At 33.8% G+C, this 60,948-nt stretch overlaps 2 protein-coding genes across 2 annotated transcripts; one reads left to right on the forward strand and one right to left on the reverse strand.

Annotated features, from left to right (window-relative positions):
- Window positions 1-18,374: 18,374 nt before the first annotated feature.
- LOC128999819 (ribonuclease Z, mitochondrial-like) lies at window positions 18,375-35,115 on the forward strand. Its single transcript, XM_054426511.1, has 15 exons — window positions 18,375-18,860; window positions 21,132-21,318; window positions 22,161-22,330; window positions 23,098-23,246; window positions 23,614-23,711; window positions 24,527-24,665; window positions 25,226-25,370; window positions 26,771-26,936; window positions 29,497-29,618; window positions 29,703-29,906; window positions 31,518-31,609; window positions 31,934-32,130; window positions 32,762-32,980; window positions 33,867-33,991; window positions 34,886-35,115. Exons 1-15 carry the CDS (start codon window positions 18,568-18,570, stop codon window positions 35,103-35,105), a joined length of 2,526 nt encoding a protein of 841 aa, XP_054282486.1. The 5' UTR covers window positions 18,375-18,567; the 3' UTR covers window positions 35,106-35,115.
- Window positions 35,116-36,397: 1,282 nt separating this feature from the next.
- Window positions 36,398-50,623, reverse strand: LOC129000938 (28 kDa heat- and acid-stable phosphoprotein-like). Its single transcript, XM_054428030.1, has 6 exons — window positions 50,546-50,623; window positions 41,725-41,822; window positions 41,324-41,437; window positions 40,486-40,619; window positions 39,324-39,475; window positions 36,398-36,860 (listed from the first exon to the last, which is right to left on the reverse strand). The coding sequence occupies exons 1-6, from the start codon at window positions 50,553-50,555 to the stop codon at window positions 36,793-36,795; spliced, it is 576 nt and encodes a 191-aa protein (XP_054284005.1). The 5' UTR covers window positions 50,556-50,623; the 3' UTR covers window positions 36,398-36,792.
- Between the last annotated feature and the right edge of the window lie 10,325 nt (window positions 50,624-60,948).

Genomic DNA, 60,948 nt, shown 5'->3' on the forward strand with positions numbered 1-60,948 from the left:
TCAAATGTAAAAGGGGGTCGTGTTATACCTCTTTTTAAAGGTCCTTTAGTCCTGAGTATTTTAGTGGAAAAAGATTTAAATTATCTTCATCCCTATTTACAGGGTGTTCAAAAACGTACAAAAAATAGACCTTTGAACTACTTTTCACTGTAAAGAGGTGGAATTTTGTGGGGGGTTCAAATTTTGATAACACTTTAATTAATAAATGAGCTTTCAAAAACTCTGGTTTCAACCCTTTTGCTATCTTTTTACTTATGTTACGCATTTTCAAACTTTTTGAAGTTTCAAAAGCTGTTATCTCAAAAATTTCAAATGGCAACATGGGTTTAATTACAAACCACATTGTAGCCCTTAAAATTTGCTATAATTTTTGTATTTAATGTTTTTTGGTATCTTCATTGGTTAAAGAGATATAACGAAATTAGTGTATTTTAATGGTTTATTAAATGGTATTCAAAGTGTTTACTGTGGCAAATGTACACCTCTAGGTCTCAATTAAAACAAATCTTGTCTAAAAAAATAAAATAGTACTCAGATTGTTGATCTTGGAAGATTGATAAAGGAAAGAACACAACTGCAAATGTTCTTAGTTATTTTACAATTCCATGGCTCTAATAGTTCTTTGAATGAATAATTTGTTTGAATCAGCATTAATAGCCTACATACTGATGGACTTCTACAAATGCTTAAATTGCCTTCCATTTTGTTCCATGCAAACCCCAACTTTGTTATGCATGTAGTACTTCTTCTCCACTATTATGGTACTGTATTGCTGTTTTACTACCGCAGGTGCATTCGCCTCTCGTACAAATCCAGTAAGTTCCTTATAATTTGATTTATCTAATCAAACGTGACCAGTTTCATGCACACGCTCATTGATTTCATGATGATTTTTTTTATTTACCAGTAGCATTTATAGACAGTATTCATTCAAAGCACTATTAGAACTTTGTAATTGTAAAATAACTAAGAATATTTGCAGTTGTGTTTTTTCCTTTATTAATCCTCCAAGTTTAACAATCTGGGTAGTATTTTAATTTTTTAACATAATTAGTTTTAATTGAGACCTAGAAGTGTACATTTACAACAGCAAACACTTTGAATACCATTTAATAAAACATTAAAATACACTAATTTCGTTATATCTCTTTAACCAATGAAGATACCAAAAAACATTAAATACAAAAATTATAGCAAATTTCAAGGGCTACAATGGGGTTTGTAATGAAACCCATGTTGCCATTTGAAATTTTTGAGATAACAGCTTTTGAAACTTCAAAAAGTTTGAAAATGCGTAACATAAGTAAAAAGATAGCAAAATGGTTGAAACCAGAGTTTTTGAAAGCTCATTTATTAATTAAAGTGTTATCAAAATTTGAACCCCCCACAAAATTCCACCTCTTTACAGTGAAAAGTAGTTCAAAGGTCTATTTTTTGAACGTTTTTGAACACCCTGTAAATAGGGATGAAGATAATTTAAATCTTTTTCCACTAAAATACTCAGGACTAAAGGACCTTTAAAAAGAGGTATAACACGACCCCCCTTTACATTTGAAAATTTCCCAAAAACCACCCCCACCCCCCAAAATCTGCCCTTTGGGGTGCTTTTTTGGGGTTGAAAATAATTTAGCTGAATTCCTTGGGGTCAAAATAGGGGGTTCCAGTTGCAATTAGGTTTCCATTTGCTTTCATATTGGAGCTGTACAAGCCGGCCGGGTGGTCTGAGACACCCTGTATATTAGGTGTATATTATATTGTATATTATAGGTGTCAATATATGTGTATTATAGGTGTATTATAGGTGGTGTATTATAGGTATAGTAGCCTACGATTATTACATATAAAAAGAATATTGGGGTAATGTTAACTTCTTTACCTTCGACCGTTTTTTAAACTAGCCATTTCAGTTCTGTTCTTAGAATTGAAAATATTTACTTAACAACATTGTTTACTTACTTAACAGCATTTTTTTACAAATGTAATGCTTCAAGCTTCAACTAATATCCAGCTGTTAAAACAAATTTAATTGTTGAGTGGTGCAATTAGTGGTTGGTGCAATGAGTTATTGCATCACTGTCAGTGGCAAAAAGACAAAAATGTAACTTCTTATAGAAATTATGAGTACTTAGTAATAGTTAGTAATTTAAAAAACGGTCGGTAAAGTAACTTAGTGTACGCAACTTGCTTAATAGTCTCAATGTGGTCGTTGCGTAAACTACTAGGCCTATAGGGCTACTGAAACTAATACCTTTATGAGACAGAAAAACGTTAAATTATGCTGTACACACCACAGGCCTGCACACCACACACCAGCTTTTGAACAACCCATGTCAAAAGCTGGTTCCCTCCCACTGGGAATATTACCGGCCCAACTCATTACAGCAGCACGGAAAGTTATGTTGAGAATGTTTATTTAGATAGAGCCAATTATGACATTCAATTACCTTAACAATCCATAGGCCTACTCTTTTTGTTTTAATAATTATCTGTCAAAAAAATCAAATTGAAATAACTCATCTAAAAACAAAAATTGAGCACTGATCTTATTTAGGCATGCGGGGAGGGCAGGTCGGACTAGTGCAGATTCGAGACTGAATTAGGCCTAAGTTAAGTATTTTGAAATTAGGTTAGATTCCTCCTGCATTCTCCTTATACCAATCAAAGTATGTGCATGTGTTGATAATAATCTGTTCTGTAGTGATGTGTATTTGATCACAACACGAGAACACAACAATCACCAGCTTACAATCGAATCACAACTTTAAAATATTTATTTAAAATATTATCGATATCAATCCATACCGATGTTTTGATATTTTCAATATTGTATCGGTATTGGGCTTTCAATATTATTGTGACATTGGAAGAATTTTGTCAATATCGGTTTTTGATATTGAATGTCCGATATTGAAGTTTAGGTAACAAAAGTTTAGGTAATAAAGTTTTAACGATCTTGACAAACCTCCCAACAAGTTAAGTTATGTACAAGATAAAATCCCCACTAATATTGACTAGCTGGTTGTATTTTTTGTGGTAGAGGGAACTAGTTGGTAGCAACTGATTTTTATTGCTGGAGTGTTGGTTGCGATGTTACTTGTCAGTTGTCAGAGCTCAAGAGCCGGTGCCGTAGTTGTGGTCCACTCAGGCTCCAGTGTCGTCTACGGTGTTCTTTTAGCAAACCTTGATATCAATCGATATATGACTTTATTGGGCCTAATAATGTGGATGCGATACTCCCCAGCGTGGATTAACATCTGCACAGGCGAGTACTACGACTATCCCCAGTACTATCCTGATAATTAGGCCTAGACCAATTCGTAATTACCAAGGCAAAAATGTGTTTCGGATTTCACTATAAACTGTAGGTCCCTTAGTTGCCATTAGCTGTATGGGCTATTAATTAACAGCTGTGTCTAAGGAATGTCGGCTTTAGTCACTAACAAGACTACAAGATCGCGCCACTCATCCTACACGCATCTCCATTCATACTTGGCTTAAAATACCTACGTTGTATGGTCGCCATTTCATAGAACAGTATAACAGTAAAACAGTGTTAAAAAAGCAGTTAACCCATTCCCGCCTAAGGATGGGCAGCGCCTGTCCTAGAACGTCACGTTAAAAAGGCTAAAGACGGGAAGCGCCCGTCCTCACGCATAATGCATTATTATTAGGCTTATTATACATTATTATTGATTCACCTAATTTTTCCCAATGTTGCAATTAGTTGTAAAAGTAATATAATTATGCTTAGAATATTATTTTCCATTTATTTCAATACTCCAAACACTTAAACTTACTGTAGTAAGGCCTACACATACAATTTTGATGCAAAAATTGTATTAGGCCTAGGCCGATTTTGTCGTTTTGCATAGTTTTACAAAAACAGCTAGGTACTTATTAAATAAAGTTTTTTGAGTAACGAATTGAATAGGCCTACTATCTATAAATTTGACCAAGAAATTGATTTCAAGGTTTGTTTTTAAAAAAAAGTTGTATATGCATATATAGGCACTGAAAATTACTTACTATATTTAGGCTAAAATATTTTTTATTTAAAATTAGTGTCATATGAAAGGGAATTTTATGTAGGCCTAGATAAGTTTAAACACAAGTGTAGGCATTAATTTCATAAATTACATTTTTAATGAGTTTTTTACCACAACATTGTAGGCCTACACTCTGGCCCTTTTTTACTCGGTTCCAACTGCTTGTTGTAACTTGACTCGGTCTGAGTTCATGAGGACCTGAACTCAGTCAGGAATGGGTTAAAGACAAGATTTGCAAATCCAGATTACTGTAACTAGCAAAGTAGTAGAAACTACCCTATGCAGACATTATAAAAAAGTAGGGCCTAGCTTATTAACAATCGACAGGTTCTAATATAATAAGTAACGTATGTGCTAAAAAATATTTCCTGACAAAAGGCCTGATCAAAAATCCTAAACAAGCTCTTCGAGAATCATTCATTCCGTTCCAAAGCCTTTAAAAAGTGGATTCCTCCAAAGTAATATTGATATTTGGCTCCGATATTAAGTTATCATAATATCGATAAGCCTACTAGAGGCTGGAATCGATATCGGGTCTAGACTTCTGTATCTGTTGGCACAAATAACGGGATGAATAAATAAATTTATCTGTTGTTGCATTCGATATATTGTTTGGTTAGGCCTAACTTAGTTATGTTAGGTTAATCTTACCTAACTAACCAAACGGTATATTGATTAATCAATATATCGATTGATTTTTTCACTCGGTTGTTTGTGCCAACAGATACGGAAGTCTACCCTCGATATCGAATAAGCTATCGATAGTTTGCTGATATCGCAACAACCCTTAGCTTAAGTGAAAAACATCCTAGGCCCACTGCCATTTACAATTTTTTACCTAACCCGCCATGTTAAACTTCCCTATCCCAAGCGTGATGTATATAACTTCGTTACTTCTCGAGTGATGTAAAGTTGGAAAAAACTCACTCGGTGATGTAATGAAACCCATTTAAATAACATTGAGTGCTTAACTTAAAAAATATACCTCTATGGAGCCAACGACGTTCAACGCTAGAAATCAGCTGCGCGCTTGAATTTTATTGTTATGTTTTAAAGAATTTTCTTAACCTAGCTTTTGTTTGTAAATGAACGTTACTGTTAGAAGATGAGTGAAATGGATAATGAAAAATATTGTTCGTAACCTCCTGTACCTATATTGTCGGGTCAGGTAAAATCTTGTACGTTACACGTTACGCAAGAGCGTGTTTACATCACTTCGGTAAATTATGCAACTCGCTTCCGCTCGTTGCACAACATTCACCTGCGTGATGTAAAAACGCTCTTACTACACTTGTAAGGTAAATAGCTATTAAACATGATCATTGAATGGTTTGTGCTAGGCTACCTGAATCTATCAAGTAGGTAGCCGAAGTTACAAAGTGACCAAAGGATGAGGTGATGTGTAAGAATAGAATCTAAGAATTATTGCGATAAAATCATCCTAAGTTACCTGTATCAAACGACAAGTCTGTTGCCTCAACCTGAATGAGTTCAGAGCTCATACTATTCTCGTGAGTTCTATTTTCCTGTGTTTCTACATATGACTCCATTGTAGGATACCCTCCAGTCCGGAAACTGTCAAATGTCAAACCAAAGACAGGTCAATAAATAATAATTTATGTGAATCATTATAGGCTAATTAACTTAGGCTAAGTTATGTTGCTGAGTAAAATTCCACCACCTTAAAAAATAGTTGGCAAAGGGCATAGCCTTAAAGCAAGAATTTGCTAAAGCCCTTGTGTTGAACAAAGCCTTATTACCTTATTACCATCTTCTTGGCCGTTGACCCATCGTATAATGAGAATAGGCTGTGTCTGCGTAAAAACTACTTTACGTGTGTTTTGAATATAGCCTAGGTATATTTTACTTTTCAATTTTTAAAAACCAGTTGTAAAAACACTAGGTCTAGGCCTATTTCGCCTATAATCTCATTAGCTTTATCTACAACATTTCGGATTCATTATGATTTCGAAGTAGGCCCTAAGCCTACAGTACTTGTCTAGGACTAGGACCCATACCTTACCTTAAACGTTATTTCATGATCACTAATAATTTTATGATCTATCTTTAAATAGTTGAAGTTGATGATTCTTAACTTGATCTTTACTCTTCATCCCTCACCACCAAGACCAGAGTCGACCAGACCATCTGTCATCTAGTAGTGTCATCAGCAGATCAGCTGTCAGTCTCTCTATCCTATCACTGTACCTGTACACTGTCTCGCACGAGTGTCTGTCACGTCACGACACAGGTGCAGGGTGCAGGTCCACCGTCCACCACTCCACTTCCACACTTCCACATCCACTAACGGTCAACGGAAGAAAAAGAAAGGATTCACTGAACTAAAAAACCAAACAGCAAAACATGACCAAACACTACACACTACCACAGCACCGGTACGGCTAACGGGAGATTTTTCAGGTACCATTATGACGTCATCATTAATGCTGAAAACTCAACCATAGATAAATAGCAGCAAACCTAAGCGATTTCCCACTTGCCTGAAATGATTTTCAAATAATCTATTTAAATAACATTAACGAGTACCTAGGTTTGCTGCTACAAGGAAACTAATAAAGTGTGATTTTAAGTAAAATAATTATAGCTTAGTATGAAATCATTAAATTTGCCAAGTTTTATATAAAAATATCCATATACAAGCAAACTACAACATTTTTCAATATTCTCCATCAGAATAACATGGGAATTTTGAATTTATATTTTTTTTAGTTTTCCCCGTAAATACGGTAACCGTTCAAAACACTTTGACATAGGTCCAAGTATCAAGTATCAAGTAAGTAGGCTACTGAATTATTTGTGGGTTTTTTAAGATCTTTAAGAAGGTCTAGAGAGAAATTGGGGAATTTTATGTTTTTATGGTCAAAAATTAGAAAAACCAATTTTTATCCCATAAAACCCCATTCCCATGGTCCGAGCATGCTGGTTTGTGATCTCATTAAGTTTATCCCGCCTTACACCTTCAAACCAAATTTCATAAAACTCTAATATAAATTACTCAAGTCATCGTCTTCACGGACAAATCAAATCAAAATCAAATCATTTATTATCATGGACATTTACATTGTCAGTGGAGCAGAACATAAAATTTCTATGTTCATTGTCTATATATATATCAAAAGAGAGCAATTCGAACCATCTTTAAAATCAGCTCACGAACTTCATCACGGCCGCCTTTAACTCCAGGCCGCGGCCTTCGAACTGGCAACGTCCAGCGCTGTTTTTGTTTGGAAGCAGCTAATGGTATTTGTGTATTTACGAAAGATTGTAACCACATTGTCTAAATTGTTTGAAAAAATCATTAAGCAACGCCTGGACTCCTACGTAGATAGTGCTTCCCTAATACCTCCTCATCAGTTTGGTTTTCGCTCCCAACATTCCACGACACATCAACTTTTAAGAGTTTCTGAAGACATCATTAAAGGATTTGAAAGAAAATGTCATACTGCTGCAGTTTTTCTTGATGTAAGTCAGGCCTTTGACCGTGTTTGGCACGATGGTTTATTGTATAAACTAAGAAAGTTCGGAGTCCCCTCCTACCTACAGAGAATTATTTAAAGCTTCCTTGAAGATAGAACGTTTTCAGTTAATATTGATGGCTCCCTATCAACTGCCAGACCAGTTCAAGCCGGAGTCCCACAGGGAGCAATTCTTTCACCTCTATTATATAACATTTACACCTCTGATTTGCCATTGTCAAACCATGTCCAAACAGCCGTGTTTGCTGATGACACCCTACTCTACTCTACACACCATGACATCGAAGTTGTGGCCAATAACATTCAAATTTCCTTAAACGATTTGGTGGAATGGTTCACAAAATGGAGAATAGCCATAAATCCGATGAAGAGTGAAGCAAAGATTTTTACCCTCCGAAAACCGTTAGATCCTCCAAATTTAGAAATTCTAGGTGAACAGATTGCATGGAACCCTCCTGACCAAGCAATAAAATATTTAGGTGTATACTTCGACCGAAAGTTAAATTCGAAATTTCATATTAATAAAAAATTAAATTTGGCTTATGGCAGATTATCAAAATTGTTTCCTTTAATCAACAAAAAATCATGTATGTCTATGAAGAATAGAACCCTTTTATACAAAAACACTTCTACGTCCACTATTGTTATACGCCTGCCCAGTATGGGGAACTGCTTCATCAAGCTCAATTCGCAAACTGCAAACATTTCAAAATAAAGTTTTAAGGATAATTCTAAAATGTCCCTGGTATTTTCTAACCCGTCAAATACATTTAGAACTGGGAATAAAACCTATAGAAGATTTTATCAAGAAAGTTACATCAAAATTGTTTATAAAACTTCCATTAACCAGCAGCATTGGATTTTATAGCACAGGCCAACCTTCTGAAATCCAGAGACTCCGACTAAAACCCAGATTGCCTCAAGATGTTTTATTATAACCATTTTTTTGTTTTCATTGATTTGTGTTTCATTGGTGGACAGTGCCTTTACAGTCCGACCCGCTAAAACAGTGACAATAAGTGCCTGAGGGGCTAAGCTGACCTCTATCCATGTCAATGCAATTAATAATGTTATTTTTGTCTTTCTTATATTATACCTAACCTGTATAGCAATGAAATGCTGATCGGTTGATAAAATCTTAAAAAAACGAAAGATTGGTTACTGGACTATGACAATATTGACTCCGCTTAAAAATGTACAGATATAGATTTTAATTCATATTGTTTCGGTTTTCAATTCTGTATGTTTTATTTTTAATATTTTAATAAATTTATGTTCGTCAATTTAAATTTAAATCAATAAAGTGTTAATTAATGAGCTGATGTCACCTGTCTGCCATGTTATCTTATGGGACGTCTGTCACTGAACAACACCACTTGCGATGTTGCCAATTCTACCAGGCCGCGGCCTGGAGTTAAAGGCGGCCGTGACTTCATGCAAAGATTTTTTCAGTCTTCAAATATTTTAACTTTTCCATGCATATACATCCTTGAAACACTCTCTTTTCTGGAAAAGAACATTTCCATTTTTTCAAGTTCCAGATCATGTCCATATTCTTTGCGAAACAGTCTTAATCTTCAGATACCAAAACATTCAACCACATAAAAAAAAAAAAACATCTTTATTATGACGGTATACTGCTTTTCAAAGCATTGCCAACCCATCTAAAAATTGAGTCACACCCTGTTATTTTTAAAAAATCACTTCGAAAATTACTGGTGTTTAGTATTACTACTGTGTCCGTGATTTTATTGCTGATGGGTAGTCATGGGCATATGGTATGCTTGGTTCATGAATTGATAACACGTAAATATTGTTTATTTTAGTAGTTATTTTATAGTTTATAAGACAATCTGTATTTTTTTAAATGTATATCGACTTAGCCAATGCATTAATGTAAATCTGGCCAAATAAATGACTTATGACGTATATATATAATACACGCACACACACACACACACACATATATATATATATATATATTTATAAATTTGAAGAAATGGTGTTTTTGGCCTCTGGGGACATCAAAATGAAAAAGTAAATCGGCCCCGGGCCTAAGTCTTACCGTGCCATCTGCGGTAATAGATACTTCCCTATAGGGAAATTCGCAAAAAACTTGGTCTTAAAACCTAAAACTATAATTTTGTGGCCTTGGTGAATTCCAAAGTATGCTGTATTTGCTGGAAATGGATAGAAACAAATATATCTATGTTAACAGATTTGGAAGCATTAGTTTTGGTTTTCAGAAGTCTTAACCACTACCTAAAGTGTATAGAGTTGGTTGGTCTATTATAGTGCTACCATGCCAACCCACCACCATACAATAATATGAGGTGGTGGACTTTATTTTATATTTAACAAGTTATTGAAATGGTTTAACCATGACTTTCCACCAAGACATTCCACTTCAGCTATTAATCAGTGAGACTGCATAGCAAATATAGGCCTGCCAATCGGGAACTAACTATAGAAAGGAAAAGGATTGTGGCAGTGGCAGGGCGGCTGGCTCCCTGGCTCATGTCGTCCTCGTCGTGCGAGCGTAGCGGCGTAGCGACTAGCGTTGGGTTGTTGTAACCGTTGTCCGTTCCGTCGTCCGTCACACCGTCATAGTCTATGTCACTATTTTTTAAAGTCTCTCTCTGTTTGACATTTTTAATTTTAGAGAGGTTACCGTAGATCAATGTCCTATCTTTTTTGGTAATAGTCAAAGGTATAACCTAATGAAAGTTAAAGTCAAGGAGCCTCAACATCCACCCAAATTCAACAAATGCCTTTACATAAATTATCTAGGTCCACAACGCTAATTTATTTATTATTTCCCAACGGATTACACCATTTTACAATATTTATGTAAGCAATAACTTATTTAACACTAACAGGATGGCATTGACAATAATTGATGATAGGCCTAAGACATGCAAGGTAGTTTTACAAAACTAGACATTCCACTTCCAGCAACCTAAATATTAATCAGTGAGACTGCATAGCAAGAGGCATATTGTGAGTTGTATTGGACCTTATCTCTTAAAAGTTTAGTAAGTATGACATTTGATTGCAGAGAAAGTTGTTGTAAGTGCAGTGTTTGTGGGCTAAATTTTGGCCATAGGCTTAACAAAACAAAACAATTAGGGAAGCATTTGTTAACTCATGTTAAACAATATTCATACTGCGCAATATGTAACCAGTCAGTGATATCCCTGAAAAGACACGAGCTTAAGCATTTTCCTGATCATCCTGAAGATGGGTTTAATGTAGATGGGAATGTGAACCAAGATATCAGGCAATCTAAGCAGGCAAAAACCACCATACTGGCACATCAGAAGAAACTTCTCAGCTGCAATGTCGGGCGCAACATAAATAGACCAAGATATGACGAACACGGTTCCCAAGTGTGCAGTATTTGTGGAAAGTTTTTTTCTTGTAACAGCAATCTTAATCATCATTTTCGCATACACACTGGTGAAAAGCCGTTCCAATGTAAAATTTGTAATAAGTCTTTTGCATATTCATCTTCTCTCACAAAACATAAATCCGTTCATAGTAATGAAAAACGCTATCAATGTGATTTGTGTGGAAATAGTTTTAAAGTTTTAGGTAGTCTTAGATCTCACAGAAGGAAGCATAGTGGTGAACGCCCTTATAAATGTGATTTATGTGACAAAAGTTTTTTGACAAAACCTCATTTAACAGAACACCTTTATGTTCATGGTAAAGAACTCCCGTTCAAGTGCACCGCTACTGACTGTCATTATGCATTTAGGAGCAATTACCAACTCCAAAAGCACTTGCAAAATCACTTGAAAAAGAGAACACGCAAAAAGAAAAGAGAGGGAGAATCAAAGCAATGTAATTTGTGTGGGAAAAATTTCTCATCTGTATACACTCTGGATACTCACTTAAAGAAGCATAGTGGTGTGCGTCCATATAAATGTGATTTGTGTGACAGAAGGTTTTTTACGAAACCCCAATTGAGTGAACACTTTTATGTTCATGGAAAGGAACTGCCGTTCAAGTGCACTGTTACAGACTGTCATTATGCATTTAGAAGCAATTACGAACTCCAGAAACATTTCAAAACTCACATGAAAAGGAGAAGAATGGGAAGCCAAAAGGGTAAAACTGACAAGAATAAAAGTAGGCTATGCTAACATAAGTTAGTTTTGCTCGAAAGAAAAAACTAGATTAACCATTAAACTGGGTACCATACAGTTTCTTATCTGGGCTACGCTAATATTGATTGAAACCATCAATTTGATTAGTAAGTTCAACCTTTAGGCCTAATTGATTTTTTCATTATCAGCAAGTATGGTTAGTTAGGTTAGGTTATGACAGTTTCATTTTACAATTAAAAACAACGATTATCAGTCGATATTTTCAATCAATAGTTTCAATCGATATTAGTATAACTTAGCCCATTTAAGAAACTTTACCCGGAAATCTTCCAAACTATCTTGTAGGAGTACGAGTATATAAACACAAACAATAACATGCTATAAAGTAAACGTTTCATACCTAACCTGCCAGATAGACCTAAGAAATGTTTCCTTTATAAGTTAAACCTCTTGGTAAATATTCTTCTTTCAGTCATAACTTTTCATTAGTCCTTTGTTATTTCTCAATAATAGTCGCATGGGGCAAAAACTTTGAGGTTTGTTTAAATTATAAATCTTAGGCTCTTTAAGAGTTTTGAATATAGGTAGGCCTAAGTTTACAGATTTCTCTAACAAATAACTTAGCCCCAATGAATTTCAATAGGCCAAAACCATTTAAGCTTAGTATCGCTTGTTTTATAATTTCTTTTAAAAACCTTTGAAATAGAGTGTCACTGATCATGTTGTGTTTCATTTTTAGAAATAAATACTCATAATGTTTTACGTGAATTCAACTTTTTATGAACCTAGAATGCTGTAAGAAAAACCTAAAGGTCGCTAGGCCTATTACAACCAATAACAATAATACAATAATAAGAGAGGTAAGGTAAGACCTGGAGTTGGGGCCGAATTACTTTTTATCTTTGGTGCCCCAGAGGCCAAAAACACCATCCATTCAAATTCATATTTATATATTAAATAAATATATACTGTGGGCCTATAAATAATGCTGGATACAGAACTTCATCCACACACCTAAATGGCTCTGCTGAACTGATTGCCTTCCAACCTTTATGAAAAATTATTGAAAACTGGATAAATGACAACATGAAAAGCCAGTGGTTTAACAAACCCTACATAACCTGATAAAACTATTGTTCATGTTCAGTAAATTCCGGTAGGTAAGGTACCATTTCAAAGTTTCTTGTGTGATTTATTATATTCTGAACAATCTCATTTGCCCCTCACAAGACATTTACCACCTCGGGACCTCAAGTGCCCTGTAAATTGCAGATCTGCCATTATCTATATTTTTATTAATTTTCTGTTGAACTAGTAATTTAGTTCTGGTCCTTTGAGCTATTAAACCTTTTCAGTTCATCAATTTACCACTCAAACAATGAGTAATTTAACCAATCCCCTCCCCCTCCCTCCTAAGACCGGAAAACATTTAATGGGCCCTCCAAATCATTCAACTATTCAGGTTCTCTTGAACTTGTTTTTATTCGGTGTTTGAATTTGAAAAGGCAAATGAACAGTTCAATAAAAACTACTGTACAATGTTAATAATGTTATGGTTCTTTTTGGTACTTAGTTTGTAAAATACTAAAAGCTTTTCAGTTTCAATCCAATATAGGTAATTATCTTGATTCAAATTCGGAATCAAATACAAAAATGGGGGTATAGGAATGTAATATGTTATTTTTAATTATTCCATTTTATGAATGATTTTGAGGTACAATTTTTCTAACCGTTGAAACTGCATGGATCACATTCATTAAGAAATTAGCTGTTCACAACATATAAAATAAAAAACACTTCAATGGCACTCTTTTTTTTAATACAAAATTTGGAAAAGCTGGACCATGGATGGGATTTTTTGCTTAAGTTAAAGTCAATGATATTAGTTGAATAAAAATTTTTGTCATACAGTTAACTGACTAAGAGTGCTAAGAGGGCTTTCCTTGCACTGATTATAGCACACATACATGGGCGTCCGCAAGATCTGTAACAGGGGGTGCAATATATACCATATAGATCTAACAAACATCAGGGGGGAAATTTCTGAAAATATAGTGTTTAAAAAAATATTTTACCCTATTTGGTAACACATAGAACCAAATAGCAAATACAAAATAGTATATTGAGTATCTAGGAGGGTATTTCATAGTTTTTTATGCCAACATTAAAAATTAATAAGCTTATTATTGAAACTATTACAGTTATTTAGATGGCACAGTGAAATATGCATTTTCAAATAAAATAACGTATATTTTGAAAGAGCTCTATTTGTAAGCTACATGAGATAATCCCTCCGTCTGACTTTTAGGGTCACAAAAAGCTCCATCCATACTAAATATTCGGTAACATAGCCTAAAATTAATAAGCTATTTGAAGTTCTATATAATTTATTTATATATATTTAGGCAAGCATGTTTCTTTAAAACCTTTTTTCTCAGCTCGTGTGCATCGTAGGGAGTGGGTGCTGGTGACGAAATATCAACGGACTATAAACAGGAAAATCAAAACAATTAGAAGAAATTCCAATCACATGTTTTATTTACAGCGTGGGTTGAAAATAAAAAAAGTCTGAGCATTAGATATTTTTGGTTGAGTTTTCGACCACGGGACGATCTCTTGTATGGAAATCCACAAGCCAAACAATTATACAGGGTGACAAAAAAGTCTGGAAACGGCTTAATATCTTTTTAACTAAATCCGTTAGAAAATTCAAACCTTTCACATAAACTTACATGTACGGCATGAAAACTACTTTTTGCAAGCATTACCATTTTTTTACCCTCCCCAGGGGACGGCCCATGAGGAGTAGGTACATAATCTTTAATGTAAGCATGGGTTTATATGCACATCATTTTAAAGGTCTGGTCAAGTGGAATTCATTGCCGCAAACCACGCCAAAAAAGGTTCATCCGTTACGAAATGGCGGCAGTCCAAAGTTCTTGCGGAATATACCTGCACAGGCCATAGTATTGGTAAATACTCATAGTCAACATTAGCCGGGAAATCTTTAACCCGGTTAAATTTGTTTTGAAGATTGAATAAACTTAGTCTATGAGCTAGTTGACTTTAAAATACAATTTCAGCTCTCAAGCAAATGTTTAATACGAGTATTTACCAATACTATGGCCTGTGCAGGTATTTTCTGCAAGACCTTTGGACTGCCACCATTTTGTAACAGATTAACCTTTTTTGACGCGGTTTCCGGCAATGAACTCCACTTGACCAGACCTTTAAAATGATGTGCATATCAACCTATGCTTACATTAAAAATTATGTACCTACTCCTGATGGGTCGTCCCCTGGTGAAGGTAAAAAAATGGTACTGGCAATGCTTGCAAAAAGTAGTTTTCATACATGTAAGTTTATGTGAAAGGTTTGAATTTTCTAGCGGATTTAGTTAAAAAGATATTAAGCCGTTTCCAGATTTTTTGTCACTCTGTATAAAAAATACTGTCGAATAGAGCCTAGATAACAGCCAAGAAAGTTCATCTTTTGTTTTCTGAATTCTAGGGATCTTATCAAACAATGAACAAAAATTTGACAAAGACATTAAAAATATCTCTGCAACCTGTCTCATAGAATTTTACAAGCTTATGAAAATAAAGGTGCTCATCCAAAATTTCTGTAGAATTTTTAGTTATTTCTAAAAATTAACTCTAGTTAAGTTTAAGTTTAATATTTAAGTTTAAATTCAATGTAATGAATTTAAGTTTTAGAGTTAAATTACTCTAGTTAGGATTTTAATTCCACCAACATTTGATTATGGATTAATACATTCATTGAAATTCCAAAACATCTCTCACATCAAATAGAAAAAATACCCCTGCTTTTGCTAACCTGCAGACTAATAGAATTTCCATTTGTCTGATACATTTAAACTAGAATATCTTACTATAAATGTATTCCATATTTAATTAAAATTTCCCTAAATAACATACTTTAACGAGTATGCTACATAGGGTTGTTGCTACAGGTATGGTAACAGAGTGTTTTTTTAAGTAAAATGTTAATAATTCAGTACTGTATACAATTTAAAAAAATCATAATTTTATCACAATAGAAACAACCAAAAACTACAAGAGTTTACTTATTTTCAAAAAGCCTACATAATAAGAAATTTTTAAATTTTACAGTTTTTTTAATTCTTTCCAATGTTTCAATATACTACAATGTTTGTTTTTTAAGCTCTAAAAAAACTATTTAAGGGAAATTGCAAAATGTTATGTTTTAGGGTAAAAATGGGAAAACAAATTTTTATCCCATTAAAAACTATGTAAACCCCTGTTGCCATAGTCTGATCATACTGATTTACGAACCCGTCTAGATTTTATGGAGGTTTACATGTTAGTACCAAATGTAATTAAAATCAAACATTTTTGCTCAAGGTATCGAGGTAACCGAGCACATATCCATACAGGGTGTTAAAAAAAAGGCGGGGACATAATTTACGTAGTGATTCCTTGGGTCAAAATGAAGAGAAAATCAAGAATAACATTTTTTTTTTACATAAACATTTTTATCTTTGAAATTCTTCAACTGATCTGTTATGAAACTTGGTATGTATGTTAAGGTAGAAGAGATCCATGTTAGAAAAAAAATTGATCTTGATCCAACTTAAAATTTCAAAATGGCGGTCATTTTACATTTTTTAACTTAAATTACTCAAAAACGGATAATTTTATGAAAAAATGCCAAAGACAGTTTTATTAAGCATTTTTCGTTTTCTATAAAACGGTACCCAGTTAAAAAAGATCGAATAAGAAATAGCTTAAATATTACAGTTTTTAGTTCTAAAATTGGGTAGAATAAGGCAGAAGCTAATAATCAGGTTAGCCACATTTTACAACTAAAACTCTTAATATTTAAGCTATTTCTCATTCAATCTTTTTGCACTTGGTATCGTTTGATAGGGAAGTAAAAATGCTAAATAAAAGTGTGCTTGAAAAATCAGCCATTTTTGAGTAATTTAAGTTTAGAAAATTTGAATGGTCGCCATTCTGAAATTTTAAGTTGGACTAAGATGAATTTTTTTTTCTAACATAGGTCTCTTCTACCTTTAAACCTAAATACCAAGTTTCATAAATATTAGTATAAATAATCCAACAATAAAAATGTATATGTAAAAAATACAAAATGCCGGATACCTGGTTAAGGAAGTGATTTTGGAAAAAATGTTAATCCTTATTTTCTCTTTATTTTGACCCAATGAATCACTACGTAAATTATGTCCCACCTTTTATGAACACCATGTACATTTATATATGAATTTGAATGGATTCCACCGCGGGTCCAGGTCTTACCATGAGACCTACTGTAAAAGCTTCCCCTATATGGGAATTGGTAAATAAATACGCTACAAGACAGAAATATGCATTGAGAATCTGCCTAGAAGTCCTGAAATTTACACTACCAAAGTCAATGTATCGTGAAACTGCACTATAATCCCTATGCTAATAATCCCTAAATTAAAATACCCGCACATCCACAAAACTTTAATTGGTTTGGACAGCTTTCCCTCCAACACTTTATACAAACACACATTGGACACTTTATAAAAAGTGTTTGACTTAATTATAAAAATACCACTGGCGTAGATACGAGAAAAAAGAGCATGATTATATCCTGCTTATCTCCCTGTAGCTAAACTGTGTGTAACGTAACATCCTAAAAAATCTTTAGAAGTGACAGACGTTCCATAAGATAACATGGCAGACAGGTGACATAAGCTCATTAATTCGCACTTTATTGATTTAAATTTATGAACATAAATGTATTAAAATATTGAAAATAAAACATACAGAATTGAAACCGAAACAATATGAATTAAAAATCTATATCTGTACATTTTTAAAACGATTCAATATTGTTATAGTCTAGTAACCAATCATTAGTAAATACACAAAACCATTAGCTGCTTCCAAACAAAACAGCTGTTAACAACACCACTTTGCGACGTTGCCACTTCGAAGGCCGCGGCCGTGGAGGCGAGACGGTCGTAAACAATGAGTAAGCACTAGATCCACTTCACTCCACTCGTCAAAACGAAAGCAAACGACAAGACGAAAACAGTTTGCAGAACACGACGACGAGGTATTTACTCAGGGGAGGTATACAGTATAGATTAGCTTACGATGACAGCTGTAGGCTTCCTTATAGCTGAGGGAACACCATTACCGTAACAATAAGGTTTGCAGCCATCGGCCTCGGTGGTCTAGTGGTTAGCGTGCCGTGCTGCCATGCCGAGAGTCCCGGGTTCGAATCTCACTGGTGGCACTAACTGTCATTATCAGCAAGTTTGGTTGGTTTGGTTCGGTTATGACAGTTTAATTTTATTATTAAGTCATTATAAAATTTTAATTGAGCAATTTCTAGTTTTATTTAATAAACGGAAATTATTTTTTTTATTAATAAACTTTTTTTTATATTATTTTATCATCAGCAAGTTTGGTTAGTTCGGTTAGGTTATAATAGCAATTTTATAATAAAAAAAATATAAAATTGAATTTGAGGCATTTATAATTTTATTTTATAAACAGAACTATTTTTGCGATTAGTAAACCTTAATTGCTTGCCAAAATGCTCTCTTCTACAGCGATGTTCACGGAGGAATTTTGAACTAATGCCTCAATCGTACCTCCCCTAAGTCAGACCCCGACGACGACATTAGGATTCATTTTTTATATCCATACTACATAACCTAACTTAACTCAACTAGACATATTTACAAGAACTTGCCATAATTTCATAATATTCTTGAAATATAAATAATTCGCTTTCATAAGCATGTTTATCCATGGTAGTTGTTACTTGCATGAGTGTGGCATGATTAGACATATCGTAATGTGAATGATATACAAATTATAGTCAATTTAATTAAACATAACCTTAAATTTGGGTCTTAGATATGAAGACATGATATTTGTCTCTTGTTTTAATGCATTTGTTAGTAGTATTTCAAAACTTAGAGGGCGTAATCATCTAATTAGACTTTACTCCACTCAAAAAGACGAATCATTAATAAATTTACTTAATAAGACATTCAAAATGCCCAAACCAACTCCTCATACTGTTGCTTTAAAGAAACAACGCCTTAAGTTAAAAGAGAAGAGCTTAAAATATAATCCTGGTATTGTGAATCTTCAAGTTCTTGGAAGTGGTGCACATGGAGCTCCGAGGTGTTTATATGTATTCACGGACCAGTCAAGGTAAGTTAGCCTAAGTGGAAACAAACGTTAAGTTAGGGGTATATTTATACTCACTAGGATTGGTGTGAACCTGGCAATAACTCAGCAATAAGTAGTGTGCGGGCCTGATAAAATCTATTGCTGGCCGTTTTGCAGAAAAATACGGCCACGTAGGTTATTACCGGTAATGTCACCTGATAGAAAGGACACATTAGCGGACATAACAGTATCAATATCATGTACCTGGAGACTAAGTTAGGGGGGGGTAAAATCAGCAATAAGTAAGTTAATGCGTGCGCCCTATAAAATCTATTGCTGGCCGTTTTGCGGAAAAATTCGGCCGCGTAGGTTATTACCGATGTTGTCACCTGATAGAGGACCACATTAACAGAGGTAGGGTTCCCAGAGACCCTTTATCAAAAAAGAGGACATTATGACTCGTGGAGCTTAACCCTCCGAGTGTTATTTGTCGATGCTTCGACACATAACATACTTTGTGTAGTGTTTTGTGTCGATGCATCGACTCACAAACACTGTTTACAGCGAAGGCTCTATGACTGACAAAATGGGATTGAACTGGATCAAGTTAGGTATCGTTTTATTTGACAGATTCAGAGCTTTCTCCGGAGGTCTGTCTCTAAGCGCTTTTCATTTTAGTTCCAAAAATATTGTAGCAGACGTTGTAGCAGACGTGCGTATTTGTAAACAGCTTGGTTAACCTCGCACCGATGACTGATGTGTTTTATTACGTTTATCATTGTTTTAGTGTTAAAAATCAAAAGTAGTGATATACGTGGTGCATTATAAGAAGATTTAAGTGATTTTGAAGGGCTGGTTGATGATCCTGAAGAAATAGGTAGTGATATTATGTAAATTATCAGCCAGATTCCTAGCTATGGTTAGGCTATGCATTCTTAGCTAAACGCTATGTACTGAAATCTGTTTTTTGCCCATAACTTATTTATTTGCAAATCTACTTCCTTATATTATTATATATTTGTAATCCTCATAAAATTTAAAACAAAGTGGCTATTTTCAAATATTTATAGGCCTATAATTTATACAATTTTATTGAGCACGAAAAATTTTTTGAAACAAATGTATTTATGTTTTATGTATAATATTGAAGCCCATGATTTTCCAAACAAAATGGTATATAGAACAGTATAATTAACATTGTTTTCAAGCTTCTCAGATCCGTTTTAAAAAAAACCTTTGCAAATGAGCAAAAAATAGGCAGACATTAAGGCCAAAACAAGGGACACTCGGAGGGTTAAATAACTTGTAGGGGGGGGGGGGGGAGGGTCACCTTAATTTTTAAAAATTTATAATTACTTTATGCGTTTTAAGGGTAAAAAAAAAGTGTTTAGACTAGCCTATTCCAGATACTTAGGTATACTAGAACTTTCAGCATTTTGGAATTTTTTTAAACTGAATAGCCTATTGTCTGACAATTCCTAAAAAAAATAGCCTAAGTTACTTATATTGTAAGTTTTAGAAATTTTAAACTAGAATTTTCGATTTGCTAGCCATTTTTTACTATCACTAAAATTGCTTTAAATTTTCATTCAACCATGCTTGTGTTAACAAATAGTACAGTATTGATAAAATTTGGCAGTTTAGGCTTTTTTCCAAGTTTTCCAAAACTTTTGTCTGGATTACTGGACCCCCCTCACTTAATATAAAATTACTGGATCAAAAATATGTTTTGGACTAGGAGTCTTTAAACAACACATTTTAAAGTTTAGTGGTACAATCCATGGACTCCAAACTCTGGTGATGTTTTTACTACAGTGTGAAATGCAGTTTCTGCAGCAACACAAGCCAAATAATTGAATTTAGAGTCAGGTTTAAAGAACAAAACTGTCAATTTCTTATAATTTTTATGAATTTATTCTGTGGTTAATAATTTTGATAAAAGTCACCTGCTATCAATAAGTTAGACAAAATTTATAATGATTTTCCCCTAAAAAAATCTGCAAGAGTACAACCATTGACTATTGAGTCAAAGGTACAAAATAATAATTATGACTTGCATGTTAGTCTGACACGCCTACAAGAAATGGGAAATTGCCAGATTAATAAAAAGCTAGTAATCATCATAGGATTAAAAATAAATTTTCAGTGTGTTTACTGAGTTAATCACCTTTAACTTACAGGCAAAAGTACAAACAATTTATCCAACAAAACATATAAAGCCTAGGCCTACATACTTACCTCTAATGTAAGTAACTTAGGAAGCTGAGCTAACTATTGAAACTAAGCTAATTTGCTCTGTGTTTCTTGTTATAGGTATCTTTTCAACTGTGGGGAGGGTACTCAGAGACTAGCACATGAACATAAGATGAAATTATCTAAATTGGAGCACATTTTTGTTACTCATACGTCATGGGAAAACATTGGTGGACTGCCTGGCGTGTCACTGACCATTCAAGATGTAGGCGTTCCGCAAATCACTCTTCATGGACCCCCAGGCACGGTATGATTGTCTGTTTAGGATCGTCTATCCGTTAACTAAACAAGCACTCTCTAGATCTTATTGTAGGCTACAGCCAATAAGTATGACTTAAGTTATGAATTAAGATAAGCTAAAGCCAATGTTGTTAAACCATCATTAAAACAAAGCTTCGAATCATTTATGAAACACATTATTAGTCTCTATCATTTATTCAAACACATATAGTCTCTAGTCTAACTAGGAAAAGTGCATGGTCTATATTTTTCTGGGAGTTTCGTCAGCATGAGGAAAACGTGGCTTGGAGTTGTGTGAATCTGAAACAAGGCATTTTGGTGAATTTTTGTCCACACAACAACATACAGAAGCTATATGGTAGTTTTATTGTGCCATTGTCTACTTAATTGGCCCTACTCTTGAGTATCTAGTCTATTGTTTGATCAGATTGCGACCAAAGTTTTTGTTTCCAAATATTTCATAATAGGTAAAAAGAGAAAAAAAAATTGGTAGGACTACATTTTGTTGGAAAAAAACCATGTTAAATAAAATAGGCCTAGTTGTATGATGTCCCCTACTTTTTGCGGTTACGCTTCGTAGTAGTTTTTAGTCTATTCAATGATGGATAAACCTTTAAGTTTATTTTAAAAATTACCTTCCATATTCCTTTTCCCCAGTGTCTCAGTTTGGGTCTGGAAAATATGGAGGCCACCTCAGTTTTAATGAAGTTTAAAACAATGTACATTCCGCACCAGGCTTTCAATCATTAGGATGTGGCCAAGGGCGTAACTTTGGTGTCTTAATTTGTCTTAAAACTTAGACAATCATGTAGGTGAAATGATCTTACAGTGTAATGTTTGGTTCTACAGGACCTAGTCTTCTCAGGAACTCGAAGGTTTGTTGTTCTGCGTCACTTGGCGGTTCAGATGGCGTCATGTGAACGTGACACTGTGTTTGAGGATAACATATTGAGTGTGAGATATGTTCCACTGTACAGTACGGCAGGGCGTGCTTGGCACAATACTCCACTATCTGACAAGTAAGTTGTTTTAAAATGAGAACAGTAGACCAAGACCCCCGCCTATCTGATTCTGTATTAACGGCTACTCTGATTTGTCATACAGTGGTGGAGAAGCATTGGTTCTTATGACCATTCTACACACTCGTGCAACTTTGGACACTAGTGCAGCCGCGTCAAATGCAGTTATCCAGTTTATAATTCAACAGTTTTTATACCCTAAATATTTAAATACAATGGAAATCCATTCAATTATATGTTTGTCTGAAGGTTTCAAAATAGTATCTAACTTTATTTAGATATCTTCTGGGCTCTGGCAAATACGTCACTGGTTTTTTCATACACGTTCCAGTGTTTAACTCTTCAAAATCTCTTCCTCTATTGCAATAACAGTAAAGAATGAGAAGCGAGAGCACTGCTTTGAATGTCGTACACCCTCAAGACTGCCGGCGTGTGGCTATACGACTTGAGTCACGATCTTGCGTTTGACAAGTAAGATGTGTCGTAGCACGACCAAAGTTAGTGTGTGTCACGGGCTTAACTGAGTTGGATTCTGCTAATTCCTCTCTCTATCATTCTTAATATTGATTGAAAATAGTAGGCCTATTAAATTATGAAGTTCTTAAACTTCTAAGATTGGCAGAAGCATCATTAACTTAAGTTTATAAACTTTTACGTTAACACCCCACCAGCTGTTATCTACGCTCCTCTGTATGTATAATCTTGTGCCATGTGGTAGTAAATGAATGGTTACGATTGTAGATTTCTGATTCCATCAATATTTTTAGGTCTCCCGACCGAACCACTCCAGATGACTCAACCGATGATGACACTGACTATTACGCTTACTGGCACAAGGGACCAAGGTCGAGATCTAATTCTCCAACAAATACTGGAAGTCCAGGCAAAAGCAAGAAACGTCGCCACCTTTCACCAGGTCTGCAACTATTTTATGCTAAGCTCGTTTCAGTTGGTAGCAGTTCACATGTAAAGTTGAATGAGTGGTCAGCATTTTTCAATAGTTTTAAATTCAAATGCCAATGAATAACGATTGATGGACCTTTTGAAGTATTTGTGTAATTATTTTCACCAAAACAAGTTAGTCTCTCATCAAGGATTTTTATCTTATTGTGGACTGTCACCCACAAGGGTCATCTGTTTGGGAGCTGCCTAGATATGTAGGTTAAACTTATATGATAGTGGAATTTGATTCTAAATGTCAACAAACTAGTTTTGATTTAAAATAAAGTACATTTTTTATTGTATATTGTAGCGATAACTAAGCTATATTTTTTTATGACCAGATAACCGTAACAATCCCCGTAACCTTCCACCACCCGGCAGCATCAGTATGGCATACATATGTAGGCTGCAGGATCGCCCGGGGACACTTGACTTGAAGGTGAGTGGATATTGGAAAGGGAAAGATAAGCAGTTGTAAAATGTCAAGTTTCAATACAGTACATCAACCTATTGTAAGATTCTAGGGCAAAATGATCATTTGTCATTTTTCCAACACTGATAATTTTTTAAACTACACCACACTCAGTCAATGTATAGGAACTGTAATGATTTTTTTGCTAGAACTACAGTAGAACTCCAATTATCCAAAATCAATTGGGAGCGTACAGCATGCGGATAGTTTAAAATTCAGATAATTGGATTTTTACCAAAATTCGGTGTATTTTACAGATAGGCCAAATGTAGCTGAGCTTTTACGATTGTGATCGTAAAATGCGTCTATAATAATTTTGCAATCTACAAATTCATGCTTTTTCCATGATCTTGACTTTTGCCTTCTTTAATAGCCATTCTTATTACTGTGGCTTTGAGTTTTTATGGTTCTTTCTGTAAATGATTCGTATAGTTTGAGTTTTACTGTAATAAAATCTCCTCTTCCTGTTTGAGTGTGTAACATACTTGAAATTGAAGCGACTGAGGGATCAACGTAATAGGATTTGCTTGAGTAATTTGCTCTTAAACCAATTCACCAGACTGTTAATACCAATACTGACAATTTAGCAAAAGGCAAAAAAATTATTCAGGTTTAATAATTGTGTTCATCATTAATGTATAAAGTGTCTCTTTTTGACCTGAGCTCAAGTTCGGCAAGGTTAGAAAATAGGCGAGGCATTGTATTTAATTTACTCAAAACATTTTCTCTCCAGTAGGCTTTCTGTGTAAAGGCGTGTCGGTAATATTTCTTTTTTATGGTAGGCCTGTGTTTCACGAGGGGTGCCTCCTGGTCCACTACTCGCCAGACTAAAGGCAGGAGAAGACATTCAACTGCCTGATGGGACTATTGTTATGTCGAAAGATGTCAAATCACCCGACGAACCTGGGCCTGTATTCATAGGTGAGTATTTTATAGTTTTAACTCAAAGACTATTAATTTTAAAGGCGGTAGGTTCTAAAACACAGTTTGTTTTCTTCATTGGAAACAATTTTGTTTTAGTGTCATTAAAATGAGGACTCAATATGCCAAGCTGGTATAGTCTTCGCCATCCTAACTTGAGGCAGCCCAAACTGACCTCCAGGGCCATTACTGGCTGGTCCCGCACGACACTTAGTGAGTGTGGTTAAGTTGCGGAGGTTTTTTCTGTGTGCTTCCTACTGCATTTTTTCATCTATGAAATTTGTCTTTTGCAAGAATTTAAATATCTCCTTGAAATATGTTTATCCTGTTACGTGATTAATTTATTATCAAATACATTTGTTTCAGATAATTTGACCAATTCGCTAATTACAGGGCAAAAATGTGGTTCGGATTCCACTATTAACTGTAGGCTCCTTAGTTGCCATTGGCTGTATGGGCTATTAATTTAACAGCTGTGTATAAGAACTCAGTTCGCCTTAATCACTAACAGGACTAAGTGCTCACTCGAAGGTTAAACAATGTTAAAAATAAATGTGCAGTGGTGGAGTGTCCGAACGAGGAGTTCCTGGAGAGTTTGACGCAGGAAGAGTTGTTCAAGAGACACCAGAGTGAGACACAGAGAGTAGAAGACGCAGCATCACTGGTCGTGCACTTCACTCCAGCCAGTGTCATGACTCATCCCAGGTACCACATACTGCCTAAGTAATTAGGCCTACTAAATACTTAGTTTGAAAATAGGCACACATTTGGCATGATCACCTGCTATGTTGGGTTAATAATATTGTAGTAGGCCTAGTTTAAGCCGCGGTATCATTTTTAGCATTTTGCTATACACAACTTTAAAATGCTACATTGTTTTTGCAGGCTATAGCAAATTTGCTACTAATAATATTGAAGATGTAATATTACTGGACATTTTTTTAAATGCTTAAAGAATAATATTTTTGCTACAGTTGTCTGAGAGTTTGGAGCATTTTTGCTTAAACAAATTTCATCCCAGGCTATACCCTGTAAAGTAGGCCTGGTTTAATTTTTGTGTAGTCTTGACTTACAGATAAAAGTAAAATGGTAATTTAAATTTTACTATGATTAACTTCCTCTACGGGTTGATGACAATTCTATCACTCACTATGTAGCCGTCTTTGGAGACTTTGCAGATTATCAAGCTCTGCTTTTGTTGAGATGCATAAACATTGAACACGTACAACTATAACACTTATACATTTCACATAGAATATGTGACGGCATCTTAAAACCACCATGTTAGGATATGTAACAGCTGCTGATGTCATCAAAATAGTGCTTGCCTGTAGTCACAGCAATTGTCACGCTATTTACCAAAATAAATGTTTAAATGTTAGAGTGTGTGTGTTTAATGTTTTGTGTGTAACGTGAGCAAAGCTTGGTAATCTTTAGATGGATCTAAATAAGTAAACAACTTTCATCCACCCATACAGAAGGTTACAGAATCACTTGGGAGAATGAAGTCAAAACAATTTTTTATTTATGTATTATAGTTGTGTCACCACTCACCAGTATTTCTGAGGTTGATTTTCACTAGTCCCACATTCATTTGTAAGTTGCATAATTGTTAAATCCCCTTCAATTCGGGAACAGCATTAGCGAGGGAGTCGAGCAATTACTACATTTACATACTTGCTTATTTAATTACGTTTAGATATGGTTGAATAAATTATGTTAAACCAAACCTAAAAACCCTACAACTGACACTCGGGCAATCTTGTTCACTGATAGCCGATTATCAATCCAATCCTGCCCAACATCATGCTCTACCGAGACTTGTTTCAGACCTTAAGTTGTAACCTCTGGAGTACCTCTGGAGAGAGTGTTCATTCAACTGAACATAAATTTACTGCTCACAGCAAACAAGTGTGAACTGAAAATCACTTAGCGTATGGCTTTGAATGTGTTCATTCCACAAACTATGGATGTCCAATCAGAGCGTTTTTTCATACATCCAATGCTTAAAATGAAAAGGACTTAAATTAGTCTTGTATGAAGATTGTTTAGTAAATAGTATAGCATCTTACAAGCCACATCATATACATGTGAGGTGGTTGCAGTTACCGCAAGTGGATGTCGCTTTTCCCTCCAAGTACACAACATCTGGTCCTCAATGACAGCAACACCTGCCTAGGCTCTGTAGCTGTCCATAGGATACAACACAAGCTGCGACTACTGTCAGAGGACATGTTCCCACTACTGGCCGACCACTATGAGGGGTCACAGGTCAGTTGTGACTGCTGGTGAAAAATTGTTGCCATTAGTCTTGAATAATAAACTTACACGATTACTCTATCTCACCTCCATAGTAAACTCTCCCAATAATCTTAAGTAGTAAATATATTCTTTTACTGCCACATAAACGTTTGGAATCATAGCAAAGTTATTAAATAGTTTTAATTAGTTTTCCAATTTAAAACCTTGATGTTCAGGTTTAATCTGTTGTGTTTAATTATTTCCTCAATTTTCATTTTTTAATGTCTTTAATTTCAGTCATCTGTCATTATCAAGATTTATTGCACTTCTTCCATCTTTTAAACGTGCAGTTCATAGCTCGATCAAAATACATAGCTTATTCCTCAGTCGATGATTCTGAGTTAACACTCTTGAGGAATCGTTAAATACGGCCAATCACCAATAGATTTCTTTCTTTGTGATAATGCAGCGACCCTCTAGGATTAGCCCTAAGTAATGTGTTAAACAGTTCTGGGCTAGAACCTAGAGTCCTAGAATCTAAAGTTGGGAAGATTACAAAAATAATAAAAATTAAAGTAGAACCCACATAAAAAGGTATAGCCCGCAAATCACTTACTTTTCATACCAAACTTATTAGGGTAGGTTTCAAAGACAGTTACACCTTGATAACAAACTCAGAAGCAATATTTATAGTTGCTTATGATTATAACTGAGCACATGTTGTTTTGATAAATTTTTGATTTTATAGTTTTCTCAATTCAGATACAAAATTGCCTTTTATTAAAACGTTTTTATTAGCTCGCTTTCTTGTCCGGTACAAACTTTGCAATCAATTTTATACTAACTTCTCGATGAGCTAGAGACCTGAAACTTGAAACATAGCTCACAAATGGAAGACAATGCAATATTATATCATTTAATTTTCATATTTCCCTTGGGCTACGCCCCATGGGCTTGTTTTTATTTACTCGCTTTCTTGCAAATTTTGATACTTCCCGATGAGCTAGACACCTGAAACTTGAAACATAGCTCACAAATGGATGACAATGCAATATTATATCATTTAATTTTCATATTTCCCTTGGGCTACGCCCCATGGGCTTGTTTTTATTAGCTCGCTTTCCTACAAATTTTGATATCAATTTTAAACGAAGTTCCCGATGAGCTAGAGACTTGAAACTCGAAACATAGCTCACAAATGGATGACAATGCAATATTATATAACATAATTTCCATATTTCCCTTGGGCTACGCCCCATGGGCTTCCAAATTTTTCATGTTTACATTTTGAAAGAATGTAAATAAATCAATTAATTTAAGTCATCAAAACTCAGTACACAAAATAAATTGTTACTGTACAAAACAGTTTTAAAACCAATTTGGACTTATGGTATTCAGCTTTGGGGATCAGCAAGTACCTCTAACATTGAAATTATTCAACGTTACCAATCAAAATTATTACGTAAAATTGTCAACGCTCCTTGGTTTGTTACCAACAGAACACTTCACAATGATCTTCAAATTCGAACAGTAAAAGAAGAAATTACAAAATATAGTGAAAAATACATTATGAAATTGGAAAATCATTCAAATCATCTTGCACTTAATTTATTGGACAATCACAACACCATTTACAGACTGAAGCGACATACGATATTGGACCTACCATTCAGATTCGGCTAAGTGTTATCAAAATTCTCTTTGTTTGCTAGTGTTGACGGTGGTCAATCACTAGCTCATGTTCTTCAAGTTATTTTTGTATTACTAGTTATATCATTTGCTTATTGTTCAACTTGAACAGATTGTAAATTAAATAAAGTTAAAAAAAAAAAAAAATTTAAGTCAGCTGTAAATACTTAAATTTGACAGTTCGATGAGCAGAGGTTAAGAGGTACAAGTTCTGCTTCCGAGATATTCTAGAAATATAACACAAGCATTTCAAAGTAATGATAAAACATCTGATTACAGATAATAAGGTTATGGTTATGTATTAACAGGCAATATAAAATAGATTTAACCACATTAAAGACTAAAAAGTAGAAAATAATTTATATATAAAAATACTTTTTAAGAATGCCACGTTTTTTAACGCACTAAAAAGTAGACAATAATTTATAAATATGTTGAGAGAATAAATACTTGTAAGATTTAAATTGAAAAACGTGGGACGCATGCAATAGATCATAATAGTTCAATAGGTGAAGTTAATTAATTGTAAATTAGCATGCGCTCCACATTTTTCGTTTTAAATCTTACAAGTATTTATTCTCTCAACATATTTATAAATTATTGTCTACTTTTTAGTGCGTTTAAAAACGTGGCATTCTTAAAAAGTATTTTTATATATAAATTATTTTTCACTCCACATAGCTACATCACAAACAAAATTATACTTTTGGAAACTAATAGCAAGATCTTGACAATAGCATTATGTTTTAAGTTTTACAAACACAATAAGCTTAGTGTTATTGGTCCAACCTAAAAGTAAAATTATATTACAAGGTTTTAAATACTGTACTAATTGGATCTAAGACATGTTTTATAAAGTTTCAATTTACTTACTGTTTGAATTTTTATAATTTTCCTCTAGAATGGCTCAATGTCAAAGCACTCAGAAGAAAACGACCTTGATAAACTGAAGGAATCTTTCGCCTTACTTCCTGGCCAGACGCTCAGCACGATTCATCTCCGGCCGCAGAAAATCTTAGATTGGTGAGTTGTTTAAGTTTTTACTGTACAACACTCATAACAATACAATTTTTGTACGAGAACAAAAGTTTTGTTTATTGATTGCAGGTCCCCAAAGTTACAGATGATGCCTCAAGCTTGGCGACAGGAGACTTTGTCCGTGGAAGGTTTCCCAGATGAGTTGGCTGCACTGAGACAACAGTTGGCAACATTGCCAGAGGACGGAGAGTACCCTCACGTAGTGTTCCTAGGCACAGGCTCTTGTATTCCCAGCAAGACAAGAAATACCAGCGGCATTCTGGTAAATCTCAGGTGGGTTCGGCTTTCTTAATAAACTCTTTTGTTGGGGGGAAAATTTGTATTTTACATTTCTCTTACTTTCAATTAAATCCTGGACTGGGAAGAGAAGTTCAACTTGAAAAGCATTACCCATCTTTTACTTCTCACCATTTATCAAATTATCAAAATCTTAAAGAGAAAATAGTATTTTGACAATATGACACTTTGTGAACAGAATATGTTTTTAATGTTCTGTGTTGTTAAAAACACTGTGAACCGACAGTGTATTCCATGAATAAAATTAAAATGTTGTTAACAGCTCATTAAACTACAGTAAACCTACCATTAACCAAAGGAAAGAGGACAAGGCTGTTTTGGATAACGTATTTTTCAGATAGATTATTGGTTGGAATTTAAAGGCTTTGCCAGTTCAAAGTGATCTAGGCCTACGATAGTAGTATTTTATGTTATTTAATGTCTGTCATCTAAAAATATACAATAATATTGAAAACAACTTTTTTTAAAGTAATCAACAGTAGTTTTCTGAACTTTATCTCTATCACAGTAAGAGATCCATGTCGTCGTCTGCTCTATTACATTTCGTTGGCAAATCCTAGCCTACTATAGTCCTCGCCACCCTAAGTTGAGGCAGCCCAAGGCTGCACGGCGTATACCTAGTGCGGCCTTTGGCTGCCTCAACTTAGGGTGGCGAGGACTATACCAGCGCCACAGCTGACAGTTCCCCGCCTAGTTAATTTTTAATTGATATAAATTTTTTATCATTGTTTTAGTTCGAAGGGGTGCTGTTTTCCTGTTTATATGGGATTTTCTGTACGTCCAAGTAGGTGGGATATCTATCCTAGAAGCCGAATGTCAATTATGAAATCATAAGAGAATTGCACCTCACAACATTTATAGTATAGAAAGTTCAGAAATGTATAAAGACAGTAGTTGTGATGCAAGTAAATATTCATCTTACAAATTGCAACTATATCTCTTATCTAGAATGGTTATTTATTTGACATTTCTAGATTTACTAGTAGAAGCTAGCTGGCCTAGAAAATCTGCATCTTTTCTATATCTTGTGGGACATTATTTTAAGTTGATTGTTTACAGTCATGGGTGGATCCAGTTTGTTGAAAAAGGGGAGGAGAGCTGTTTTGAAATAATTTCATGTAGAAAGAACTTTGAACTTGAATTATAAAGCAATCTGAAGGCAATAAACAACATGTATACTTCTTGGTTTTAGCTCTTTTGAACATTTATTATCCAAAAGGGGGAGGGGAAGCCCCCTGAATCCTACCATGTTTTCAGTACAGCTATTCTTTTTTCTTAATAGTCGTCTTGAAACCTTACATTTGCCTGTCCACATAGGCCTCGGACCCGTGGGTGAATTTCCCACAAAGCAAGGGGTGAGTCAGTTCAGTACAAGAGATGAAATGTACTGATAAAATGTAGTGTTAGGTACCAGTACCCTAACCCACAATACAACTGTCGTGGAGCCATACTCTGTTGCGCTACGCACTAGTACAATACATACAAGTTAATAAGTACAATTTGTCTCATTAGACTTTATATAAACTTTAAGGAAACAAGTGTGTCATGTAGTGTTCAAAAACCAGAAATGTGTATGTTATGTTACAGTGAGTCGACCTCCATGATAATGGATTGTGGAGAGGCGACATACGGACAACTAGTCAGGATGTACGGCTGTCGGACTGGTAATGTCTTGGAAGGTATGTACGATTTGTGCAATCGTAGTGGTGGTATGAACTAAAAATCTCTCATCTCGAAAACAAAAATTAAAAATCAGTCTCGAATCTCAAACTCAAAGCCTAAAACTTTTTACTAGCCTGGTTAAGGTTACAAAAAATGCAGGTAATACTGCATTGTTGTTACGAACCTTTAAAAAGCTACTGACTTCTTAGGATTGAACCGGCAATCTTTTGGTTATGAGACTAAATAATATCACATTTAAATACCTGTAGTAATAAAATACATTAGCTTTTTATACTTCAGCACTGAAATGTTTTGTTTTTAACTGTAAGTGTGGTTGTCAGGTCTGCGAGCTATCTACGTGTCTCATCTACACGCAGACCACCACATAGGGTTGGTGGCGCTGCTGAGAGCTTTGCCGAGGTCTGGATGTCCTATCTACCTAATGGCTCCCAAACAGATCAGGACTTGGCTGACAACCTACCACAGACACATTCAGCCCGTCATGCACGGAGTTAAACTGGTGCCTAACGATCAACTGGTGAGTCGTAGGACAATATGTAATGTTGGGTATAATTGGTCAGGAAACGACCATGTCAAAATAAAGTCCTACTCATCAACGTTTTTGCACAGTTGACCACGAATCCACAGTATGTGACAGTGGAAGCTATATGAAAAAATATGTCGTGTAATAATTGTAGACTGTAGACCCTCATTTACAGTAGTTATTATCTGGTGGTTAAGAGTTTAAGTTAACTCAATGTGGTTAAGAGAGGTCTTAACCAAGCCTGGATAAATCATTGGATAAATCCTCTACCAATTATCAATTTACTGGTCATACATTTTGAAACTGGTTGGGTTAGGCCTAATTTATTTTAACTTAGTGTTGTTCAAATACCTTTTCAACTTTGATGATTAAAAAGGTTACTGGTTGTTACAGACAACTCGATGTAGTGCCATATCGCATATCACTAGGGTGCACAGTTATAAGATCTTTGCTCAAACATTATTGATTGTTTGATTTGGTTTCGTGAATAAATATAAATAATAAGAGAATAAAAGAAACAATTTATTTCTCTGAGGTTAAGGATGTAACATATAACACGAGAGCCTAGGTTTTAAGCCTGCTATCCTAACAAAAATCCTATACAAGTGTTATTCTTGTTGTGCAGCTGTACAACAACGCAACACTAGACTCGGATGTTGAGGCTGGTCTACTTGATGCTCTGGGCCTCGCCCAAGTGCGGACCTGCACAGTGACTCATTGTCCGAATGCCTTTGGTTTCGCCATCACCCACCGAGACGGCTGGAAGATCACTTACTCAGGTGACACAATGCCTTGCGATGAACTGGTCAAACTGGGCAAAGACAGTCACTTGTTGATTCACGAGGTAGGTCTTGGTTATTGATTAAAGAATCCTTGGAGGCTGGCGGCCATCTTGGGTTAATTTCAAAGAACTGCGGACAAACTGTTTATCATCCAACAATATTTTTGCAAACACCAAAGTGATTATGATTTTACCATCTCAAAACATTTGGATTTTAATTAAAATATCAAGGACCCTGATACAAAATTTTATTTTTGTTTTGTTATTTTATGAGTTGGCACGGCTAGGATCCAAGAACTCTTAAGTTAGAGAATTGACTTTTGATACTGCAGTAGACTTCCCATCTCTTATGGACTAGCTGAAGCTATTTTTTTACACATAACATAGTTGTATGAGCTTCTCCCAGTTATACAGGGTGTTTCCAAATTGTCTGGACATATTTTGTGGACTTGTTCCTTGGGCTAAGGCAAATATAAAATGCCGTATAAGTATGGGTCTAAAATGCCTAGATTTCTGTTTGTGATTTTTAAGAATTATTTCATATCTTGGGCATTTTTCAAGATAGAAAATTCAAAATTAGTATAAATGTGTGTTTTAGTAGGTAAAAAGAGCTGACAAAGTTTTGTTTCAATATGTCGGCCATTTAAAATCTTTAATGCCAAATTTCATGAAAACCGTAAATATTAAGTAAATTGTTTTTCAGATCAAAAAGATAGAAAATTTAAATCCAAATCAATTGAGACCTTGTTTGTTAAAATCGGATGACAAAGAACCGAATTATCAGTTTTTTTCTACATTCGGTTACGCAATTTAATAGGACTACCATACTGCTCTGTAAAATAACAAAAACAAATAATAAACAATAACATTAGATATTAGATATAGAATACATGAAATAGCAGTAAAACCTGCAGGTAGTTAAACAGTCATTGCAAATTTTCAATTTTAGGCTACTATGGAAGATGATTTAGAATCTGAGGCCAAAATCAAAATGCACTCCACAACAAGTCAAGCCATTGAAGTGGGAAGACGGATGGGGGCTAAATTCACCCTCTTGACTCACTTCAGCCAAAGGTATGTACTGTAATGAGACATATAAGTAGTGAAGGTTGTTTGCAGTGCTCTTAAAATTAAGTAGAAAGTAAATCATTACTTATTTGAGACCATGTTTGAAGTGGGAGATTTATCGACCATGGTCTGGAATATGTATAGTTTCACTTGTGTTTTGAACGTTACTTTTAGCTACACTGCAGAGACTAATTATTTCCTTGGTTAAAACAGACATTGTATATTTCTTTATTACAGTTAGGACCATAACAAAACTCATACAATTTTTTAGGTTATGCCTTAAATTTAAAGTTAACTTTACTTTGGTTGTAGTAAACATTACTTTCGCATAGTAAACATTCTTTTACCGTTGTAAACAATGTAATGATGAGTTTTTGCAGGTGTTAATGTAACGAAAACACATCATTGTACAGTAGTGTAGCTAAAAAGACATACAAATTGTATGTTGTTAATGATTAAGATGAACAGGGTTATAGGCAGGCTTACCAAGTGTGTTTAAAATATACTCGTGAACAAACGGAGAACACATAAAAAATACATGGGATTGTTTGAACGCTATTCATTTCTTCAGTTGTTGAGACTGTTCTTGGCGTGTTTTATTAATTAATGGTCTCTGATTGATATGAGATCTAATGATTACCACAATACTAAAGTGTCTTGCCTGTGCAAACCATGCCAAGTTTTTTTGAGTACCAGTCTTACCGTTGAATAAAAGTCTGTGACCTTGAATTTCACAAAGTACATCGATTAGCTAGGTACCAGTTTTGTTTGTTTAGTACACATGTAGTTTATTTTAAAAATTGCTTTTCGGATGGTGCTTCAGTGAATTAAAATGTAGGCTACTGTTTCAAACTACTTAATTTTTAATTTCCTAATAAAAGTCTTCTTAATCTGTCCTAGGTATGCCAAGGTGCCTGTATTCAGTGAGAGCTTTACGCCCGATGTCGGCATCGCATTTGACAACATGAAAGTTCGGTTCTGTGATATCCCCAAGCTACCTAAGATGTACAACGCCATGAAGCTCATGTTTGCCGAACATTACGAGGAGATGGAGCAGAAAGCAATGAAGAGACAGCTGACACTGGAGCGAGAACAGAGAGCAAAGGGTCTTGTAAACTAGTAAACAATGTTGGTACAACTTGTTGTGTTTCAGATAGCCTACTTCCCTTTTGTCTTATGGGTGTAGCTATAAGTTTAGAAATGTAAAGAGAAGTTAAAACACTACTTTTGGAACCGAGAACATAAATGGTTGGCCACATTTTTGTGAATTACTGAACAGTCTAATTCAAATTTGTATTGGATGAGACAATGCATATTTCAGTCTCGCTATTCTGTGATTTTTATGTTACTCGCTATTCTGTGATTTTTATGTTAACCATGTATTTTTTAAAAGATGTTGTCAGCGTCTTTTAACCTTGTACTTGCCCGTCCACATAGATTACATATCTATGGGTGGAACGTTTCCAGCAAAAAAAAGGGTCAGCCGGTACAGTACAAACGCCTAATCCAACAGTGTGCATTGGACGAGGCAGTTGAGAAGCACAATATTTTTAGCAACTATATTGTATTTGGTGAAGTGTACTGATAAAAAGTAGTGGCAGGTACCAGGATCCAAACCTTTGATATCACTGCCTTGGGCCTCAAGTACTGGGGCGCTATCAATTAACTATAGCTTCCTCTAATACAAGGCCGCGGTGAGAATAAAGTGGCAACACCACTGTCCCATCAAAACAAAACAGCTGTTGCACTAATGGACAGTATAGGAAATGTTTATGCTTACACTTTTATTTGTTATTTCTGTTATTAACATGGCAATATAGGCAGGACATTACACACACCAACGCCGCGACCTTGTGTTAGAGGCTATGATTGCCCTAATATTAATATTTAGTTTATCACCAGTTAAAACCAAAAGTTTAATTTAACTAAAAATTAGCTTTTTACTATTTTTGGCAAGGATTATTCCAACAATCAATAAAGGTCAATGAAACAAGGGATAATGCATCTCTAATAATTATGACATCTCAAATCTTTTTCTCAATTTAGTATTTTGTTGTGCAATTTAACACAATTCTACTTTATTTCAAATAGCCTAACTCGAAATAGAGCAAAATTATGATTCATCTTAGTAAGCATTGACTTTTGGACACTAATGTTTGGACATTCCACCTATGTAACTCACAGAATGTGCAAGTCAAAAGTTTTATTTTTCTGCCTTAATTTTTGTTACTGAGGTAATGTAGTTGATGATACATTAAAGATACTAGCTAATAATATGTTGTCTTGTTTGGAATAAAATTTGGCATGATCCAATTTGGCATGAACACTGTTTAAGATTTATACATGAATAACAAATTCAAAACATTTTTATTTTTGGGGCTACTATACACAAGGGAATAACTAATTAGAAAATACCACTTAAAAATTTTATTAAAACAAACAAAGTATAAATTTGCAATACAACTAATGTTTGTTAAAAAAATCACACTCACATTTCGTCACAACGGTCTCTGCAGGAATACACCTTAAAATATTTTACAGTAAAAAAACTCAAGATATTAAATGTGTGCTTGAAAATAAACTAAACTCAACTAAGATGGCAAACTCATAAATTAAAACTCCTAAAACACAAACCGTTAATTGTTTCAAACAAAATATAATTATAGTATTTTACAAAATGTGGATTGGGGTGTAGAGAATAGATACAGGCATAATCAATAGATCACATTTGAAAGTATTGTACATGTTGAGAAAAAATATCTAAAGACCTGTCAGCTGCGCAAGGTGTTGTGGCATCATTCAGTTTATCAGGTCGCCTTTTTGCCAAGAGCTCGCTGCGTTTGCGCTGTCTTCTGCTTCACAAGATCGTCTTTTGCTGAAAAGATAAAAGGACAATGAATGAAATCAGCTGCAAAGAAGTTGGTGTTTTTTAAAAGAGCAATTATATCGAACAATAGAAAATTTGTTGGGGGGAAAAACATTGCATAATATGGTGCTACACAGGTGTATATAGAAACAGGTTATGCCTTTCCATATGGTGTGTCCGGATATATAAACACCTATGTGCTGAAAACTAAAGTTATCAGTCGTAAGTAAAGAAAGGTCGTAAGTGTAGTGTAGGTCATAATAAAAAAATATACCCACAGTAGATGGTTCAAAACTATTGATAGAGATTACGACAATGATCTGAAACCACTGCGAGTATCACAAATCACTGCGCCAAAACAAAATTGCTAAAAACTAAAATACCAGGAATAATTCAAACAAAAATACCAAAACTAAATGATCAGGGGTCATTCAAAATCAGTTTGCTAACTTAAATAAAATGAATAGCCAAATAAATCATTATGAGTTCTAGCTCAGCTCGTTTTGCACTACTTACACTTTATATTAGGATCAACGTTTCCAAAAGAACTTTTAAACTTTAAAGGAAAGCCAAGTGGGTGGTAGGATTTTCTTAAAAAGGATATTGTTTGACCCCTTTTAAAAAACATCCAAAAACATTTGTTGTACAGGTTGTCTACTACATTCTGGATAAAAAATTCATGGGACAGTTCCCGTACATTTAAGGACACTTTGCCGTAACCTTTGTCGGTGTCATTAGGCCTACCAAATAATTTTCCTGATTTGTCAAACTGTATTAATCTTGTTATTCACTATAGTTGTACCAGAGAGAAAAGTAAATAATAATATATAAGAGTTAAAAATTACAAAATAGAAATTTATTGAAAGTAAACAAACATAGGCCTACCTATACTTTAGGTAAAGCTTTTATATTGTAACAGAGAAACGCAATCATTGTCTCCTGCGATAGCGACAAATATCTCCCATCAGTCACGTAAACTTCATAACATAGCTTATCCGATCCAGGCCGATTAATTTGGCATGATTCGCCCTGGCACAACGTTAGGTTCTCGACTACGTTTGAAAGAAAATCTTTAATGCATATTGTTACTCAATTCTTAGTACAAAATCAAGGTATGGTAAGCGGCTATTAATAAGCAATAAGTACAGAGTAAGATTATTGTATTTTCATTTGCAAAGTTAATATCGACACATAGCAATCATTAGTTGTTTATCTTAGGCTCAATTACATTTTCTTAATATATTTTACAGCTCTTTCAAGAATCAAAATACCCAGGCCTAGACCTAATTATTTAGGAGGGCCTATATAAACTGAGTAACAAACAATGAGGTTATAATAGCAGCAAAGTCACTATCATCATTCTAGTTCATAAGATTTTGATTGCTTAAAGCATACAACTCAATAAATAAATATATGGGAAACAAAAAACATTGAAACCTGAATAGCCAACAATATAAGACAAAGATACAGAAAATGCAATGACATAATTTGAAACCAAGCAGGCCTACATAGTGATAAAACATTAATGCAAACAACAATGCTTGTGGTTTTGTCAATTGAAAGATGTCCATTAAAAAGAGGTTAACTTACAAAATAAGACTGTAGATTATTTACATGTTTAATATGAAACCATAAACAGTTTTATGGCACTAGGCACTGGCCGCGGCAAGTGAAATTTAACAGCCATTATAAAGCTATTATTTTCACGATAAAATAGGTTTGAGATCTAATAATAATTACCCTAGTAATAAAAAAAGAAGTTGTAAAGGAATAAAAGTGATACAACTTTTATGAGCTAGCTGCTGAGTCAACAGTTCTTGGAAGTACTTGACTTGACACTTGATTGTCGTGATATAATATTAATGGGTTTGAGATTGTTAATGGGATTTTTATTGCATAATTACTCTAGTAATAAATTATGAAAATGTAAACAAACATCTGATAAACCTTTTATGTGCTCCTAACCAACTAGCGATCAATAAAATTATGGCCCATTAAAAATTTAAGGACATAGTCTGGCATTTAAGGACAATTCCCGTACATTTCATGGCCAGTAAAAATTTAAGTACGATTCCCGTAGACACCCTAGTATGCTGTTTTTGACACCCCCCTATAATTCTATAAATTGTGGATAATGATGTAGTGTCAGCACTAATAACATTTACAAGTGTAGTTTTAATGTAATAAAGTTAAATGGAGATGTATGAATTTATATTTAACTTTCTTAGATGTTTACGCAAATTCCCATACACTCTTAAAACTGGTTCTTGAGATGGTTTATGGATTGGCATTTTAATTTTGGTGTGGTTAAAATTAGCATGGTGGTAAAAAAGCCTAAGATAAAATATCTTACTACGGAGCGTTTCACGGGTTCTGAGAATTTTAAGACCGCTAGAGTTGCTGAAACTGCATTTAATATAAATGGCTTAAGCCATTAAGGACGCTCTGTAACGTCAGTGATGTTGATTATACCTTTCTTTTCCTCCTCCCGTCTCTTGGCTGCCTCTGCTCGTTGCTGTTTGACGATTGCCAGCCGTGCCAGGTCCGCTCGTGCCTGCTCGGTCTTGCCTTCCGCATGCAGCTTCTGGTAGTGAGCCGTCGCTCTCTGTTTCTCAAGCTCCTCTCTACAACAACGTCCTTTTAGTTTGGATCTTATACTCACGGTACTTGCTAGTAAATAAATCTACTTGTGCACAACAATCAGTCTAAAATTAGAGACAACCTAAATATTAAGAACAAAAGACTTTTTAATTGTTATGAACGTTTTAATCAGTTTATAGCTATAATATTTTGGTAATAATTGGGTATCATATTATATTTTAGATTTTGTGATAAAAGAGTGTTAAGGTGCGTTCACAAAGAAAGCTGGTTACAAGTAACATATTTTCAGCGCTTAGCTTGAATTTCAAGCTAGGTTTTTGTTAAGTCAATGTCTTCATCAAGTGATGAAGAGTTATTTTTGCTTGAAAATGTCAAATTAAAAATGTTTCAATTAGAATAAAAGTCGGTGTTCATGTAACTATCCACGGAAGAGGTTTTTGCGGAATACCACCATCTTATTTCCTCGATTGACATTGGACAAAGTGAAGTTTACTTTTCTTTTATGAGAATGGAGTTAACCACGTTTAGTTACAACCTCAAGAAACTCTATTAGCATGTAGTTTGAGGTGTTTGTCCCAAATAGCCCCTCTTCTAAAGACTTGAGATATCAGTTTTCATTGACATCCATACTGCACAGTTGTTTTTCACTGGCTGTTTCGGTCAACAAGAGCCGGAAAACAAGTAGGTACAAAATGTTCTTGCATTTTATAACTAGGTTTTTTATAAGTTTATTCCGATAAACTTTGATTAACTTGTGTCTTGGGTTGTTGACAGTCTCAGGAATGATCAGACAAAATGTTATATTTGTAATACAGTATGAAAGTTTATTTTACACAAGAGTATTTAGGACCTGAAATATGTAGTCTACTCTTAAGATAGTTGCCTGTTTACATATTGACAGGTATACCAAATTACACTAGCAAAAAGGTTTACTAGGCCCAGGTTATTTTATTAATGCCAACTGAATGTGTTTTATTCGTTATAATTTATAACGATATTATTTTATTGCTATTTTGTCATTATGTCTACTCACCTTTCTTTCCTCGAGAGTTCTGGCTTTGTGTTTTCGTTTACAACTTCATTTAGTTTGGACAATTTCTTCGCTTTCTTCTGTACTCTGTTGGGATTCTCCACCTCTATCAGTTTTTCTACGCCCTTCCCCTTCCCCTGTAAAATGTTGAGAGTGATACACCTTAAATAGATAATGGTTGTTAAGGAACCCTTCGTAAACAGACATTAGTCAAAAGTTTTTGAAAATATTTAATGCAATCCATTTTGTAAATGCACATCAAAAAAGCCTACCTTGAAATTATCAAGATTTAAGATAAAATGTTAAATTCATGTACTATTGTAAATAGTGCTTGATACAATTGGTTCAAAAATATTTTAAGGGTTTTAAACTATAGCCTAATAATAGGTTCTAATACACGGCCACAATGTACAGGAGGTCAATATCATAAAAAATATTTGACCACATTTGAATAATTACCCGTGAAAAATTTTAAATTTATTTCACTGAATTTTGTTCCTAAATATTTCAAATCGGGGTTTATTGGTTGTAGGTTAAACAGGTAAAAACACAGTCATTGTTTCTGGCATTTTGTTGATACAGTGGCTAAGTTGTGGATAATTTATTATCAGAGCTGTTCATATCAAATTTATCTCTTACTCATTCTTTAATGTGCAAGATATCACTTGTGTTATATTTAATACACTAAAACCAGTGATTCCAATCAAATGAGAGAATGAATTAAACATTTAAAATTAAATTATTAATGAATTAAAATTACAAGCTATTAATAAATTATTACATCCAATGTTGGTTTCTTATTTTAAATCCAAATCCAACCAAATGGATGGAAAATAATCACCTCTTCCTCGCTTTCGCTTTCACTTTCAGAGGTTGTTTCACTGTCTGAACCCTTCTTCACGTTTGTAGCCGCATCTTCTTCTTCTTCGCTGGATGATTCCTCGCCTCGTTCTGCCTTCAATCACATAAAAAAATTCACAATCATTTATGCCAAATGTGGTCTGCTAAGAATCCAATTAATAATAAACAGTGTGTATATTATTTTAATTCTTTTAAGTTTAGTAAAACATATTTTTTAAAGTAAACTTTTTTTTAGAAATATGTATTTGGTAGTCTACAATGGACATCTTCCTGATTTTGCTGTTGGCAGTTCAGGTTATCATTGTATTGCATTTAAACACTTAAGTGTCTAGATATTTTTTGTTACAAATTCAGAGTAAACTTATCAAATAATTTACTTACCCTCCACTTTCTTTCTTTTTCTTCTCTTCTTCGTTGCTCCTCTAACTCTTCGGGGTTTGTAAACCTCCGGTTCCTTCCCTTGTGGTTGGTGTATTTACCTACAATTTATTAAAAATATTGTTTTAGTAAATAAATATACCCACGCCACAGTAAACCTGCAGACTAGGCGAATTTCAATTTACCTGGCTGGATTTCTGCTCAAATATTATTTTAAAATTGTCATATTTACTTCCTAATTAAATTACCTTGAATGTTTAGGTTTGCTGCTACAGGGAAGCGAGCGTTTTATTTGAAATTTTCATAGCTTAGTATGAAAAAAAAATACCCCCTCCGCAGCAAAACTGCAGACTAAATAATTTCCATTTTACCTGATTGGATTTTAAATTAAACCTAGCGTCAGTAATACTATATATCTTAAAATCCAGCGGAAGGATTTTGACTAAATTTTGTAATTAGGGACTTAGGCCTATAGCCTTCAAAACGTGATTGGCAACAGCCACTACCACAAGAAAATTTGTATTTCGCTACACAACTCATTTAACAATTTAGCACTGGCCTTATATGGGTTGCCAAGAAACTACCGGTATGTTGGCTGAACAAAATAACAAGTAAAGAGTAAACAAAAGACTTGTAACATGTTAAGTAACGGGCCATCCACAGAATACTAGAAAATTAAAATACCGAACAGTACAAAGTGATAAACATCAGCTGTAACCATTGAGCAAAGATTACACACTGAATATTAGCCTACCTGATAGTTTGGGGAAAATAGAACAAGTCAGTGCTGATTAGAGTTTTTTTGTCCGTGACGTTTAACTGCACTGGCGTCAACTCAATGGGTATTTATTGCGGTTAACATGACCATAGGAACGTGACCATGGGAACCTATACAGATCTATACAGTATATCACCAGAAACAAGGTTTTCAGCTGAAAATAATGGTGCAAAAATGTCTCTGTGCTCACAAATATAAACGGAACTACGGCCATTTGAAGTTTTGTTTACTTTTGTAAATATACTAGGCCTAACCTATTTCTTAGCCTACGATATTATTCATCACCAGTAACTTTATATCTTACTTTAATTCTAAGTGATTAAAGTAACTATTAGAGCATTAGACTCACTTTTAACCTGAAACTAACGGTGCAAAGATTCTCAGAGGTCACGGATATTAACAAAGATAGTTTGATGTTTTGATTTATCCCATTTCAATGAAAAGTATTTAAAGTATTCTATTTACATTCTTGTCTGCTTACCGCATTACTAAAAGCAAAACTGAAAAAAATGTAAATACGAAAACTGAAGAGGAGAAGAGAAGAGTTTAAAAATAAGTTAATGCAAAGGCATTCAAAGTACATGTTTTACAGACATCCAAAACACAACTGAGCACTGAATATTTCATATATCTTATCATGGGTGGAAGGAAAGTTGGGCTTTATGCGGAGTCATGTTTGAGTTTTTGAAATTGTTATTTTGTTGTGTTTAACCCACTATTTCAATAGCACAATAGCCTGTGTGTAATATAAATGATCAACATCATCTCTGTTCACTATATAACCTGTACACTTTATCTTCCTAATCTAACCTAACTTCAAAACACTAAATACAGCCACGAATCCGCATAAAGCCCAACTTGCTTTCCACACATAACTAAGCTGCCTAACACATATCGATGGTTATATGCACAAACATTGTATGTCCAATTTTTTTCACTTTTGACATTTTTATATATTTGGAAAGCTGTAGTCTTCATCTTTCAGATCACACATATTGTATGTCCATATTACAATAGGAAAAATTAATATAAATTCTCAAAATAAAAGTGTTCACTTTGGTATGATGTAATTTTATCCTGCACACTTGTAGCATGTCCAATGATTGCAGTACCAGCTGAAGAGAGAAAAACTCATTTAGAGCACAGATATAGTATCTTTGGACTTGCAATGATTGTGCATGAAAATTCAAGGCCTACTATCTCTGGTATTTGTTTTTCATCTTGTAGTATGTCCAAAAATCTGATGATCTCAAGTGCACTCTTATAGTATGTCCACATTTTATTTTACAATTAGGTTAGGTTTAGGACATACAGCATCTGTGCACAACAGAACATAACACCAAAAAAGAATCCGTGAATTGGCTGAAGGTAAATTGGTTTGGGTTTTAAAAAGCAAACCCCTTTGAAATTCTATACAAGTACGAACTTAACAAGGAAATAGAGTTTTTGACTCATGATGTACGAATGGATTCCGAGACGCCATTTGTCTGGGAACAACAACTTCTCAGTCCAAAGTACACCGAGCCTATTCTGGTTTACAGCGCCAAGAAAAAGGATTTGATGTACCTACTTAAAGCGGGTGTAATCTCAGAAGCATTCACGCATTTTGTCACTAAAATCCCTAGTTCGGAATCGGCAAGAGATATTGTACTTTACGTCATAGAGGAAGAAGAAGGAAACGAGCCTCTCACTGAAGTTACCAAAAAGAAAGAAGGAAGACGCAGTAGAAGAGATGTTATAGGGCAAGAAACCAGAAAAAGAAGTAATGTAAAGAGAGTTTAAGAAAACCAAGGAGGCTAAAAAAAAACAGAGAAAATAAAAGAAATTAAAACGTCATAAGAAAATAAAGTAATGTGTCTAAAGGACAGCACTGTTAAATGAACCCCATAAAGACTGACTCAACAAAATACAGTTTGTACTGTATAGGTACCATTTTACAAAAGGCGCTACCTTATTTTGTGCTTTGTTTAATGTTTCGTTTAGGCCTATTTGTGTTTAAGTTTCTAATAGCTGGTAGGCCAAGTAATTTTTATTTTTAAAATGTTAAAAATAAAAGTAGTCTACAATGTAAGACAATAACAGTCATGGGCGTCCGCAGAATTTGGAACAGGGGGCAACCCCAATATATAGGTCTAACGAACCTCCAGGGGTTCGGGGCCTTCCCCGGGAAAAATCTGAAAATATAGTGTTTTAAAACATATTTTTACGCTATTTTGTAATACATAAAACCAACCAAAACAAAATAGTACATTGTGCATCAAGGACGGTCACCCGAAGGAGTCGTCTTTTTTTATGCCAACATTAACAATTAACCAAACAATTATAAAGAAAAAAAATTATAGTTGGATAAAGCCTAGATAACAGCCAAGAAAGTTTATGTTTTGTTTTCTGAATATAGTACAGGCAAAATAGATTAAAATTCACCAAAAAAACAAAAAAATTAGTTCAAAGATGAAACTTTGGTTTTAACTTCGTTTTACCAATAGAAGTCAAGATCCGATGAGTCCCTAACAGTCCCGATGGGGGAACATCGTTTTTAGGGGGTGGGGAGGGGGAATTTTTATATAATTCATTATTCACGATTTGAAGTCATTTAGGAAGTCGTTTTTAAGGTTTGTACACACGGTGAATCGATAGGAACCATATTTAGGTCGATAGAACCACCTCCATAAGAGATTTAGCATATTGGTACATGTTTAGTTGTTATTTTTTCTAGGAGGGGTAGGGGGAATTTTAAATAATTTATGATTTTTGACTTATGACTTGTTGGGTGTCGTTTCCAATGGATTTCTACATGCCAAATAGAATGAACCACTATTTTATCGATATAACTACATTATTAACAGATTTGGAGTGCTATCTGACTGAAATAAAATAAATGTTTGTGCACAAAATTAATTATTTAATATTTAAACATAAAAATTAAAACTATTATCTAAACATCAAGTATTAATTGAATGAGTTTATTTTTACAATAAATTCATTTTCCCCATTATAAAAAATACAGCAAACCTACAGACCAAGCGAATTTCCATTTATCTGGCAGGATTTCTACTAAAATTTGTCCTTGAATCTGTCAGATTTATTTCCTATTTAAATAACATTATTTTAAATTAATAATTAGGTTTGCTGCTACAGGGATGTAATGGGGATTGTTTTTATTAAAATGTTGATAGCTTAGTATGAAATAAACAAAATTGCCAAGTTTGGTTTAAATATATCCACAAACAAGTTTATTTATCTACAACAGTTTATTTATTTTCCTTTAGAATAACATGAGAATTTTAAATTTACTTTTTTTTTTAATTATCCCCTTAACCGTTAGGCGTACAACAAGGCATATACTAAATTATTAAATCTTTTAAGCTCTAGAAAGTGGTTTGGAAAGAAATTGTGAAATTCTTTGTTGATGGGGTCAAAAATGGGAAAACCCAATTTTATCCCCACAAAAGTCTCCATAAATAAACCCATACTACATTGTAATACATTGACATTAAGTCTGGGTTTAAACCATGTTTTATGATTTAAAGTTCAAGTAAATATCTATTAACCTTTGCGTAGCCCCTACAAAGTTTGTATATATGTTTTATATGTTTTGTACATATGTATACTGTTTTTATATCCTTCAGCAAGTCAAAGGAATACATTCTAAGTTAAAACGAGGGTTTTAGCGAATTTCCCATATAGGGAATAAGCTATTACCGTAGGTTTCATGGTAAGACTTAGACCCGGGACCAATTTACATTTTTGTTTTGAGGTCCCCAGAAGTCAAAAACACTATCCTTTCAAATACATATACATATATGTGTCCGTTTAGCATGATAACTCGAGCACAAATTATCCGATTTTGATGTCATTTGGTACAAACGTGTAAACCTAAATTTATTCGAACGAGTTTGCGAACCAGCATGATTGGACTATGGTAACAGGGGTTTATGGGGATTTTTATGGGGAGAATATTGGGTTTTCCCATTTTGACCTCATCAACAAAGAACTTCACAATTTCTTTCCAAACCACTTTCTAGAGCTTAAAAGATTAAATATTAAATAAATATATTAAATAAATTATCTTAATTCACTTTATACAATTTACATACCTACATGAATAGTGTCAACGCATACAAAATTGGTTATACAACTTAATCTAAAAGACTTAACCATACAATTTTACAATTATTTTAGAATGTATAGCTAATTCATTTTTTATTTAGAAACTCATGTATACTATAAGGAGCCAGATTAATTTTAATTTCTTTAAAAATTGGGTTTGTTTTGATCTTTTTTTAGTAAGGCAGGCAAACTTCTTATGAATAAATTGTCGATATGCGAAGGTTTCATTTTTGAAAGTTTCAGCCGATTATGACTTTTTACAGTAAGATTTTTCCACCTTGTGTTGTATTTATTGGATACTTCAGTGTTTTTATCTTTATAAACATGCTGAATAGTTTTAAAAATATACAAACCATACACTGTAAAAATTTCATTCCATCCTTACATTGAAAAAAATTACTTTTTTTTATTAAATAAGTTTCTTTTTATTTACGTTTCATTTATTTACTTTCCTTAAAAATTAAAGTAATTTTTCACCGACTTCTTATCCTTAAGGATTCTTATCCTTTAAGGTTAAGGAGATAATTAAAAAAAATGTAAATTTAAAATTCCCATGTTATTCTAATGGAAAATAAATAAACTGTTGTTGTTCGCTTGTTTGTGTATATATTTAAATTTAAACCAAACTTGACAATTTTGTTTATTTTGTACTAAGCTATCAACATTTCAATAAAAACAACCCCTATTACCTCCCCTGTAGCATCAAACCTAATGACTCATTAAAATTAATGTTATTTAAATAGAAAATAAATAGTAATCCTGTTAGGTAAATGAAAATTTGCTTGGTCTGCAGGTATGCTGCGAGGGGGTATTTTATTATAATAGGAAAAATTAAATTTACTGTAAAAATAAACTCATTCAATTAATACTTGATGTTAAGTTAATGGTTTTATTTTTTATGTTTAAATATTAAATAATTAATTTTGTGCACAAACATTTATTTTATTTCAGATAGCACTCCAAATCTGTTAATAATGTAGTTATATCGACAAAATAGTGGTTCCATTCTATTTGGCATGTAGAAATCCATTAGAAACGACACCCAACAAGTCATAAGTCAAAAATCATAAATTATTTAAAATTCCCCCTACCCCTCCTAGAAAAAATAACAACTAAACATGTACCAATATGCTAAATCTCTTATGGAGATGGTTCTATCGACCTAAATATGGTTCCTATCGATTCACCGTGTATACAAACCTTAAAAACGGCTTCCTAAATTACTTCAAATCGTAAATAATGAATTATATAAAAATTCCCCCTCCCCACCCCCTAAAAACCATGTTCCCCCATCGGGACTGTTAGGGACTCATCGGATCTTGACTTCTATTGGTAAAACGAAGTTAAAACCAAAGTTTCATCCCTGAACTATTTTTTTCATTTTTATTTAGTATTTTTCCTGTACTAATAGTTTTGTTAAAGTATGAAAGTATACCAAGTATAAAAGATTTTTACATCTATCTGTGAGTCAACTACTTATTTGATTTAAACATCAATTTAAAACATTTTTTAGACATGACCATTTTGAACATACTTTTATAAATTCCTTAAAACCTAAGTGATCACAGAACATTATGTGTATTAAATTTATTTCTAATTTTTTTAGCCAGGGGGCGCCCATGATAACAGTTGTTTAAATTTTTCATTCCTTACTAAAAACATCTAGGGCAGTTTTTGTATTGCACACTCGTAGCATGTCCATAAATCTGCGCGTTCAGAAGTGCACACATATAGTATGTCCAACATGGTTTGATTTACAAATTATTTGTAAAAATGTGGCTTGAATAAAGATAAAACTATTTATGTAGATGCATTTTTAATAAATGGGGCCAATAAAATTTATTTATTTCAAACATTTAACAGTTTCAGTTTAAGTTTCCCCCATAATACAAACTTTGTTTTTGCGGTTTCCGAAAGTTTACCAAAATGGACATACAACTATTGTGCTTATAACCATCGATATATTCCTTTTCTGTCATAAAAAGTAATCTTTATGTTTTACAGCAAGTTTGGTTAGGTTATGTTGGCTTAGAAACAATTTCATTTTATGATTAATTTTATATTATCTTAGTTGGTCTTTTGAAAGAGGTAGCTTATAAAAGTATTCTAAAGGTACATGGTAAAAACTTAAGCCAAACTAAGCTTGGCATAGATTACTGGAACTGGAACTGGATGAGTGGATGGATATCCAAATCTCTCTTGGCCACCTTCAGTAACATTCAGTTCAGTTGTCTAGATGGCAGTTTTGTTGTTTTTTGTTTCCCAAACTATTGATATTTTAAAATTAGCGTACAAGTTACTTACTTTTAACGGCCGTAGTTCCATTACCTACCTAATATTTGTGAGCGTATAGAGAAATTTTCACACCTTTTTTCAGCTAAAAATCTAGTTTCTGGTTATATATATAGGCTACTTAGGTTCCAATAGTCACGTTAATCGCAATAATTACCACTCAATGTTTTACTCTTAAGGGTTGATTTTACAACCTGTGTTTTATAGTTCACTTAATTTGGTTGTAGGCCTATTCATAACAAATTAAAATTCTATTAAAACGTAAATAATAAAAGCCAAAATGACTTGTAAAAATAGTAGGTTCCATTAAAATTGCTCTTACAATTGAAATAAACTATGTTAAGAGATGTTTCAGGCCCCTCGGTACTATAGTCTGTCTAGAAAATAATTGTGCGGTTAGAATTCAACATATGATTTCCCTATCATAGGAAATCTCCCACTCATTTACCCTTTTCTAAACTGAAATCCCCAAACAATCATCTGTTTTATATTGCAGACATTGTTTTTAGGAAGTGTTTGTTTATTATGATTGAACTAAGTTACCACAGAATAAAACTAGATGATTTATTTTAATTCTAGTTTGGATTGAAATATCTTGGCACCTTTGGCCATTTCTAATTACCGGTAACACTAATCAAGTAAACTCAGACAACTGCATAATATTAAATTGCACAAAATACCAACAGAATAATCACAATGTTAGGCCTATTTAAACCACTAAATGTAATCAAATTGACACCTGTTGCAAAATTATGAACAGTAAGAACCAGCTGTAGGCTAATATGCGGTGGTGGAAGGGGCCAGGGTGAATGCAAGGGAAAACAAAATTGTCCTTCAACCGCACATTAAATTCAAACAGAGTATATCCCAGGATAAACTGGCTGCACTTCAGTATCTGTCCTACACTCATTCGAATTAAATATCAATATAGATTATTCTATATAGGCTATTATATCGATTATTTCATTTGGTTAGTTTTAGGTTAGGGTAACCTAACTAACCAAACTTAATTGAATGAAATAATCAATATATATATATCGATCGGATACAGTTTCTTAGCTGGGCTACGCTAATATTGATTAACACTATCGATACAATTAGTAAACCTTCATTCGATTTTTTCATTGTTAGCAAGTTTGGTAAATGTTATGAAAGTTTCATTTTAAATAATTGATTACCGGTAGGTATAATTAAAATATTGATTACTAAACAATATTTTCAATAGATAGCTTCAATCGATAGTCGCGTAAGCCCAGTTAAGAAACTGTACCCAAAGAGGGGCCTAGGCTAAGGACTACAAGTTTAGTTTACTTCTCTTCTAGCCTAGCCTTAGGCCTATCTTCTATTTTTTCCATCCACCAATCGATATAAATAGGCTAACCACCAAATTACTTGTTTAGACAAATCAGCAGGCAGCTTTGTTCCACAAATTTTGCTTAAATCCCGATTGCCTTGCCAACTCGTGACATTGATTCTGCTTATATTAACTTAACCTATAAAAAGTGGGCTAGATCTAGATGGGACCAAACTTGTTTAGAAATCTCTAACCTAAATTTCATATTGCTTTGATTTAAATTTCTGAAGTAAATTTTAAGGCGTTAACGAAAAAGAAATAATAAGAAAATACATAATATAATAACTCACCTCTAGGCATGATGAAACTTTAAAAATTTATCAATTTCCACAGCACAGACAACTTTATTAGATACACGAAAATGGTGTTGGTCAGTGTTGCCACCTCGTTGTTGCGATTTTACCCTAAAGGCGGGCTAAAATTACCCTAAATTACCCTAAATCTACTTTGAGTTACCCTAAAAATTACCCTAAATGTTAATATTTGCGTTTAATGCTATAAAACATTGTTAAAATAATATAAATCTTACATAAGGTGGTTAATTAAACTAAATAAGGCTCCAATATCAATCAATATACGTAAAATTATACTAGATTCTAAAAAAACCCCCGAAAAAGAAGAACAAAATGTCGACATTCAGCTCTATCGTATATATAGTCGGAGAAATATAGGATATGACCTTAAAAAAATTGCAAGAAAACGTTTTATGGTTTTATTTTGTAGAGATGGGTTTGCAGAATGACATACTGAAAGTTGCCAAAAATCGGTGCACAAGAAAACCACTAAAATCAAAATTTAAAATGACGGCTTTTCCCAACATTGGACAAACTAAAAAAACATATTTCACATGCATTTGTTATGCACATTATTCGAGATATTGACTTGGGACCACCGCCTGTATTTATTGGGCGGTTAGTACTTCATTTTTATAGGGAACATGTTTTTGGCCGCCATCTTGGATCCACCATATTGTACATAGATATTTTTTTTTCAATGTAATGATAGTGTTGTGACACATCATTACCAACTACATTTTTACACTGATTTCAATGCCGAAATCCGTTTTTAAATATCTTTATTCATTTAGAAGAAATATTCAAACGAAAACTCTCCACCATACATTTCTTATGGACGTTTCGTAGTTTGATATTAAACTAGTTATTTTTCTTATATCTCCAGTTCTTATTGACGCTTGTAGTTCGTTCTAGGCTTAAAATATTCAGTAATGTAAGGGCTTTAATTTGAGCTCTTGATCATTAAAATCAGACGAGTTGAAGACAAGCTAAGAACCTCAGAACAATATTAAATTTAACTTTTTAGAAATAAATTTTTATTAAAAGATTTATAACTCAGGTTGTTAATACGTCACAAAGTTATTTCTGGTCTCAAATTACTCACTAAATGTTTGGCTTTAATTTTATTGATCATTAAACAAAATCTGACAATTTTAAAATGAGTCATGGACCATAATTTAACATTAAAATGTATTTATATTGAAATTTGTCTTTAGTTAAAGACGTATATCCCCAATTCTAAATAACTCCCAAAACTCTTTATAGTCTTAAATAATTCGCCAAATTATTGACTTTCATTTTAGCTATGGATTACTTTCCGGGAGTTGTTAGGGTTTGGGATATATGTCCTTAACTAAAGACAAATTTCAAAATAAATACATTTTAATGTTAAATTAAGAACCATGACTCATTTTAAAATTATCAGATTTTGTTTAGTGATTAATAAAATCAAAGCTAAGCATTCACTGAGTAATTTGAGACCAGAAAGAACTTGGTGACGTATTAAAAACCCGAGTTATAAATCTTTTAATAAAAATATGTTTCTAAAAAGTTAAATTTAATATTGTTCTGAGGTTTGTAGCAGGTCTTTAACTCGTCTGATTTTAATGATCAAGAGCTCAAATGAAAGCCCTTACATTACTGAATATTTTAAGATTAGAACGAACTACAAACGTCAATAAGAACTGGAGATATAAGAAACATAATGTTAAAACAATTATCCAACTACGAAACGTCCATAAGAAATGTATGGTGGAGAGTTTTCGTTTGATTATATCTTCTAAATGAATAAAGATATTTAAAAATGGATTTCGGCATTGAAATCAGTGTAAAAATTTAGTTGGTAACAATGTGTCACAACACTATCATTACATTGAAAAAAATTATCTATGTCCAATATGGCGGATCCAAGATGGCGGCCAAAAACATGTTCCCTATAAAAATGAAGTACTAACCACCCAATAAATACAGGCGGTGGTTCCAAGTCAATATCTCGAAAAATGTGCATAGCAAATGCATGTGAAATATGTTTTTTTTTATTTGTCCAATGTTGGAAAAAGCCGCCATTTTAAATTTTGATTTTAGTGGTTTTCTCGTGCACCGATTTTTGGCAACTTTTAGTATGTCATTCTGCAATCCCTAGTCTACAAAATTAAACCATAATACGTCTTCTTGCAATTTTTTTAACAATCACTATGTAAGTTTGATTAGTTTGCTTGGACTAATACGAAAAATATCGAATCAAGAATTATCGTATTTTCTTACTGTGTCGACCCATTTTAGCCTACTACTGTTTTTGGACAATCATATCTTTATAATACAGTACGGTAACACTAAATCTATACTTAGCAGTAATTTTTTTGACAAAATTTGTAAAATAATCCTAGTTTAATTCAATTCAATAATTAAAAATCAAAAAGTAATGAATAATATGTCATATTTTATTATAACGTGTTATAGAATTGAGATAATTCACAACTATTGATTAGAGGATTAGATCGATTAACTTATTATGAAAAATGCATCATTAACAATAGATTTTTAAACTGGTTGAATCGCATATGACGGTTGGGCTATAATATGTAGGTAATAAACGTTTTTGCCGAATTTTGAAGGTTATTTTCATATTTTTAGTTAAAATTCCATTGTTATGCTAACTTTTTGTTTTACCCTAAAATTACCCTAAATCTACCATTACCCTAAACTTTACCCTAAGACTAGTAAATTACCCTAAAAAAGGGTAATTACCCTAAAAGTGGCAACACTGGTGTTGGTGTAAAAACGCAACGTAGAAATATTTTTTCCGGTAACACTGAAACTGAGGGCAAATTAAAGCCAGTAAAAGAAGTGCTAAATGTACTATAAAGTTTGCTATAACCGCCACAACGCTTTTACACCAACATAATTAATCTATGCTTGAACCATAAACTAACCAACGCGAAGTAGACTTCTCATCCCATCGTACATTTTGAAGCCCGTTTTTTGTGTCTGGCTTATGACCGGTGACACTGATCGCTAGTGTCGACGAAATTTAGTTTATATTATTTTAAGGGTGCATCCATGATTTGGGCTTTACTTTTTGGTTATATTGCTAGGGGACGAGTTTTTGTTTACGGTTAGATTGTTTTATTTGGTTAAACGAGGTTTTAAATGTCTGGATTACCAAGAAACAAATAGTAACCAAAACACATCTACAGTGCACCGCACAGAACTAGCAATCAAATTGGTGTTTCTGAACGACATGCTTTTAGGCGAGGGCGAGGTGTTTATTCACGAAGATTATTGTGGGCTTCACTCCTTTATTTTTGTCTGTGACTGTGATGTCCGGGACTCATCAAAACACACACACACACACATATATATATATATATATATATATACACACACACACAACACAAAATCGTCCACGGCATCAAAAGTCCGCGGAAAGTTCCTCTTCCTCAGGGTGGAAAAATACTATTTTTATCCCGCACGCGGGGCGAACGGCACAATTTATATTTCAGCTGCAGTTTTGAAATACGGACAAAATGGGAGTTTAAAAATTAGAAAAAAAGTTATTATAAAACTAAAAAAATATAAAATTAAATTTTTAATTATAAAATTAAACTGTCATAACCTAACCTAAACCAAACTTGCTGATAATGAAAAAAATTGAATGAAGGTTTTCTAATCTAAAAAATAGTTCTATTCATAAAATAAAACTATAAATGCCTCAAATTCAACTTTATTACCATTTAGATACAAAATTAAACTGTCATAACCTAACCAAACTTGCTTATCTTACTTGCAAAAATCTTAGACAAAAAGTTAGTGCCACCGATAGGATTCGAACCTGGTAGACTTCTCATCCCATTGTAAATTTTGAAGCACGTTTTTCGTGTCTAGTTCATGTACGTGACACAAAGGCGCTAGTGTCGACGAAACTTTGTTTCCATTATTTTAGGGTTAATTTCTTGATTTGTGCTTTACTGTTTGGTTTTATAACTAGGGGACAAGTTATTGTTTATGATTAGATCGTATTATTTGGTTAAACGAGGCTTTAAATGGCTGTAATAACGGGAAACAAATTGTAAACAAAACACGACCTCTACATAAACCGTACATGAACTAACAATAAAATTGTCTTCAGCTGTTCCATAAGGATGAGAAATCTAGCTGGTACCTTCAGCTTCTCAACCCAGCATGTTATCCATTAGACCACTGAGGCCGATGGCTCCAACTCGTATCGTTACGGTAATGGTGTTCCCTCAGCCAATAGAATGCTCTCATTTTGGCCGTATTAAAAATACTGCAGCTGAAATAAAAATTGTGCGGTTGAACGCCTAACCACGACTGCCAGATCAGCTGAGCTTGGAGGAGGACGGGCATGGGCGGGGGTAGGTGCATTGTTGATAAGCCATTCACGCTCCTGGCCACATCTCGTAGTTGTTCTCGTTCGTTTTTAACAATGTTTAAGTACACCGTAATGACATCCACCGATGGTCGTGAAAGTGGCTCGTCTTCTATTGCCATGAAAAGCTACTCTGCCGTATTTCGTTTCTTCCAATCAGACACCTTGTAAATAATTGCAGACGAACCCCAATCAACAATATGATTGAGGAAACGAAATACGACAGAGTCGTTTTTCACTCAGTGTAGTGGGGTCTTGCTTCACTGATCTTGCACTTGCATCCACTCACGAACCCGTTCATGCTAAAAGACGACGACGTTCACACAAAAGAAACCGATTTTTATTGCTGCTACCAAAGATTACACATGCTACGCAAAGATTTGTGAGTACAGTAGCATGTGTAATCTTTGCTGCTACGAATTGGAGTGACTGTGGAACTATTTTTAATGGCTATAGGAGAAAAACATTTGCGAATCGTATATTGGATAAACAATATACAATATTATTCTTTATTAACATTAGTATCTTTGGATTTTGATTTTATATAGATAAGCAAAGTATTTTTTTTATTCTTCCAATGACATAGCCAAAATAACGGAACATTAAATTCAAGAGCAACTGGTGGCCAACCTGTAGTGTGAGACTCTTGAATTGACCTGTCTACACACTATATTACCTCATCTACATTGTTGGACACGGACCTGGTATTGTTTGTCACACTTTTTCAGGTAGGACCTATATATGTTTCTGTTACATATTTTTTCGATGAACTCTCCAGGGTAAAACAGTCCACATAGACACAGTTTTAATTTAGTAATAAATGCATCCTTGTGTAATGCTATGACATACTGTAAAATTTAAAAATATTTTTTTAAACTTATAATGACATGTTTATATCATTAAGGATTTAAAATTTGTTTCTAAGTGACATTTAAGATTTTTTATTAAGAGCCTCACGCCCCACATCCAAAAATATTTATAAAAATACACGTAGGGAGGTCTTTTAGGAAAACGATTTAATATTTTGTTGTATAGTGGACTAAGATGATTGCATAATGACATGACAATGACTGGAGTTTTGTGTATATAAATCTAGTCTAGTGTACTTGATTGTCGTTTGGCTGTAAACATTAATTTGTTTAAAAATATTTAGGCCAAAGCCAGGGGAAAATATTTTGAAACTAGGTACTTAATAGCTACAAATTATTAAAAGACAACATCTTCTTACATAAAAATATGTGACTGTGGTTGGTATAGTAGAATAACAAACTACTCAAGGCTATTTATATCTTATCAAAATAAAAGATTTTAATTACTGTTATTGAGATTTGAATACAGATGGTCCTACTACTTGCCTTTTTCTTTGCTTTTCTAGTGCATATAGAAATGAGTAGTGGTTGTACTTCTGGTAAGATTCCATTTTTCATTGTTATTCAATCCTATTTTCTTTTATTTGAAATTATATTCTTAAGTATTTTTTTTTTAGCTTTTCCGCCAGGTGAGCCACTATTTACAATGTCCTCAATTATTTGACAATAAAGTATAATTTTTTTCTCAAAGTACTAACGATCTAAAACAGTGTTTAAATTCATAAATTACTAAAATCTTATATTACTAATTACTTGACAGAAACTTATCATCATATGTTTATTTTTTATCTCAACTACTTTGATTTTGATTTTAATGGTGCAAGAGACAGCTAATATAATTGAAAATTCGTAAACTTAATTTAAATGGATATAATTCTTTTTGTCTATGATATTAGGTAAAAATTAAAAATGTATCATTAGCTAATCCATCTTTCTCTTTCTATTATATTATCTAACAAAAAACCACTAAGTGGTAACACTTCCCCCGCCAAGTCAGCAACCCAAAAAAGACAATAAATCACCACTTTTCCGCCAAGTAAAACAATGTAATGTATGTAAGTTTGGCAACTTGGCGGCAGACTTTTGCTTGTTTTTTTTCATTAAAGTTACGTTGGTGGATAATTTCACAAATCAACTTCTCTAATTAATTAGTCCAACTAAGTATAATAATTTCGAGGTAATCAGTAAATATAAAACCATCACTATTATGATTTTATGAAATGTGACACAAATAAGGTCAAATTTTGTAAAATAAGCTCTCATCTAGCAATGTACTATTGGGAGAGATACTTGCTCAATGAAACTAATTTTATGGTATTTTTTAAAGTGATCAAGCAAAAGTCTGCCGCCAAGTGGCCAAACTTACATACATTACATTGTTTTACTTGGCGGAAAAGTGGTGATTTATTGTCTTTTTTGGGTTGCTGACTTGGCGGGGGAAGTGTTACCACTTAGTGGTTTTTTGTTAGATTGTATTTATTTTTGTAGAAAATTAACAGTTAAAATAAAAATCCTCTTTTCTCTTATATAGACCAGGGCACAACTACACATAAAATGCATTGGTGTTACATAAGTGTTCCGATAATTAAACCCGTATATCTAAAGACTAGTGTAAATTGAGCCCTTATTAGAGAAGTAAAAATGTAATCAAACAGATTAGGTTTGTTAGAAATAGCATAAGGCAAAACAAATATTGAAAAACTCATTTTTATCCTAAATTTACATATCACTTTTTACATTCACTTTTTTGCTTGTTTAACATACGTAGACGAATTTTCCCGATTGTTTTATTTGTTTTAGTGTATCAAAACATAAAACTAACCTTATTTAGTTAAATAAATTTTGGCAATATTATGAAGAAACAATGTTAAAACTAACCTTAGTACTAGTACTAAGTTTCAAGTTCCTAGGTTTCATATGTTTTGATAAGTAGTATTAAACTGTTAAAAATGACGAGCTGCTGTACCAGTGTACCATCGGTACACTGCATTTTTCAATGGAAAGTATCGGGGAATATCACTGCTCTAAGTAATTTTATATAGTAAGTAGCTCAAATCATTCGGTATACCTGAAAAAAATACTTTATAAAAGTTTTAAAATAATTTTTCAGCTGATCCTATGAATTTCTCTAACATTTTAAATTAATTGAGATTTAATCGCAGCTGATCCTTCTTTTGTTTTGATTTTAATCCCATGTTATTTAAATGGGCCAAAATCGTACTTTGAGGGCTTGCCAAGGGTTTATGGGTCAACGCACCAACTTGTGACCCTCAAAAGGCACATCTACACGCTAAGGGCTTTCAAACAACATAAACAACATTAAAATTGAGCCAGTGGTTTGGGCTGTAGGTCCGTCAACATTTAAGGAGAAGAAGGAGAACACGGAAAATTTGTGAATTTTCAAACTAGTTTTTCTTGGCTCAAACACAACCTTTTTTTAAATTCTTTTTTTTATTTTGCCAAGAATGATTGCCCCTATCCAGTGGATGAACAATTATTTTAATAGCTTTTGTTTCTTCAGAGCTATAGACGAGTAAAAAAGCCACTTTGTCACGTCATGTATATATACACTGCAGCAGCTGTGTACCGCTGGGGGACTTGGCGGGGCGGAACGCTGCCGCGTTCCTTAATTAAAGTGATACAATCAAATTGTATATAAAACGGTTAAGGTAATTTACCGAATAAAAATATAGGCATATGGCACATCAAAATGAAGCTAAGAATGTGTATATTTGCCGAAAAGTATTTTATATTTACGAACTTCCTAAGGGCTCTGCCCCACACGCTGATTTCCGAAGGGCTACGCCTGGCATGCTTCCAATGTTTAAATTATTTAATTAGTTAATGAACCAGCTGGTCAGTACAATTAACTGGTGTTTGTTTATTTACTCGAAAAAGAGGTTTGTGACGCTTTATGTAGATTGATGAGGGTTATGTTTGGTTTGAAAGTGAGGTTGTATACGTTTTGTAAAGTATTGCCATAGATAAAACAAAATTGCTCAACATTTAACTTTTAAATTTATATAGTAAGCTTATATGTGAAGAGGCTTGACTAAAATTGAAGAATTATAGTAAAACATGTCATTCATTAAGGATCACTCTGAAGCAATTGATGCTATTGCTTCACTAGGGTGTCTTGTCATATTCTTATGGATCTGGGATCTATTAACATCAAAAGAAGGGCTTTAAAAGTAAGTAAGTTTACGCTTTTAAATCAGTTTATATTTTGAAAGTAAATCATAGACTTGCATGGTTTAGACTTAACCAATTTCAATTTTTGATTACGCCTATATAGTTTTAAAGTAACTCAAAGTTTTTAAATTTTAACATTGGTCTTGTGGGTTGCCATGATGGTTACAAAATAACGGTAAATGTAAACAAAATAAAGAATAATAGCATATTTTAAAATCAAGCCACACCTAAACACAGTACAAGGGGGAAAAAATTGGATGATGACAACTGATCAATACATGGATCAATACCCACGGCCGCCTTTAACTTCAGGCCGCGGCCTTCGAACTGGCAACGTTGCAAGTGCTGTTGTCACAGCTGTTTTTGTTTGGAAGCAGCTTATGGTATTTGTGTATTTACGAACGATTGGTTACTGGACTATGACAATATTGTCTCCGCTTAAAAATGTACAGATATAGATTTTAATTCATATTGTTTAGGTTTTAAATTCTGTATGTTTTATTTTCAATATTTTAATAAATTTATGATCATAAATTTAAATTTAAATCAATAAAGTGCGAATTAATGAGCTGATGTCACCTGTCTGCCATGTTATCTTATGGGAAGTCTGTCACTGAACAACACCACTTGCGACGTTGCCAATTCTACCAGGTCACGGCCTGTAGTTAAAGGCGGCCGTGTCAATACCACAGAGAAAGTCTTAGGTTTACATTTAAGTCCCGATTTGGAAACGACCATTGATGGAATAGGTACAGTCTTAGATAATACATAATCTTTTAGGTACAGCATTTAACAGATTTGATTTGTAGCTAAATAAGGTTATAACAAATAACATTTTATCTTAAACAATTTGTCGGTAAATCGTAAATCACATTCTTGAATAGCAAACTTAAACAGGTCCACGACGTAGAAAGTGGTGAAGGAAGTAGTAAAGGTGAGAAGTGCGGAGTGTGGGAAACGTTTGTGGCATGGCAGTTAGATAATTGTATCTAAAATAATAAAATGCCATGGGAAGGGGGGAAACAAGGAAATAGTAAAGGCTGGCAATGCAGAGTGTGGGACCGTTTGTTGCAGTTACATTAATGTATCTGCGACAATAAAAATGTTATGGGAAGGAGGGAAACAGGTCCAAGACGTATGAAGTAGTAAAGGCTTGCAGTGCAGAGTGTGGGAACGCTTTGGGGCAGTTAGATTAATGTATCTAAAGTATTAAATGCTTTGGGAGGGAGGAAAACAGGTCCACGACGTAGGAAATGGTAAAGGAAGTAGTAAATGCTTGCAGTACAGAGTGTGAGAACATTTTGGGGCAGTTATATTAATGTATCTAAAGTATTAAATGCTTTGGGAAGGGAGGGAAATAGGTCCAAGATGTAGGAAGTGAAGTGGCGAAGGAAGTAGTAAAGGTGAACAGTCTGGAATGTGGGAACCGTCTGTGGCAGTTAGATTAATGTATCTGCAATCCTTAAATGCGATGGGAATGGAGGGAAACAACAGGTCCACAGTTGGAAGTGGTGAAGGAAGTAGTTTAAAGGCTAGAACTGCTAGCAGTGCTTTGTGTGGGAACATTTGTATTTTGTATTTTATATCTATAAACATTTTTTATTTATTGCTTTATTAAAAATCATGAAACATGATTCCTCCGCTTTCATTGCTATGAAAGCAATCCTAGTTTAATATTGTCTAGAGTTGAGATTTTGTAACAAGTTCGATGTGTGTTTCATTGTCAAAGATGTTGAAGACTATAACTACTAAGAAGGCCATGCTCTATTAAAAGATTAAAAAACAAAAAAAAATCAAATTAAAATTAGAGAATTTAAAAATACTCTCCTTGTACTATCCACTATGGTACATTTGGTCAAATTTGCTCTTTTACCAGGGCATTAAGTACTCATATTTTCACACGTAATGGAATTATAGCTACGTACACAATCTCTCTTTTCTTCAGGAAC

The sequence above is a fragment of the Macrosteles quadrilineatus genome, unplaced genomic scaffold, assembly GCF_028750875.1.
Source record: "Macrosteles quadrilineatus isolate MER2022 unplaced genomic scaffold, UCM_ALF_1.0 Scaffold_8__2_contigs__length_117827958, whole genome shotgun sequence".
Lineage (NCBI taxonomy): Eukaryota > Metazoa > Arthropoda > Insecta > Hemiptera > Cicadellidae > Macrosteles > Macrosteles quadrilineatus.

Excerpts from the sequence above, each read along its gene's own strand:
- LOC128999819 (XM_054426511.1), top strand. The coding sequence starts at position 18,568 with ATGATATTTGTCTCTTGTTTTAATGCATTTGTTAGTAGTATTTCAAAA. Across the intron at positions 29,619-29,702 it reads CCGCAGAAAATCTTAGATTG|GTCCCCAAAGTTACAGATGA; the intron begins GTGAGTTGTTTA and ends TATTGATTGCAG. Across the intron at positions 33,992-34,885 it reads TTGACTCACTTCAGCCAAAG|GTATGCCAAGGTGCCTGTAT; the intron begins GTATGTACTGTA and ends AATCTGTCCTAG.
- LOC129000938 (XM_054428030.1), bottom strand. Across the intron at positions 40,620-41,323 it reads AAAGCGAAAGCGAGGAAGAG|GGGAAGGGGAAGGGCGTAGA; the intron begins GTGATTATTTTC and ends AACATTTTACAG. Across the intron at positions 36,861-39,323 it reads ACGGGAGGAGGAAAAGAAAG|CAAAAGACGATCTTGTGAAG; the intron begins GTATAATCAACA and ends TTATCTTTTCAG.